This window comes from Lissotriton vulgaris, chromosome 2_1, assembly GCF_964263255.1.
Source record: "Lissotriton vulgaris chromosome 2_1, aLisVul1.2, whole genome shotgun sequence".
NCBI lineage: Eukaryota > Metazoa > Chordata > Amphibia > Caudata > Salamandridae > Lissotriton > Lissotriton vulgaris.
The window spans coordinates 453,222,526-453,294,614 of NC_141687.1; the positions used below are offsets into that span (position 1 = coordinate 453,222,526).

The 72,089-nt window shown below is 47.0% G+C and overlaps 1 protein-coding gene across 1 annotated transcript; it reads right to left on the reverse strand.

The window, feature by feature from the left end:
- Positions 1–11,714: 11,714 nt before the first annotated feature.
- Positions 11,715–29,826, reverse strand: LOC147730582 (uncharacterized). Its single transcript, XM_086954088.1, has 5 exons — positions 29,676–29,826; positions 28,338–28,524; positions 16,136–16,263; positions 13,160–13,261; positions 11,715–12,964 (listed from the first exon to the last, which is right to left on the reverse strand). Exons 1-5 carry the CDS (start codon positions 29,824–29,826, stop codon positions 12,651–12,653), a joined length of 882 nt encoding a protein of 293 aa, XP_086810214.1. The 3' UTR covers positions 11,715–12,650.
- Between the last annotated feature and the right edge of the window lie 42,263 nt (positions 29,827–72,089).

Genomic DNA, 72,089 nt, shown 5'->3' on the forward strand with positions numbered 1-72,089 from the left:
TCGTGGGAAGGTTGTTAGACTGATAAAGACATAAAGAGTAAGTCTGGGGGCATTTGTAAACTTTTGATCCGCAAAATTCGCGATTTCGCGCGGATTTGCGGATTTTTTATTTTTGCGTGTTCGCGGGTGTTCGCGGGGAACTTTGTGTATTCGCAGGCGCTTTGCGTGTTCGCGTTTTTTTTTTGCCTGGTTCATCACTGCCATCCTTTCGCTTTTTATGCCCTTCTGCCCTCTGTACCACTTCTTTTTGTGCCTTTCTGCCCTCTGCCCCACTCTTGTTTGTGCCCTTTTGCCCTCTGCTCCACTGGTTTCTGTGCCCTTCTGCCCTCTGCCTAACTCATGCCCTCTGTCCCACTTTGTGCCCTTCTGCCCTCAGCCATAAGTCAGCTTCAACAGGAAGCACTAATAGATAAAGTATAGCAGGTGCTTGGGTTGAAGGTCAAATTAAGTTACACAGTCATTAATCACCCCAAGTTTGGGGTGATTAATGATTGTGTAACTGAATTTGAGATTCGACTCTAGCACCTGCTTTACTTTATCTATTAGTGCTTCATGTTGAAACTGACTTTTTGAAACTATTTTAGAGACTCTCGCAGCTTGCCGGCGCCATTCTAAAATAGTTACAAAATGTCAGCTTGAACTTTTGACCCAATCCATTCCGCTCGCGGATTTTGAGGGAAATTTGCGAATCTCGCGGATTGCGAATTTACCGAAAATCCGCAAAATCCGCAAGCGGAACGGATTTTCCGCCCATGCTTACTTTTAACGTCAAGACTACGCAGCGCGCATTTGCTGTATAGGGGATCTTTAGCTATCGTTCAGCTCTTTTTCGGAGCACATACTCGTGCTTGTGGGGTCATACACCTTGCGGGAGCACGCAGGAGCGCACCACAAGCATGATTATGTGCTTTGAAAAAGAGCAGACTGCTCTTCCAAGGGCACGCGCACTTCTGTTCTTGCCCACACGTCCTGGCCACTCACTTGCTCTGCCCTCCCGGTCTCCTTTTTGCTTGCGCTACTTTTGTTTGAGGGCATTTTTTAACTATAGCTGTAGCATTCCTATCTTTCCTTTCTTTTTACCGGAGTACAAGATAATGGTGGTCGCAGGCCTTCAGCTGCCCTTCTCTGTTTTAGTAATCAGTAGCACGCCTGCGAGACTGACCTACCACCAATGCTTTCTCCTCTGCCCAGGGGACAAAAGAGATGGCGGCTGCAGCATGCTCTTCTCCACCTGCAGTGTGCTAAAAGGTACACAAAAAAGCTCAGAAGTCTCAGGAAGCAGGGGGGTCCTAGTAGGCTTTCTATTTTAGTAGGGACTTCTTAGTTTAGGTAATGGGTCCCAACGTTTGTTCTTTATTGCTCAGCTATCCATACCTCCTCCTCTGCTCACCACCCGCCTCATCTTCCTCCACTCACCCTCTTTCCCCCTGTTTCCCTCACATTGTGATGTGCTTCCTGGAGTCACTCTTGCAATGCCTACAAAAATATTATTGCTTCCAAGGTATACAATGTGCTAGCTTCCAAGGGTGTCTTTCACCGCTTCCACTTCACCCCCTTGGTGTGTATGCCTTTTTCACCTTTGCAAAATAATCTGCGCATGTGCATCTCTTTGTATGTACATATTTATTGCCTTCCCTGTGTGAGCGCATATATTATTTCCTTCAGTCAGTATGCATTTTTAGTTAATGTGAGTGCGCCTCTGTGTGTCTGTGCTCGCATCTGCTTGTGGCATGTGATGCCTGACTGTGCTTGCATTTGTGCTGGGAGTGGTGTTTATCTTGTTGGTTTGTGTTTGTATCTACTGTTAATTGTATTCTGTGTTCATGGAATGATACATGTGAGTCCTTCTACAAGGGTGGGAACTCCCACCAGCGAACTGCATCGATAAAACTGCAATGCACCAATTAGTTTATGCCTGCATGCATGCCTGCATACATGTGTGTCTGAGTGTGCATATATGTGTAGGTATGTAGGAGTGCATGTGTGTGTGCGCGCTTGTATATGTGCATGCTTGTGTAAGAGTATCTCCTTTTGGCAATGCTGTATATGTATGTCCATGCTTGCTTATGTCTATGTGCGCATGTGTGTCTGTGTTTGTATGTGCCTGCATGCGTATGTATACTTGTGTGGTTGCATATATCTGTGTATGTGGCTGCAGGTAGCTGTGTTTCCAAATGTGTGCATGTCTTTGTGTGCGTCTATGTCTGTGTATGTGTGTCTCTATGTATCTGTGCACACAGATGTGCTTTTAAATAAAGTTGAAGTGTGCAAACATAGTCTAGATTTTAGCTTTCGTTGATGTGATTTCTTTACATAGGCACATTGCATGTGATATTTAATCCAGCAATACTTCTTTCTGTGCTCCCCCTGTGCTCACATGGGTAAGTGTACGGCAATGGCGTAACGAAACTTGAGAGGGCCCCCCTGCAAACTACATGGAGGGGGCCCCCCCTCCCATCCTCTGTGCCAGTCTAGAGCTCTCAGGCCTGCGACCCGCCATACTGCAGGGAATGCGGGGCGATTGTTACACTACTGTCACCTTTACAGCAGTTATAATTAACACTGGACGATGGAGTTAAAGGTTGGGCTTAGTCTGCCAGCAGGATATCATAGGTGGTGGTCCATTCATTACAGGGTCCCTGCCATTAGTAGGCCGGGGAAGTTTGCCCAATTTTAGGTGAGTTTCCTGATGCAGACTCCTGTCATGATATACATCGGGCCCACTCATCGTTCAGTTTTGACAAAAGTGCATCCACTGCTCCTTCTCGTTTCTGTTTTAACCCCTCCCATGCTCGTGACGGAACCATTCCCTCACGAGCCTCGGGTGGGCTGTGCTGGTGACGGAACGGTTCCTTCGCGGCCCGCTCGCCGCACCTGCGCGGCGCGAATTCCGCGCCTGCGCTGACGTTCTAATGGGCGGGCGGGTCCGTGACGGAACCGTTCCGTCACAAGCACAGCTCAACTTAGGGCCGTGACGGAGCGGTTCCGTCACGAGCACGGGACCGCCGCGCGGCCTCACCTCCCCCTTAGCGCTGAGGCGGAATAGCCGCCGCAGCGAAGGGGTTAAAACATTAGACAGTGCGACAATGCAGTATTTCAAAAGCAGATGCAACTACAAAGAGCAAATTTTGATAATACATTTTTATTAGTAGACAATAGCAATCTTAAGAGGCATTGCATATCTTCATACACACTTTGACCCCAATTCCATCACAGACTCTCTCTCTCTCTCTCTCTCTCTCTCTCTCTCTCTCTCTCTCTCTCTCAGTGAGTCAGTCTCTCTCAGTCAGTCAGTCTCTCTCTCTCTCTGTCAGTCTCTCTATCTCTCTCTTTCTGTCAGTCAGTCTCTCTCAGTCTCTATCTCTCTCTGTCAGTTTCTCAGCCAGTCAGTCTCTCCGCCAGTCAGTATTCAGACTCTGAGTCAGTCAGTCTCTACTCTCTCTCCACTCTATCTCTCTCTCTCCATTCTCTCTCTCAACTCTGTCCACCCTATCTCCAATGTCTCTCCCTCCACAGTCTCTCCCTCCACAGTCTCTCCCTCCACAGTCTCTCCCTCCACTGTCTCTCCCTCCACTGTCTCTCCCTCCACTGTCTCTCCACTCTCTCACTCTCTCTACTCTCTCTCCAGTCTCCCTCCACTGCCTCTCTCTCCACTGTCTCTCTCTCCACTGTCTCTCCACTGCCTCTCACTCTCTCTACTCTTTCCACTCTCTCCCTACTCTCTCTCTCTACTCTCCCTTCTCTCGCTCTACTATCTCTCCAATCTCTCTACTCTCTCTACTCTCTCTCCGCTCTCTCTCGCCACTTAGCGAACGCCTCAGAACTCAGGGAGGGCTGGAGATGGCAGGGGTCAGTCAGTGTCATGACGTCCTTAGAAGCAGAATGCCTTGCACATTCTCATCTAAGTGCTCTTCCATTCCTGACTCTTTGCTGAAGTTTTAAAATCTTCTTGGAGTTTCTCGTTGCTCCAGTGGGTATCATTTGTGATATTTATGTTTCCGTTGTCTAAATTGCTTAATTTTGATTACAATAAAGTGTCACTCATAGTCGTTGAAAATGTCACTCATAATTGCATTGGAATTATGAAAATGTCACATATAGCAATCTGAAACTTTAGCAACTATGGCTGGCCTCTTGGTTCCCATTTGCTTCGCTGTTGCTTCTTCCTATTAGCTGGCCTCTCATTACTGACCTGCTCCCTGTACCTTGTCAAATGGCCTCTCTCTCTCAGCTGACCTATCGGCCCTCAAACGGCCTCTCTGCTGCTCTTACTTTCACCTGACCCTGGCTGGAGGCCCTCCCCTCCTCAACTGGACTCTCTGATGCCTTACCTCTCTCATCAGCTGGCCTCTCCTCCGATGTTAGCCTCTTTCCTGCCCCTCCCTCATCGGGTGGCCTCTCAGCTGCCTTCTCAGTCCTCCGAATGTCTCTCTGCCGCCCCTCCCTCCTCCTGCTGCTGCTTCAGAGCCAGAAGCAAGACTCAGAGAGTAAAAGGAGGGGGGGGGGCAGACAGACAATAACACTTGGCAGCTGGAGCATCACCAGGCAGCGGACATCAGAGGCAAAGTAGGAAAGTCAGACGCAAATCCTCTGAGATATATATGAGTTAGCCAGCAGACAATCAGACCCGCCCACTCGCACTTGGAATAAGTTAAAGTGGTTCTCAAATCGTAAGAGTTTGTCATTTTTGTGAAGGAACAGGGTTGGCAATCCTCTACTAAGTTTTCTTCTATCTGTCTTACCTGTGAATCGGCAGCAATTCCAGGCCAGGGCCCCCCCAGGTCCGCTGTTGCTTCATTTCATTTTTAGTCCGACTCTTCTTCCACAGTTGAATTCACCATCCCGCACGCGCCAAGAGGTTAAAGTTCCTTGTGGACCCACCCCGCCGGGGCCCGGGCGTGCGCATGCGCACCACCATTACCAAACAATTAGAGGCCTCTGTACCAAAACTGCACCGCTCCATTTAAATAATGGGGAGGCCGCCTCCGTGCGCACCATTTAATTCATGATTGAACTTCAATCATGATTTAAATGGTGCGGCTGCGCACACAGACTTGAGGATCCACTGAAACTGAGTGAGGGGGGCCCGAGGGGGCCCTTGGAGCTGGGAGGCCCCCCCTGCCCCGCAGGGGCTACGGGGGCCTGTGTTACGCCCCTGGTGTACGGGAGAAGGGATATGCATGGATATCGGCTTATGTACATTTCTATGCATAGGCCTGTAGATTTTTGCAGCTCCTCTAAAATGTGGAAATGTATTAATCTCGTTGAAGGAAACATTTCTTGAATGCCTCTGAAAGGAGCTGGGTGGAACGCAGGTCAAATATTAAAACTTTCAACTGCAACTGTTATATGGGAATAGAGCTTATAGTGCAAATGGGCCTACTTATGTAGCATATGTAGGTAACATTACCTTGATACCCTGTTTAGGTCCCCATTTCAAAATCATTCTGACGACGGGCTTTGCATGGACAGCTTTATTGATCCAGCATGAAGCAAAATATTAGTTTGTATTTTGAGATTTGTTTATTAAAAAGTGCAGTTCTCCTCGTGCAGTTGTTTATGAACATTAGTGTGACCTACCATCACCAAAAAAGCTGACCGGCCCTTAACAGGCCTTGCAGCTACTGGTCTCGTCCATGTACTGTGGAAATGGAAACCAAAATCAGCCCAGGTAGGGTACAAATGCCCAGACCAGTCTCACTTTGCAGACGATGCAGCAAAAGACAGGGCTGGGCGTCGGGGTTGGTCATGGCAGCCCAAGCTGCTCTGAAAGCAGCCTGCGCTTTACCAGGAAAAAGCCACAGTTACTTAATGGTCTGTCCGGCTCTGGTCCATTTATAGGTCGAGTTGTAGTCAGGTAAGCCCCGCCCACTCTCCGCCTATTTTTTTTAATTGACTTGTGCCATTGTTCACTATAAACGGTGGCTGTTCATTCGTCAAAAGGCTAAGTAGTCCCTCCTTAGTCCCCGCCATGTCTCATTTTGTATCCTCCCATGGGGACACCACATGTTACATGTGTTGTTACTCAGTAGGCTTTATTACGGCCTAAGAGCACTATTTTCTCCAATAGCTGTCTCCTACCTGCTGTTGCAGGCAGGACACGCTCTCGAATAATGCTTTAAAATAAATGTACAGAATGGGCGCTGAACACATTTGCAATGCAATAGGTCTCACATTTGCGAGATTTTAAGCTATTGGCTTTGTTAATGACAAAGCCTTTTATTTATCTGTTTTAAAAACAACACATAAAAGGCTGCGGGCCCGATTCCCAGTACTAACTTAATACAAAATCTTAAACTTACTACGTTTGGGATTCACAGAATGCACTCACTACTTTTGCTATTCACAGAATGAACTTACTACTTTTGGTATTCATAGAATGAACTTAATACTTTTGCTATTCACAGAATGGATTTACGACTACTAACTTTACATCTGCACTTGGGTTGGAAATTCCATCTCCGGAGCAGAATTTCCGCTTACAAGCCGGAAACTCTGCTTACGGACCGGAATCTCTGATTTTGGGCCGTAATACACTCACTGTGGTCATTGATCATTTTCCTCAAGGGTAAACACCTGTCCATTTGCCTACTATCCCCCACCATGCATCAGCTGACACACTGCAGCCAATCCCAACCCTGCAGGATGTATAAATGCAGAGCAGACACACACAAACCTTTTCAACATGTCGCTGAATGTGTTTGTTACTCTGCCCCTTGCCATGCAGGAATACTACTTGAGGAGGAGGAGGAGAGCAGAGAGGATCTTCAGACAGAGGATCAACCTAATTGGAATATCCAGCCAAGATGTAAGGGCCAGGTACCGTTTCCCTCCAGAAGTCATCTTGGATATGGTATGTGAATGGGAGCAGGAACTTGACTCTGTGACCTGCTGCTCCCATGCAATACCAGCCTATCTCAAGATCCTTTCTGCTCTCTATTTTTTTGCCACTGGATCTTTCCAAAGGGTCTCCAGTGACGATGTGGGCATTTCCCAGGCAAGCCAGTCACAGTGCCTGCATCAGGTACTGAGATGCATCACTGCTAGAGCCCACAACCACACACAAATGCCCCATACACTGGTCATGAGACAAAGGGCAGCACAAGATTTCTATCTCATTGCAAACCTCCCACGTGTGCTGGGTGCAATTAATTGTGCACATGTGGCCCTTCAGCAACCCCGCCGCATTGCACACATCTTCTGCAACAGACACCAATGGAAGTCCATCAATGTGCAAGCTGTCTGTGATGCCAGCGGGAGGTTCATTGATGTGCATGCAGTGTTACCAGGCAGTACCCATGACAGCTCCATATTCCACATGTCACCTCTTGCCCGGCGGACGGCTGCGGGAGAATTTAGCAACATGTGGCTACTGGGTAAGTACCAAGCACTAAAAATGAGGGATAAGTGTTATTGAAATGTCTGAATGCCACACAACTTCAACAATTGTACATAAGAATGATAAAGCTACACACATGGCCAAACAGACACTGCATTCACTAAAGTATAGATCATGTCCTGTGCAAATCAAAGAGGGAAATGTAACCAACTGCCCTCTCTTCCCTCCTCAGGCGATGCTGGGTATTCACTCTCCCCACATCTCCTCACCCCTTACAGGTGCACAAACACAGTATCTCAGCATATGTACAATAGGGCACACATACGGACTAGAGCCATCATAGAGCGCACTTTTGGTCTGTTGAAGTCGTGATTCAGAGGGGGTGTGCTGCTGTACTCCCCTGAAGTTATGTGCAAGATCATATTAGCCTGTTTTGTTTTGCACAACATTGCTTTAACACATAGCTTACACATACCTCTGGAACCTCGGCTAGCTCTGAATCTGGGAAGCCAGGCCATTGCACATAACCGAGGTCAGGGTATGCAAGTCCGTGATCAGCCCGTTGCCACATTTTTCACCTGAGCAATCTGTAGTGTCATGGACAAAATGTGTCAATATATTCCATCCTGAGACTACTTTGCAAGCTACTCTCACTGCATGTAAATCACGGCTGTTGAACAGTAGTCAAAAGGTTGAGGGTTCCTCAGGTCATGTGCCAATGTCAGCGATCAGTGTAGTGGATGTCCCTAAACAATCTATTCACGCAGATGTAAAACTATACATCTTCTGAGCGAAATCTACTTGGTCCTTATGAAGATGGGTCACTCAATCACAAATGGCCATAACCATTGCAGTCTCAGGCCAGTGCACTCAACAGATTGACTCCCCCACAAATGATGAACCACAAAGTGAGTGATGATGTCATGGGTGAATCAGGCACCACGTGTCTGTGATATTCAGCACTAGTCCACCCCATTGTTAGGTAACACATCTTACAAATCTTGTAATGAGCACTCAATATGGACTACATGTACCATAAGGCAACGTAGGAGAAAACAAAACTGGGTTTGATGTTGTGTCATCCCTCTCCAATGTCAGCGCAGAAATTTCATTAAATGGTCTGTTCCCCTTTTGGTTACATGTTCATGATTTTAACCTGCACTGTCATTTCAGGTTTTTCTACAACAGAACTTCAGGATGGAAGTGGATTTGATTAGTGATTGTGGATGGATCAGGATGAATACAAAATGGCTGCCAACAATTTCCTGTGATGTATTTCCTGTCTCCCACTTCCTGTATAGATTTCGTGTATGAAATATTGTGTTCGGTGTCAATTTCGGAGATTACGGCCTGAAAACGTAATTTCAGGTTTCAGACAGTAATGCGTGGATGGAGACCCGCCGCTACAGAACCAGAAACTACTTTTTCGGGCCATAACCTCCGAAATTCACCTGGAACACATAATTTCATACAGGAAATGTTATACACGAAGTGGGCGACAGGAAATACATCACAGTAAGTTGTTGGAAGCCATTTTGTGTTCATCCTAAGTCAGCCTCTCTCACAGATCAGATCCTCTGCCATCATGCTGCTCTCATTATACTTATGTGCCCCAAAATGGCTGAGGGTTATGAGGAGAAAGCACCCCCTTTCACAGAAAGGGAATTAGACATCTTAGTAGAGAGGGTGGTGGCAAAATATCATCAGCTATACGGGGACCCTGAATACCAGCTGAGCACTGCAGCTCAGGCTTGGCTATGAGCCAACATCGGTGAGCGCTGCAGTGCAGTGGGAGTCCACACCAGGAGTGCTAGGGCATATGCCGCAAGCGTTGGGAAGACCTAAAACACAGGTCCCGGCACAAGACTGAGGAGCTGGTGGGCCAGTCTTCCCTGCACCATGTGCATTGTCCTCGCCTCTCCCCAATCTACAGGAGGGTCTTGCGAGCAGCTTGGCCGACCCTCCATGCTCAGCTGGAGGAGCATAAGCAGGAGAGACCTGGTAAGTGCATCCTATGCATAATGTGTCTGGGAGTATGATGTGAGTGAATACAGTGCTGTACCATTGTATGTTCCATGCCTCCATTCACCTGTACTATGTCCATGCAGCAGTCATCAAGAATAAAAGAGTGCACTGTGGCATATGGACTGTACAGGGCAGAGTGCATTTTGGGAGTTGTAGTTTATTCCTGATAACTGGGTAAATGAGCCACACTTGTGCATTTGTGTCGTAATTTGCTGTGCCAGCACCACTACCAGTGAAACAAGGGAATCATAACTGAAATGTGCGTTGGATGAGCAATGGTACAGACACTGTCCAGTGTGTGTATGGCAGGCCAAACGGTACTGGATGCTGTGACTTGCATTGCATTTATTGAGTTTGGGTTCTAATGGAGACAGATCATCATGTGCCATGGAGTCAAGACAGACTTTGAGATCCTTGCCTCACTCCTAAGTGTTTCTAAATATGCAAAGGGTGTCCATTGACACATGTCTTACCCTCAGTGGCTTGTATGCCATTTCACATGTACAGGCAGGTGTCACAACAACCCACCAGTGTACTGCACTACCTTATCAGTCACCAAAGCCAATATGTGGCACTGGATTGTCAGATTTTATGAGGGGACATCAAAAGGCTAGACTCACAATGTAGCAAAACAAATAGCCCAGAACCTCGTGGATGTGTGACCCACATTCGGCATTTGTCTTGTCCCATACAATGCTATACAGCAGATGACATTTGTCCAGACATCATAGAGCTGCAACTATATATCACTGGGCAATTTGGATTAAATTTGGACTCTTTCTGTTCCCCTTTGGTGGACTGGTTATGGAACCTGCACATGTAGCAGGGACAGGACACACCAATCACAAGAATACCAAAGTTGAGGGTTGGCCAATACTGTTGTGTAAGCCACAAATATTCATGTGAGAAGTCCATGCCAGATTCAAATCAGGAGATGACAGTGAACATATACGTAATGTAAGCTCATAAACACTGACAACTGTATAGTGTGGTCAGAGGAAAACAACGTTGGAACATGGCTCATCTATGTACGTGTCCCGTCCTGACTAAAACAACCACTACATCATGATTTTGCCTACATTTCAGCAGGCACAGCTTGCCAAATGGCCGTACAGCAGGACAAGGTCCAGAGTGGGAGGCCATCAGTGTGCAGGCGTCTACAAACTCTTTTGACCAGTGAAGAAGAAGGGGATGAGGAGGGACCTTCAACATCTGGATGCAAGGGGATTGTGCCCACCCGGACTGACAAGGAACACGGATCAGGTGCTACAGCCCAGGTGGAGGCTGTGGACATTGAAGTGGGGGGAGAACCTGACACTTCTGGCCATGGGGTGGTGGAGTGCTACTCTTCCCTAGACTATTCACCAGTGGGTTTGGTCGAGGTGTCCTTGGGGCAGGCCAATACACGATCTGGGCCTGCCATCTGCCACTCCCCACCTCCAGAGGCCCTCATTCCATCAGGGACTCCAGCTGCATCCCCTGCAACCAGTCCCCCTCATCGTAGCTGCTTGCTCGACCACAACATTGGCTCCGGACCTGAGGCACCACATCCCCCCACTCCCACTCAGGCCCCTCCCTGTGCTGTTCCTCCTGTGGCTGTCCCAGAGGACACAAGGTGGATGTGTGAGGGTCAGCCAGACATGTCCGCTCGAATCACGCTGCAGATGTGTCTGGAGATATGCAAGATGCGAGCGGAGCTTGTCGCAACTCTGGCCACCCTCATCACCAGCATCAATTCCCTGGCCACAGCCATGGCGTCTGTTGTTTCCCAACTCCTTTCCCATTCCACCATCAATGTCTCCCCATGTCCGTTGACCCAAACTGTTTCTCCCCCGTACCCCTCGTGTGTCACGATACCATGTGGTGCCTGTTCCTTTACTGACCAGCTGTGTGCATGCATCAGACTTGGAGGATCTGGTAATGTGGTATTAGAGGATTACCAGAAGTACCCTTGACTTTTTGACTGATGCATCTTTGTGGACAAACATTTATTTTCCCCTTGTAAATAGATTGATTTCCCTGACACTCCCTGAAATGTTATAATCCAAGTGTCCCTCTCCATCTGCATTAAGTTCATCATTTGTTTTCCTTTCGCCCTTCCAAACGGACGGTTTTTCTAATGATCTAACATAAATATGTTTGAGGAATACAACTTACTTTAACTTGTTTGACTTCATTGTGAATGTCGGGTACAGAAAATGGACATGCATCGGGTGAGTCATCTGTATTGCACTTTATGGGTTGTTTCAATGATGGGTTACACTTGTAACTGTGCCAGACACACACATACCTCCTCACATCTCCAGGCCACTTACATCGTTATACAGGACATGATACACAACAAAATCTTACTTGGGAAGATCTTTACTTTTTCTGTATAGATATTCACAGTGGACAATCTAATTTTGGGATGTTGTTAATGGCAATCGTGCTTGCAATTTCGCAATTTCTGAGGTGATGATCGCTGTGAGGGATCAGATCTGGCTTGTTGCCTTTGTGTATGTGGGTGTTGTCCATGTGCCTGAACAGGGTGATCTACATGTACAGGGGCCGACGGCGTATGCACAGTTGGTGCTTGTGCCTGATTGTACAGGTGGTGGCAGTGCCTGTACCAGGGTTGCTGGTGGTTGTGCAGGTGGTGGCAGTTCATGTACAGGGGTTGATGGTGGTTGTGCAGGTGGTGGGAGTGCCTATACAGGGGTTGCTGGTGGTTGTGCAGGTGGTGGGAGTGCCTGTTCAGGACACCGGTGTGGATGTGTACTTTTGCTTTGGTCCTGGTGTGTGGATGTGCTGTCCTGCTGGCAGATATGATGGCTCCCCTCCCTGCATTGACCGTGAAGGGAGACTTTGGATCACTTTCAACATGCTCTCCATCATCTTCATGGCCGAGGGAATTGGACCATGTCCTGCAGGGACTCAGACATGTCTGATAGGGTAGCCCCTATGACACGAGTGTCCTGCCTCACATCTGTCTGCTGTTGGAAGAAGTTCTGCTCCCACTGGCCCCCATAGTTAGGTGCAGGCCCCCACTGCAGGTGTCTGCCTTGGATGGGACCAGCAGGTCCAACAGCGGGGGGGCAGGTGGAAGCCTGTAGGCAGGAGAATGGTGCCCAGGGGTTACCTGCCCTGCAACAGGGCTGGTGTTTCCCCCAGATAGTGGAGATGATGTCGGGATACACTGTTTAGGGAAGAGCGTGTAGGGGAACCGCCAAGTCGGTCCTGGACATGAGGGCTGTGAGGGAGTGATGTCTGTGTTGGGTGGCGTGAGAGCCATGGCTAGTTCACCCTATGCCGAAGAGAGGCAATTGTTTGTTTTGGAGGAGGCTGATGGATTTTGCTGGGTGGAGGATGTGATGCCGTGAAGGATATTGGCAATGTGGTACGCTTGCTGTTGATGGCATCTGAATCGGCATCCGGAGTGGATGGCCATATAGTCGACATCCTCTTCCAAGTCTTCGTCCTCAGTGACTTCCTCCTCCTCTTGCACAGTACTTGCTGCCGACATAACAGCCTGGAGGATCAGTGGATTTTCCCCTCTGATTGCCCGTCGGCCCACACTGGTTGTAGGTCCATCAACCTCATCCTCTTCCTCTTCATCCCCTGGAACCCAGAGGTTGCAACCATGTTAGTGATTGACCTGTTATTACATGTGAAGCAACACAAGGGTTGGATTAACTGTACTTTGCATGAACAGCTGAAGCTCATGTGACCTGGTTAGTGTACCACCACAAATGGCAGCTCACACCATAGCACAGAGGTGTTAAACTGAGATGTACATTATACAAGCAAACTCACCAACTCCAGCCACAACTTTCTGTCCCTTCGCGATCACCTCTGTTCTCAAATGCTGAACCTGTCTGCTCATTGATGTTGACATGGCTGTCCACAATCCAGCAGCTGTAGAGGGAAGTGACGACATTCTCAATGATCAGCATTACTAATTGACAAACAGGCACAAGTGACACTCATAATATGTATATCACTTTGCTGATTCCATACAGAAAGGGATCTTGATCTCTGTCTTGGTTTAGTAATCTAAGCTAGTGACACACTTTATGCCTGAATTACCAGATGGACGGGTGTTAGAGGGTTTCACTGCTGTAGCCATGATGTCATGCATTCCCCGGGATGGTGTACGCTGCACTGGTGTCATCTGTCTGCGGCTGTGATGAGACATACATGTCCATATTTCAGTACAACAGATGGTAGCTATGTGCTAACATGTCATTCTCAATAAACATTGACCGGATAATCCAGGACAATGTGTGCCATGTTTCCCTCATGGACTTTACGTGTGGACCCCTGCTAACATGCAGTAGTTGCCAGATGTTACCACTATGCAGCTCTGACATCAATAAAATGACACATCAACAGACAAACTTTTATGAGAAGGTTACTGAAATTTCAAGGAGGGGATAAATGACCAAGACTCCTCTGCATGACACTGATTTCACATTCATCATTAAGACCAACTGGTTTCAGCAGTGAAATGTTGTCTGTTGACAAGTCAAAAAATGTTCATGTGTGAGAGGTGCAATAGTCAGGTACATAATGTTGATCATTTGTGCTTCCCTACCCAAGAAGTTACAAAGCTCATTTCTGACTGAGAGAACACAGAATTCTTATGTCCATCCTTTGAGTGTCCTCTGTTTGCATACCCTAATTCCAACATCATGGTAGTATTTAGCTGACAACAGATGGTGTCTTGTACAGCAGACATCCTAACCTCATATGTCAACCACTCACCTATATGTAAATACAGTAGAAGAGGATGCAAGCAGAAAATAACATTTGGTAATGACCCAACATTGCGGCTAAGTTGAGAAGCTTCGATGCTTTCCGCCTGCACTGGATTAGCGTTTTACTTTCACCCAAGCAGTGGCGTAACAAAACTTGAGGGGGCCCCCTGCAAACTACATGGAGGGGGCCCCCCCTCACATCCTCCGTGCCAGTCTAGAGCTCTCAGGCCAGCGATCCGCCATACTGCAGGGGATGCGGGGCGATTGTTACACTACTGTCACCTTTACAGCAGTTATAATTAACACTGGACGATGGAGTTAAAGGTTGGGCTTAGTCTGCCAGCAGGATATCATAGGTGGTGGTCCATTCATTACAGGGTCCCTGCCATTAGAAGGCCGGGGAAGTTTGCCCAATTTTAGGTGGGTTTCCTGATGCAGACTCCTGTCATGATATAGATCGGGCCCACTCATCGTTCAGTTTTGACAAAAGTGCATCCACTGCTCCTTCTCGTTTCTGTTTTAACCCCTCCCATGCTCGTGATGGAACCATTCCCTCACGAGCCTCGGGTGGGCTGTGCTGGTGACGGAACGGTTCCGTCACGGCCCGCTCGCCGCGCAAATTCCGCGCCTGCGCTGACGTTCTAATGGGCTGGCGGGTCCGTGACGGAACCGTTCCGTCACAAGCACAGCTCAACTTAGGGCCGTGACGGAGCGGTTCCGTCACGAGCACGGGACCGCCGCGAGGCCTCACCTTCCCCTTAGCGCTGCGGCGGAATAGCCGCCGCAGCGAAGGGGTTAAAACATTAGACAGTGCGACAATGCAGTATTTCAAAAGCAGATGTAACTACAAAGAGCAAATTTTGATAATACATTTTTATTAGTAGACAATAGCAATCTTAAGAAGCATTGCATAGCTTCATACACACTTTGACCCCAATTCCATCACAGACTAGAGACACTCTCTCAGTGAGTCAGTCTCTCAGTCAGTCAGTCTCTCTCTCTCTCTGTCAGTCTCTCTATCTCTCTCTTTCTGTCAGTCAGTCTCCCTCAGTCTCTATCTCTCTTTGTCAGTTTCTCAGCCAGTCAGTCTCTCCGTCAGTCAGTATTCAGACTCTGAGTCAGTCAGTCTCTACTCTCTCTCCACTCTATCTCTCTCTCTCCATTCTCTCTCTCAACTCTGTCCACTCTATCTCCAATGTCTCTCCCTCCACAGTCTCTCCCTCCACAGTCTCTCCCTCCCCTGTCTCTCCCTCCACTGTCTCTCCCTCCACTGTCTCTCCCTCCACTGTCTCTCCACTCTCTCACTCTCTCTACTCTCTCTCCAGTCTCTCTCCACTGCCTCTCTCTCCACTGTCTCTCTCTCCACTGTCTCTCCACTGCCTCTCACTCTCTCTACTCTTTCCACTCTCTCCCCACTCTCTCTCTCTACTCTCCCTTCTCTCGCTCTACTATCTCTCCAATCTCTCTACTCTCTCTCTACTCTCTCTCTGCTCTCTCTCTCCACTTAGGGAACGCCTCAGAACTCAGGGAGGGCTGGAGATGGCAGGGGTCAGTCAGTGTCATGACGTCCTTAGAAGCAGAGTGCCTTGCACATTCTCATCTAAGTGCTCTTCCATTCCTGAGGCTTTGCTGAAGTTTTAAAATCTTCTTGGAGTTTCTCGTTGCTCCAGTGGGTATCATTTGTGATATTTATGTTTCCGTTGTCTAAATTGCTTAATTTTGATTACAATAAAGTGTCACTCATAGTCGTTGAAAATGTCAGTCATAATTGCATTGGAATTATGAAAATGTCACATATAGCAATCTGAAACCTTGGCAACTATGGCTGGCCTCTTGTTTCCCATTTGCTTCGCTGTTGCTTCTTCCTATTAGCTGGCCTCTCATTACTGACCTGCTCCCTGTACCTTGTCAAATGGCCTCTCTCTCTCTCAGCTGACCTATCGGCCCTCAAATGGCCTCTCTGCTGCTCTTACTTTCACCTGACCCTGGCTGGAGGCCCTCCCCTCCTCAACTGGACTCTCTGATGCCTTACCTCTCTCATCAGCTGGCCTCTCCTCCGATGTTGGCCTCTTTCCTGCCCCATCCTCATCAGGTGGCCTCTCAGCTGCCTTCTCAGTCCTCCGAATGTCTCTCTGCCGCCCCTCCCTCCTCCTGCTGCTGCTTCAGAGCCAGAAGCAAGACTCAGAGAGTAAAAGGAGGAGGGGGGGGGGCAGACAGACAATAACACTTGGCAGCTGGAGCATCACCAGGCAGCGGACATCAGAGGCAAAGTAGGAAAGTCAGACGCAAATCCTCTGAGATATATATGAGTTAGCCAGCAGACAATCAGATCCGCCCACTCGCTCTTGGAATAAGTTAAAGTGGTTCTCAAATCGGAAGAGTTTGTCATTTTTGTGAAGGAACAGGGTTGGCAATCCTCTACTAAGTTTTCTTCTATCTGTCTTACCTTGGAATCAGCAGCAATTCCAGGCCATGGCCCCCCCAGGTCCGCTGTTGCTTCATTTCATTTTTAGTCCGACTCTTCTTCCACAGTTGAATTCACCATCCCGCGCGCGTCAAGAGGTTAAAGTTCCTTGTGGACCCACCCCGCCGGGGCCCGGGCGTGCGTATGCGCACCACCATTACCAAACAATTAGAGGCCTCTGTACCAAAACTGCACCGCTCCATTTAAATAATGGGGAGGCCGCCTCCGTGCGCACCATTTAATTCATGATTGAACTTCAATCATGAATTAAATGGTGCGGCTGCGCACACAGACTTGAGGATCCACTGAAACTGAGTGAGGGGGGCCCGAGGGGGCCCTTGGAGCTGGGAGGCCCCCCCGCACCGCAGGGGCTGCGGGAGCCTGTGTTACGCCCCTGCACCCAAGTGATTTGAAAATGTAGCTGCATGGAGATTCAGTTTAGCAGCCCATATACCCATCTCAAAGGTACACAACTGGCATCAGTGTTAGCCTCATCCATACCAATTTCACTATGATTTTGCCATAGATATTTTGCTAGGGAGTTTTCATATCATTGAATTGCAACCCAGTTGTATTTTGGACACTTCGTATGACACATGTTACTATTTTATGTCCATTCTGCACTCACTTGGCATACATTTTGTGTCATCCTTTCATTAGCCACTAAAGTCTGATCTGGTATGCGATTAAATGCCATATGTGAGCATATTGTGATGCAAGACAACAGTGTTGTACAACACATACAACATACGGTGGAGACCAAAGGCACATTAAATGAGCATTCAGGTACAATATTCTTGGGTTTACTCACCATGGCCCATCACCGGCCCAGAGTGTTGTCCCTGACCAGATGTCACGCTTGTAGCAGAAGTCAGTGTGTATCTCTGATTCTGAGACGACCTCATTGAACCTACAATGATAAGTGTGTTTGCAACTTTACATTTCTGCTGGCACATGTGACACACTAAGTTTCAGGCACAAAGGATAAGCACCAGCAGTTGTGGGCACCACCTTTGCAGAAGTGTGTGTCACTTAATATCATGAGTGATCCCACATATAACTTATAATGGGCCCACTACCTAGAAGCAATGTATATCAGAATGACATGACTCCGAATCCTGAAATAAATTGATACTCGTATAGCGCACTACTCACCCACAAGGGTCTCAAGGCGCTTGTACGAATACCGCTGTGGAACCCATCCTGGCTTTCCCTGTGAGGCGTCCACTCCTGGGCACCCCCAAGGTGGAGGCCAGGCATCCTTAGCATTGTGGGGGCCGTTGTGGAGATTAAGCAAGCTATTGCCCAGAGTTGCAGAGTGAGACTCCATGATTGGAATAGGCACCGAGGCGAGAATTATCAGGTCCGTGGAATTTTGAGCCCAAGACCCGCCGAGGCGGGGATTTGAACCCTGGTCCCGGGCTAGACCTCTGCATCAGGGTTTGCCACTCTAACCATTGAGCCACACTCCTCCACTATAAGGTCCACTATAGTGTTTGGTTGATAGCCAACAAACAAGCCATCCAATTAGAGAGATACGTGACCAGCCGGGTGGACTGGGCGATTTCATGTATAGAGAAAACATTCAGAATTTGACATTGGATGCATTGTCATTACTACTGACAATGGTAGCTCACTTTTTGTTCCTCATTGTCATATTTATTAACATTTGAATTCTTGATTATGTCTATAGACACTATTACAATATAGTGGGGACACCCTTTTGACTTCGATTGCAGGATTGAATTCCCAGGTCTGGGACTGTTGGTGGAATACATGTTATGTTCACTAATTACAAGGGTATGATGAACCAAGACATATTATATTTTATCTTTCGCTATTGACCTATGTCATTTGCTAAAGGTGAATTATTATTATTATATCTGATTTTGTAAAGCGCTCAGCTACCCGTAGGTTTCCCGGCGCTAAGAAAATAGAAGTAAGAGAGGACAATAGAGGTTAAGGAATCGGTTATAGGGAAAACAGCCAGGTTTTCACACCTTTGCGGAATTTGATATAAGATGTTTCAGACCGCAGAGGGATGGGAAGAGAGTTCCAGAGCGCAGGTGCCAGGTGGGAGAACGATCGTCCGCCGACTCTGGCACGCTTGAAACGGGGAACAGAGAATCTGCAGTGAGTGGAAGACCTAAGGGTGCGGGAGGGACAATATTGCTGGACTAAGGTGGAGAGATAGTGGGGGGCTTTTCCAGCTTTGATGCGGTGCATAAAGCAAAGTGCTTTAAATTTGGTCCTAGATTCTATGCGCAGCCAGTGAAGGCTACGCAGGGAAGAGGAGACTGAGGTTGTTCTCGGAAGGTTACAGAGTAGACGAGCAGCCATGTTCTGAACTACTTGGAGCTTCCGGGTAACCTCCTTACAGGCACCCAGAAGGAGCACGTTGCCGTAGTCCAGCCGCGATGTCACTAGAGCCTGGACCACTGACTTCTGGGTATCTGGAGGCAACATCCATGTGATCTTCCTCAGCCACCTGATGATGGTGGTACAGGTGGCCGAGACCTTGACCACATGTTGTCTCATGGATAATTGATTATCAAAGAGGACCCCCAGATTGCGTGCTGAAGTCGCTGGGACCGGTAAAGGTCCCATTTGCTGAGGCCAATGTTGCGGGCCCCAGAGAGTGGAATCCGGCCCAAACAGGAGAAGCTCTGTTTTGTCGCCGTTCAGCTTAAGCTTGTTGGTCAGCATCCAGTTGGCGATATCAGTGAGTCCAGAACAGAGAGAAGAGGAAGGGGAGTGTTGATTAGAGGACAGAGAAAAAATAATTTGGGTATCATCAGCATAAGAAAAGATAGAAAGTCCAGCCTGTTCCGCAAGAAAAGCAAGGGGTCTAACATAAAGGTTAAAAAATAAAGGACTAAGAATAGAACCCTGGGGAACACCATACGGAGAATTGTGAACAGTGGACACAGAAGAGGGGGAAAAGACCTGGAAAGTGCGATGAGAAAGAAAGTCAGAGATCCAGGCAAGGGCGGAGCCGCTGATACCAACAGACTTCAAGGCAGACAGAAGGATGCTGTGGGAGACGGTGTCAAAAGCGGCACTCAAATCCAAAAGGATGAGTGCCACTGTCTCCCCTTTGTCTACCTGGCGCCTAACTGTCTCCGAGACTCCCAAAAGGGTGGACTCCGTAGAGAAGCCCGCCCGGAACCCAGACTGAGAAGGATGGAGGACGTTTGCTGATTCAATGTAGGTGGTGAGGTGACGATTGACATGTTTCTCCAACACCTTAGAGAGGCAGGGAAGCAGGGAGATGGGCCGGAAGTTGGCAGGGTTGCTGACATCCGCATTAGCTTTCTTCAGCAGTGGAACCACCATCGCATGCTTCCAGATGTTGGGGACCACTGCCTCCATGTCAAATGTCCATTGTCAAATCCAATAGTTGTTCAGCTAGTTTTTCATCTCTGGTTACCTTTCACATTTAGGCACTACATGTCCCTCTGTTGTCTCCTAACAATGTATGCCTTTTGACCATCTCCTGACCAGTTTGACTTACCAGTTTGTGAGAGTGGTATGCCTTGCTCTGGATGATGTTGTTTCCTCCCAGAAGATACGGGGACCTCTGCTACTGCGGTTGTCTGTGCTCTGGCTGAATATGTCAATAGGTGAGAAGACAGAAAAGTAACCAAATGGGAAATGTACATGTGGAACTTTTCAGGCTTTACCCCATATCGTCTGCATGCTAACAGTGTTGTGAAGTTCTGCAACGACGGGGCAGGTAGGTGCAGTGGGGCGTTGGGGATGTAATGGTGTGGCAGGGTGGGAAATGAGCAACGGAATATGTGAATGACATACTTTGATCTGAGGAGTCACTCACCTCCTGCTTTGTAATTTTTGCGTTCACAGGGTGAGTTACTTCTTGGATAATTTGTGGCAGATTTACAGGCTTCTTGCTAGATATTTAAGCTGCTGTTGCGTCACTTCTGTGACACAGCGGTGGCGCAAACCATGTGCCACGTTGCGACTTAGTTACAATGTGAGGCATCTAGGGAGATGCGTCACATTGTGTGCCATTGCGCAACATTAGACCTGTGTCAGGTTTAATGTAAGTAGGGTGGGCATTCCTTTGTGAAATGCCTCGTGAAAGTGATGCAGTGAAATCTACAAGATTCCATGGAGTCACTTTTCATAGGCCGCTGCGACTCAGCCTTACGTATGCTTGAAGAAGACGTAAGGAGTGGCACAGCATGTTAGGTATTGGTGGTCCATGAACATTGTTGGAGTTGAATTGCACTTGCGACAAAACTCCAGCAGAGCACCGCCCTTACGCCATCAGAAGAAACACACATCTGGCAATCCCTGTGCCACTGTGCGATGCATTGTTAATACGACCCATCCGTGGTGGTGCAAGGGTAGAAATGCATGTCGCATTGGTGCTGGCACATCCCTGCTAATATGCAGGGATGTGCCGGTCCTTGTAAATCTGCCCCCTTGTGTTGTCCCAATTCATTTGTCAGTTGATTTTAATATGCTCTGCAACCCCTTACATTTTTGACTGACTCAGACACATCTGGATGAGTGGAAAGGGCACTTTGTCAATTACTACTTAACAGGGTTCGGTATATATGGCAGCAGTACTATGCCCATGTTTTCAATAGTGGGAGAGGGATTTGCCATTTTTATTACAAATGTTTCTGGGACTTGTGCTGCAACATACACATGAACCTCTGACTGACTATATTTTCATATACACTTTGTACAACTTCCTAACTCACAATGCCAGTGCAAAACAGATAATCTTTTCATACACTTTTTCTTGTCATCCCATTACCTGGTACCACGCTACAGACATCACTCACAGGCAGCCCATGGATCATGTGGGGGTGGATTGTGGTGAGCCTGTTCAATTTGATCCTAGAGTACTTCTCCTTCACCCTCTGCTTTTCTTCCTGCCACTTCTTCTTGATATCCTGGACTGTGCGCCTCTCCTCCCTCAAAGCTGTGACAGTAGTGGCAAATTGCTGCCATAGAGCTGCCTTCTGTGTGCCACTGGTGCAGTAAGGTGGGAGTCCATATAGGGGTTTGTGGTGCCTCACTATGTGCTCCACAAGCATGGTGGTCTCCTCAGTGCTAAAGTTCTTCTTCCTCCTTATTTGTCCCATTCTCCTCTGGCGATGTACAGCGATTGTAAACACAAACTCTCTGTGGCCAAACCTGTTCCTTCAACGTGTGCTGCTTTTATATGTTTGGTGCTGCTGGTCTTGCAGTTAGTGTTAATTGACTTCAGCTGGAGCGTGGTGGGGAATGGTAGGCACTTGAAACATTCATCAAGCCAAATGGTGGTATTCCGGCAAAAAATCTGGAGTTCAGGCCCGGAAGCGGAAATTTCGCCCCAAAAGCTGGGGTTCCGGATCAGAAGAGGAATTCCCTCTCCAGGTGCGTAAATTCAGGCCCGAGTGTGGACATAAAGTTAGTAGTCGTAAATCCATTGTGTGCATACCAAAAATAGTAATTTCATTCTGTGAATACCAAAAGTATTAAGTTAATTCTGTGAATACTAAAATGGTAGTAAGTTTAGGATTTTGTCTTAAGTTCGTTCTGTGAATACCAAAATGGTGGTAAGTTTAGGATTTTGTCTTAAATTCATTCTGTGAATACCAAAATGATAGTAAGTTTAGGATTTTGTCACAAGTTCATTCTGTGAATCGGGCCCATTGTCATTTACAATGCTAATAGCTCAAACTCTAAATGCGGGACCTATTGCATTGCAAATGCTTGTTATAAAAGTTAGTGTTTATCTGGACATTCATTTATAGAGGTTGCGGAATGTACATTGAGTTGTGAGCCAGTGTACTCTGAGCATCTTTCTCCTCTCCGAGAAGACTTAGACTGTTCAATTAGTGCTTCCACTGTGAGTCAATTGCTGAAGGGGCCACAGTTGCTCAGGGGAATATAAAACGGTGCCCCAGGACATCAGTCGTCAAAGGCCTGAACCACACAGTTGAGCCTGGGAACTCCAGCTTTCCCCGTGGCAATCCAAAAGGGGTTCTGGCAATTGAATTTTGTTGATGTTGTCAGGTACAGTGATAATTGTGTTGAGCTCTATTTTGTGTTATGCCATCTATATTTAGTTGTGTTGTTATGTTGTGTTCTGTTATGTTATTTTTACATTTCCTTTAGAAACGTCAACAAGATCTGCTACATTTCCTGCTAAAAGCTGAATATTCTTTTACATTTCCTGTGGCAAGCTGCCATTTACCACTGTCTAAATTAGTAAAATACCACTTTTCCATCTCCTGGGTTATTTAAATCATCACTTATCCCAGAGCGGTGGTATAAAGCTCACTTTATGAGACACGGCCCGACATGTTTCACAAAGGCCTCTTATCCAAACATGCAGACAGTGCTTGATGAGATGTTTCATTCAGCATGGTGATCTAATACAACACAAACATTACGGCACCAATCACTGACACATCTCAATAGATGGAAGCTTTATGAGCAGAATGAGATCTGACTTTCTAAGAGTAACCCAGTGCCTTGGGATATCACCTTTACATGACGTGCAGTTCAGTGCTAAACACTGTGAAAGGACAGTCTAGTTTAGTCAACTTCTCAATCGAGGAGGCAAGGGCGTACTGCTAAAATAATATTTTTTAAAGACTTAGCATGTATCCTTGTGTTCTTGGGCACTGCTGCTCTTTGACAGATTGCAGTTTTCTTTGAACAGCTTAAACCCTGCACGGCTGAACTGTTGCCGCAATACATCATACTACCTCCCTGTATTCTTTCACTGGAGCTTACTATATATACACACACACCATCTCATCTCTGAGAAGAGGGGGGATTGTTCTTCTACTTGGGAAGGCTAGGGTCATCTTTACTGAAATGTCTGGACCACCCTGAGCCTTTCACCCGCATGTTTAAACAAAAATACATTTGCAGACCTAGCTAGAGCAGCTGCTTTCATTTTCCACTTGCAGATGCTATCGTGCTTACAAAGCACTACGTTCTACAAACAAACTGATGTTGACTTCTTGGCAATGATAACACATGATTGCATGTTTTGATAAAGTCATTGTCTTAAAACCAAATTTGGCACGGATACACAGTAAGTTATTTGCCATTGTGGCCGTGGTCTTCTTTGCAATAAAAGTGAACGTGTAAATTGTCCCTCTACCCGCCCTTTGGACTACCCCAGCGAAATGCAATTACCACACTTCTCTTAACGGCAGTAAAAATGGAGGAGTTCCCCGAAGTACGGGGGGGAGGGGGGGGGGTAAGCAGATCATAACTCTTTTAAATACTAAAGCGTATTGTAGAAAACTTATTTCAGTTTGTGTTGTTACAACAAGAAAAGGGGCAGTGATGCTAAAAAACGTGTTTATTGATGATGCACTGTGGTGAAGTCGTGGGAAACCAGGTTTGAGACATCGAGAGCACATTTAGAAAATATTTCACATAACTCATTGCAGCAATAAAATATGCTGTGCTGCATTGTGTGAAAGGGAGAGACTGGAAAAGCAGCATATCTACTAAGAGGTGGTGGTGTTGTTCTCTGTAGCAGTGCTGGTGCACTTTAAGGGCCTTATTTATGAGGCCTTACAACAGTTTGCGTTGCCGTTGCGCCACTTTTTGTGATGCATCGGTGGCGTAAAGCATACCCCCATTTGCGCCCTATTTACAAAGTGACAAATCTAAGCAGATGCGTCACTTTGTAAACCCCTGTGCTACATTATACCTTTGTTAGGTATAATGTATGCAGGGGGGTGTTTCCACGCAAGTAGGCCTCGTAGAAGTGTTGCAGTGAAATCTATGAGATTTCACTGCGCCAATTCTAGGACGCAAATGTGTTAAAACCTTCCACCTGCCTCATGGCAGGTGGAAGGGTGACGCAGTGCTATATCCATAGCCCTCCACCTGCTTGCTGGAGTTGCTGGAGTTGCGTAACGCTTCCAACACAACTCCAGTAAATACATAATACGTCATTTTTGTGCCGATAGATACTGTAGTGAAATTGATGTCTCTATCATTGCTGTGCGACATGATGTGTCATACAGAAAATATGAGGCATCCATCATGTCACAAGGAGGGCTCAATGAAAAGGGAAGCATTGCTGTTTACACACAGTAATGCGTCACTTTCCGTAAATTAGGCCCTAAGGTGCTTTGCACCAACGCACACAGTTATACCACAGTGTATGAGTGCGTGCGCTTCACCGAGACGTGCCCATTGCCTCTGTGGCAACATGGAGCCCTCTTCGGCTACAGCCTGCTGTCTTGACCTACTGAGTATTTCCATTTCAGAGATTAAGAGCCTGATTTACATTTCGGCAGAAAGGTTATTCCATCATAACGGTGACGGATATTGCGTCTGCTAAAATAATAAATCCCATAGGATATTATGGGATTTATATTTCAGTGGACAGGATATCCCTCACCGTTGTGATGGAGTAACTCACCTGCGAAATCTAAATCAGGCCCTAAATCTGAAAGTACAACTTTCGACTGGGTGGACCATGGTTTAGGCAGCCAACCCTCTGTGCATTTGCAGCAATTCGTGTGACCCCATGTTTAATTTTGCAGTGATACTGTAAAATAAAAGGAGTGGGGTTTGGAGTGCTGCAAGACCATTGGGTTAGCAAACAATGGGGTACACCTAATTTAGTATTTTAACAAAATATGACGTCCTTTGAGATCGTAGATTACAACTGTGCAACATTTGAAATGAGATCATTGATGACAACACTGTGCAGGACGAAGGCACGAGTGACAGTTACTTGAGTTAACAATAATTTGATGAATTTCAGTGTTTTTAGTTTAAAATGTAACATTTTAACAAGCAGTTCAGGAACAGGGAGATGAATTAGGATTCAGCTTTGGGGGAGTAGCATATGCTACCCTTAAAGAACAAATCAATACACCTATACCAGCAAGGACCCTATCAACTAGTTATTGCATTCATTTCAGAGCTAGTACATATACTAGAAAATTGTCCATTACATAAATTAAACAAGCAATGAAGTGACTGAATCCTTTGGGGCATAAAAATGATTTTAAATATGCAAGTGTTGATCATTTTTGCATTGGTAATTCATTCCTATGAATAGGCATCTATACTACTATAATAAAGTAAGAACTTTCAGGCTTTGAGGCGGGTAAACTCAGGAACCACAGCGCCAATCGACACACCCGATACACCGTTGAAATCGTCAGGGGGTGTAGATGGTTATAGGGCATATAAATGACAAAATAAAACGTTATTTACAATATTTATATTTTTAAAAAAGTAGTCCCCCCCAAAGTAGCGCCGGCCGCGACATGCGTGCTCACGTCAGCATGGGGAGGAGAGGCGTCCAATGAGCGGCATACATGGCGCGAGGGAGGAGCGGTGACATGAGGCCAGCGGCGGTGGGAGCAACGGAGAGGCGGACATGGAGCGGGGGAGGAATGGCGGTGGACAGGCGGTGAGGAGCAGAGCGGCGGAGCGGAGAAATGAGGACCGGCGGCTGAGGCGTGAGGAGCGGTGAAATGAGGACCTGCGGCTCAGGTAAGGCTCCGGGGACAATGTCGGGGCAGGCGGGTGTCAGGCCAGGCAGAGGACGGGAAATTGGAGCGGTGAAATGAGGACCTGTGGCTCAGGTAATGCTCCGGGGACAATGTCGGGGCAGGCGGGTGTCGGGCCAGGCAGAGGACGGGAAATTACTAAAACAATGATCGGGGTCGGGGCAGGCGGGGGACAGGGCGGCGGGTCACGGCTGCTGGTGGGGTGGGCGGGGACACCCGCTGCTGGGCAATGTCGTGGCAGGCGGGGGTAGGGGAAGCCTAAATGCTCCCAGACAAGGTCGGGACGGGCTGCTAGTTTATTAATAAAATACATGATTTCTTTGTCTAGCCTGTTTCCTTTGAATTTGCTTTACTTTAATTGGGAAGATCGTTCGACGCTAAACAGCTTTCTAAAGTATGACTACGTAATTGAGCATCGCAATAACATAGCTTGTACATCACAAAACAGAGGTACAAGTACTTACTATGAGGTGCACACACAAACACACTTGCAGGCTGACCATAGTACTTCCTAATTCACCATTATATCAACACATGATCACTCATACAGACATTGACAGATTCATACCACCAAACACACACATCACTCTTACTCATACTGAACTGCATGTGCACCACTACATAAACACAATCATCATATATATATCTCACATATACACACACACACACCAGCATTATACTTCTACTGTGTTAGGCAATCTAGCAGTGCAGCTGCTGCATCTGCTCACTGCTTCTCGTCTCTATGTATTCTTGCATTGCTGATGTCCCCCCAACACATGTATGCCATGGTAATGAAAATTGGAACATTCTTTTTCTCTATTCAGTCAATCAATCAGTCAGCATTTGCATTGCCAATACTGTCACCCTTAGTACTATCTTGGCACTGAGGTGCTGTGTCTCTAATGAAAAACCAGGTCTTGAGCTTCTTTCTTAAGTTTGTCAGGGAGAGGCCTGTACGGAGGTGTAGAGGCAGGGTGTTCATGTTCTTGGCAGCAATGCAGGAGAATGAGCAGTCCCAGTGGTGGCTGTGAAGGATGTGGGTGGAATGTGGAGGGCGAGAGTAGCTAATTGCAGGTGTATTGCGGATAGGTGGAAGTTCAGTCAATGGTTGATGTAGGTTAGTCCTTGGTTGTGTAGGGCCTTGGATGTAAAAAAAAAAAAAAAAAGCAACGTGCGTGCTCACGTCAGCACGGGGAGGAGAGGCGTCCAAGGAGCGGCGGACATGGCGTGAGGGAGGAGCGGTGACGTGAGGCCAGCGGCGGTGGGAGCAACGGAGAGGCGGACATGGTGCGGAGGAGGAATGGCGGTGGACAGGTGGTGAGGAGCAGAGCGGCGGAGCGAAGAAATGTGGACCGGCGGCTGAGGCGCGAGGAGCGGTGAAATGAGGACCTGCGGCTCAGGTAAGGCTCCGGGGACAATGTCGGGGCAGGCGGGTGTCAGGCAGGGGACGGGAAATTGGGGCGGTGAAATGAGGACCTGCGGCTCAGGTAATGCTCCGGGGACAATGTCGGGGCAGGCTGCATGCATGAGGATCTTGAACTGGCATCTGTTCTGAATGAGTAGTCACGGGAGATTTATGAGGTGGAGAGTGATGTGAGCCCATCCAGGGAGGTCGAGGATGACTCTGGCCATGAGGTTCTGTATGGTCTGGAGTCTTACGAGGAGTTGGGTAGAGATTCCTGTGTGGAGAGCATTGCCGTAATTGAGGCGGCTGACGACAAGAACCTGCATAACTGTCTTTCTGGTGTTGATTGTGATCCAACTGAGGATTCTGTTGAGTATGCTAAGGATGCACCATGTTAACTTGTCATTTTATGGTTAGTTGGCTGTGGAGGATGATGCTAAGGTTGTGTGCATGGTCTCTTGCCGTGGTTGTTGGTCTGAGTTCCGCTGGCCACCAGCTGTGGTCCCATGGGGATGTGTTGTTTCTGAAGTTCTGTTTTGTCTGAGTTGATATTAAGGCTGCAGTCCCTCATCCGTTTGGCTACATCAGTAATGACATTGCAGAAGTTGGTTTTGGCTTTGAAGGGGTCCTCGGTGAGCAAGAGGAGTTGGGTGTCATCAGCAAATGAGATTATGTTGAGTCTGTGGGATCTGATGATGTCTGCGGGGTTATGTAAAAGTTGAACCGTGTGGGGCTGAGGGATGATACTTAGGGGACACTGTATATGATGTCCTTGGGTGGAGAAGTGAATGTAGGCAGTCAGGTGCTCTATGCGGATCCTGAGAGGAAGGAGGTGATCTACTTGAGGGCATTTTGCTGTATGCCGATGTTGAGGAGTTTGTCAATGAGGGTGTGGTGGGATAGGGTACAGATTGCAGGAGAGAGGTCCAAGACGATCAGAGCCACAGTTTCCCCATGGTCGAGGAGTGTTTGCTTATAGTCTGTGGCAGCAATCAGTGTGATCTTGGTGCTGTGGCTGGCTGGAATTCCTGATTATGAGGCATCAAGTAAGTGGTTAAGTTCCAGGTATTCAGTGAGCTTTTGGTTGATGTCTTTTTCAAGTACTTTTGCTGAGAAGGGGAGCAAGGAGATGAGTCAGTAATTTTTAGGTCGCTAGGGTCGGCAGAGGGCTTCTTCAAGAGTGGTCTGACCTCTGTGTGTTTCCATCTGTCTAGGAAGGTTACTGTGGAGATGGAAGTGTTGAGGATGCTGGTAGGAAGGTTACTGTGAAGATGGAAGTGTTGAGGATGCTGGTAAGCTCCGTGTCGATTGGGTTGCATCTGAGGTTGAAGAGATAGTGGGGGCAGGGGTCGGTGGACGTCCCAGCGTCAATGGACGACATGATGGTCATGGTGGTCTGAGTGTTGAGCAGAGACCAGGCAGTTATAGATCTGATGGTATTCGCTGGTTGATTGAGGTTGTCAAGGCTGAGCTAAGTCAGTTGAGAGTTGATGTTGTGGATGGTGGCAATCTTGTTGTGGAAGTAGCCTGAAAGAGTGTCACAGAGTTCTTGGGAGGGGTGGATGGTTGTGTTGTTCCCTAGTCTTCTTATCTTTTCTCTTGGAAGGTAGGGCTATTATTCCAGCCTCCAACACTTCTTTTTCACTCTGGGCTCGGCTGTGTGCTCGGGTTTGTTTCACATACCAATTCAGGGATTCTCCGCATGGTGGTATGGTTTTCAGTTATACCTCAGACCATGCTGAGGTCTCCAGATCATTCCCCAGGAGAGATTCAACTGGGATTGCATAGGGGACCACTACTTGTTACAGGCAAGTAACCCCTCCCAATTCTAAGAGTGCCACAGCGATGGGATGCTCCTGAGATACATTTTAATTACTGGAGACTGGATAGGTTTTTCCAGCCAAAGACTGTCAATGGGAAAACAGTTTGTCTGTCAACATGGTGACAATGGCATCCATATCCTTCAGGACCTCCACTCTAGTCCCATTAATCAAGGGTTGCTGCCTGTATTTTTCCTTATTTGGTGGTCAAACAGCAAGAGGGATAAAATCTACCCCACCTTCAGATGCTAAAATAGGTTTAGTGTGAACCCCGATTTGCTCTGGGCACACTGTTGATCCCACCTGGAGATGAGACAGGCAGAGTCTCCAGTTTTGTGTTTTGGGATCAAAGTGTTTACCTTTGTACTCACTGTTTGATTGTGAAAAGTTCTGGAACCCACCCTCTTCTGCAGGTTGTTGTGGCCCTTTAGAAAACTGTCTACTTTTATCCTTAAGATGTTCAGCCACTTTTCCCTGGGGAGGTTTTGTAACCCCCTTTCTTTTGGTCATCCCCCAGTGTTAATCTTAGTCACCCTATTCTTGACCCAGTGGTCTGCTTTCTGACAAATTCTTGTGGAAAGATTTTACCTAGGTTTACTAGATACTGATGCAACTTTTCATTTATGCAATTACTTAAAATGTGCTCTTTCATAAACAGACTATGAAGCTCAATATAGTCATGCACTTCACTTTCAGTTAACCATCCTATTTATTCTTTTCACTGAGTAGTCCATGAAGTTAACCAGGACTGACAAGGTTTTTTGATTCCCCCTCAATCTAATTCTATATTCCTCAGTGGTGGGTCCAAAGCCATCAGTCTGAGTACGCTTAATGAGATCATAGGACTCAGCATCTGTCCCAGTAAGTGTCAGTAGTACATCCCTGTGCTTACGAGTGAACAGCTCCCAAAGCAATGCTCCCCAGTGTGACTTCTTCACATTTCTTCATGCACAGGCCCTCTCAAAGACTGTGTGCCATTTTGTGATGTCATCACCTTTCTCATACTTGGGGACAATCTCTTTGGGGATTTTAGGGTGAAAAGAGTACTCTCTGTTCCTAGGCATTATGTTGCTGCCACCATTTATGGGTGCTAGGCCCATATCAGCTCTTTTCCTTTCTATAGCCAGGAGTTCACCTTGCTAAATTCAATTCAATTCAATTCAATTAATTTATATAGCGCGCTACATACCCAGAGGGTCACAAGGCGATTGCAGAAGGGTGGGGAATTACTTGTCGAATATCCAGGTTTTAAGTTGCTTTCTGAATGCTAGGTGGTTCTGAGTGAGGCGAAGGTGAATGGGAAGTGAGTTCCAGGTTTTAGCTGCCAGGTAGGAGAAGGATCTTCCTCCCATGGTGGTTTTGTTGATGCGAGGTACAGCAGCAAGGGCTTGGTTGGAAGAGCGTAGCTGGCGGGAGGGGGTGTAGAAGGAAAGTCGTGTGTTGAGGCATTCGGGTCCAAGTTCGTAAAGTGCTTTGTGTGCGTGGGTTAGGAGGCAGAATGTTATCCTCTTATTGACAGGGAGCCAGTGGAGGTTTTTCAGGTGACCAGAAATGTGGTCTTTACGCTGGATGTCTAGTATGAGTCTGGATGATGCGTTCTGGATGCGTTGGAGTTTTTTCTGAAGTTTTGCGGTGGTACCGGCGTATAGGGTGTTTCCGTAGTCCAGGCGGCTTGTAATCAGTGCGTGGGTGACCGTTTTTCTAGTTTCGGTGGGGATCCATCGAAATGTTTTTTTGAGCATGCGAAGAATGTTGAAACAAGATGATGAAACGGCGTTGACTTGTCTGGTCATCGAGAGTGAGGAGTCCAGGATGACGCCCAGGTTCCGTGCGTGGTCCGTCGGGATGGGTGCTTTTCCAAGGGCCTCAGGCCACCAAGAGTCGTCCCAGGCGGAGGGGGAGGTACCTAAGATGAGGACTTCTGTTTTGTCTGAATTCAGTTTTAGACAGCTGTGCTTCATCCATTCGGCTACTTCTTTCATTCCTTCATGTAGGTTGGTTTTGGCGGTGTTAGGGTCTTTGGTGAGTGAGAGGATCAGTTGAGTGTCATCAGCGTAGGAGATGATGTTGAGGTTGTGATGGCGTGCGATGGCCGCGAGGGGGCTCATGTATACGTTGAAGAGGGTGGGGCTGAGTGAAGATCCTTGTGGCACGCCGCAAATGACTACAGTGGCCTCTGATTTGAATGGTGGGAGGCGGACTCTCTGAGTTCTTCCGGCCAGGAACGAGGAGATCCATTCCAGTGCTTTTCCTTGGATTCCGATGTTTCTGAGGCATTGTAACAGGGTGCTATGACAAACTGTGTCAAAGGCTGCGGAGAGGTCAAGGAGGATGAGGGCGACTGTGTCTCTATTGTCCAGTAGAGTTCGAATGTCGTCTGTTGCTGCGATGAGTGCGGTCTCAGTGCTGTGTTTGGCTCGGAAGCCGGACTGTGAGGAGTCGAGGGATTTGTTTGTTTCAAGGAAGGCGGCGAGCTGGTTATTGACAGCTTTCTCGATGACTTTGGCAGGGAATGGGAGGAGCGAGATGGGGCGGTAGTTTTTGAGTTTTGAGTTTGGTGGGGTCAGCTGTGGGTTTTTTCAGAAGGGGGCTGAGTTCGGCGTGTTTCCAGCTTTCCGGGAAGGTGGCGGAGTTGAGGGAGCAGTTGATGACGTCTCGGAGGTGTGGTGCTATGATGGAATCTGCTTTGTTGAAGATGTGGTGAGGGCATGGGTCTGTGGGGGATCCTGAGTGGATGGAGTTCATCAGGCGGATGGTGTCCTCAGTGGAGATTGGGTTCCAGTCATTAAGGATGTTCAAGGGGGGTGAAGGTACGGCAGAAGGTTGGGTGGGTTGGACTCCGGGTTGGTTGTCGAAGCTGTTGTGGATGTCTGCGATTTTGTCGTGGAAGAACGAAGCTAGGGAGTCGCAAAGTGCTTGAGAGGGAGTGACGTCGTTGGAATTGGCAGTGGGGTTGGTAAACTCTTTGACGATGTTGAATAATTCCTTGCTGTTGTGGGCGTTGTTGTCTAGTCGGTCTTTGAATGCAGCTTTCTTGGCAGTCCGGATCAGTTGGTGGTGTATGCGGGTGGCGTTTTTGAAGGCGTCCCTGGTGCTGGTGTTTGGGTCTTTTTTCCAGGCCTTCTCAAGGGAGCGACAGAGTTTTTTGGATTTCTTAAGATCATCGTTGAGCCAGGGGGCGTTTTTGCTGCCTAGTTTGATTTGATGTTTTTTCAGAGGTGCTAGGTTGTCGGCACTGTTGGTTAGCCATTGAGTGAGGTTAATGGCTGCTTGTTTGGGGTTCGAAGAGTGAGCAGGGGGGTTTTGAAGAAGCGATGTGGAGATCTGGTCGATGGTGATTTTGTTCCAGTTTCTTCGCAGAGTAGGTTGAGGATGGTTGTGGGTTGTGGTCTTTTTGTAGACTAAGTGAACGCAGCTGTGGTCCGTCCAATGGAGAACTGTGGTGTGATTGAAGGAGATATGTTTGTTGGAGGTGAAGATAGGGTCGAGTGTGTGATCTGCGTAGTGAGTGGGGGTATTAACAAGTTGTTTGAGTCCGAGGTTGGCGAGATTGTCCAGAAGGGTGGTGGTGTTGTTGTCGTTACTTTTTTCCAGGTGAAAATTGAGGTCTCCCAATAGAATGTAGTCCTCGGAGGGGAGGGCGTGTGGGGTGATAAAGTTAGTGATGTCTTCACTGAATTGTGCACGGGGTCCTGGTGGCCTGTAGAGGAGGGTGCCTCTGAGTGTGGTCTTGGGGTCGGTGTGGATCTGGAAGTGAAGGTGTTCGGCGCTGGCGAGGTTGACGTCTGAGCTGGTTGAGATGCGGATGGAATTCTTATGGACGATGGCGATGCCTCCTCCTGTTTGGTTGGTGCAGTCTTTCCGGATGATCTTGTAGCCTTCCGGGATGGCGATGGTGATGTCTGGGGCTGAGGAGGCGTTCATCCATGTTTCTGTTAGGAAGGCGACGTCCGGAGAGATGGTGTCTAGTAGATTCCAAAGGTCGATGGCATGTCTGTGGACCGAGCGGGTGTTGAGCAGGATGCATTTTAGGTGGTTGGTGTCGGATCTCTGTTTGGTGTTAGTGGATGAGGAGTTGGTCTTGGTGCCGTCATACTTGCAGGAGTTGCATGTGAAGGGTCCATGGGTGTGTCCAGGAGCGGCTTGGGCGCAGTTGGGGAGTCGACCGAGGTTTAGGACTCAGAGGGTGGAGGCGTCGTATGTAATGCGGGTGGGGTGGGTGGGACGGGGGCCAGGGGGTCTGGGGCTGGGCGCGGGCTTGGCGCGGACGGGCGTAGACAGGGTTACCTTTGGCGCACCTTCGGCGCAACTGGGGCGCGACCGCTGCGCGTGGACGCTGCGCGTAAAAGCATCTGTCATATATAGATAGTGGAGGGGGGAGGGGCAAGGGAGGAGCAGCCGGGAGGCGGTGCGGGGCTGATAGGCGAGGCTAAACAACAACAACAAGTAAACACACAAAATGGCAGTGATCCAAAGAGCGCAGGACGAGATGGGGTACGGCGCTACAGTTATCAAACAAATAGAAGTGTTAACCAAGTCTGCTAATAGGCGCTACAAAGAGCAGAGCGTGCACAGCGAGGTTTTAAACGATACCAGCATAAGCAGGCTGATGTGCAGGGAGCAACGAGGGGAGCGACCGCTTCGCCGAGGCTCAGGACGGTCACTCCTCAGTGAGGCTGTCCTCAATGCTGTTTGGGGTGTCTGACCCAGATGTGTGAGAGCTAGGTACCCGTAGCACTACTTTTAGAAAGATGGGCGCAGGGACCACATCTTATGTAGCTAGGTGAGGGATTTGGGAAATGTCATATGTCCCACTATTTTCTTCATCTAGGAGGAGGTCTTCCTCTTCAGAAGGGTGTTCCTGGAGCTTGGTATGAATGTAACCAGTTTTAATGTTTTTAAGTCTACAGAATTAAAAACACTGTTTGTGATGAAGAAATTAGAAGTTAACTTTTGAAGTACATAGAATTCTGGGACTTGTAGTGTGATAGATAACATTAAACACATGAAAGTCCAATTCACCAAGAATATTTGCACAGACTTGAAGTGACTCCCATAGTCACATTTGCTGTTCATATTAGACATGTGTCAAATAAAGCTGCTGTTCAATCTGGTGCCATATTAAGGTCATTATTCACAGGCAGCCTATGCAACATTTGGGTGCTGCATGGTATAAAGGACGTCCTTCTCAAGTGGTGTGAGATGGACAGTAGGTTCAGTTTGCCTCTATCCTGGTGAACCTCTCCTTCACCCTTCTCCTCTCATCCTGTCACTTCTTTTTTGATGTCTGGGCTGGTCCAGATATCCTCTTCCAATGCACTGACTGCATTAGCCAACTGCTGCCAGAGGGCTGCCTTCTGTGTTGCACTGTTGAGGAATGAAGGCATACCAAGTAGTTTTTAAGTAGTTCCCCACAACAAATTTGCTAATCATCTCAGTCTCCTCCACTGTGAAGTTCTTCTTTCTCCTAACATTTAGCATGTTGCTGCTTGGCAGTTGGCAAGGACAAGCGCAGAGCAGGCAAGTGACATATGTGTGTGGAAAAAATAGAGACTTGTGTGTGGGCTGCTTTTATGTAGTTTGCAGTGCATGGGTTACAGGTGGCCTAAATTGTCAACAGGTGTGTGTAATTGAACTTTCTCCACCCGAGTATGGACAGTGCACCCAGAGTGCAGAGATTCCACATTTGGGAAGGAGATCCAGCCCAGAGTGTGGAAACTCCACCGAGTGCAGAACCTCCTAACCCAAGTGCGGACCCTCCGCAGTCGTACAGATACTACTCGTAAGCCCTTCTAACTTTACCTTAGTGAACCTGGCCCTGAATGTGCAAGGTTAGACATTCATTTTTAAGAAGAATGAGTCAAGGCCTAGCTTTGGCCTAGCCTACATAATCCAAGAAATGGAAATTTTACAGGCCATATCAAAATTGTTTCAAAGGCAATAAAATCACAAAGGTATACATTTGTGACTTTGAGTGTGGATCCATATTCTGCTTATTGTTAATAATGCACAATTTTATAATAGTACAAATACCTTCTACAAATACAAAGCCACATTACTTATTGCTGCCATTATGGTGGTTACACATCCCTATAAACTGAGTCCTGGAATAACAAGTTCCTTTCTGTGTCTCTTCAAAACATCAGTTATCCAGATCTGCTGACAATAGCTTTGCAATCGACACACAGTAACAGGGCATCATGCAGGTGCCAAAACAAGACTCTGAGAATACACACATCATAATATGCCTGCCACGCCCATTACACATGTACAACACAGGTACCCATTTACCAACACATGGTTCACATCGATATCCAGAAGTGTTCATCTCAATGCCGTCATAAATCTTCCTAGTGGCCAAAACAGTAATATTCTACAAAATACCACTTCAGTTATTACAAACAATAGTGCTTCACATGCATCTGCCATTTTCAAAGGTATAACACCACTTACCATTGTACCCTACTACACACTTATCACTGCACCACAACACATACAAGACCAGACTACATCACATCATCATTTATTTCAGGATAACAATTTACAACACACTGGAAGTCCTTTACAGTTCACTCCACAAAATGTAGTGCCTCATTGCTTTTTCATACAAGACAGTTTAGCAACCCAAATAACACTCCAGTTCACCACACTGTTTCCTCATCATTGCATCCAACAAAACATTGCTATACACCTCCTAGTAAAAAGCATGAACACATACTTTAATGCAGTCAACACACTGAACATATAATAATACATTATCACACTGCACAACTTTCTGCCTAATATACCACAACACACCCAGTCCCAGTCTTCGAACACCAAACAACACAAACCATAGCACACGAAAAATCATATCAACTATATCTCTATACCTCTATAAATATATCTCTAATACCACATTATAAGACATATGGTCGTTCTTTGGTTTAGTTAATGTTTATTAGATGACATGAAAGTGGAGTATAGTTTGTAGTCCATGTTAATTGGGTAAGCTAATCAACATTGTTGGCCATTGTATTAGAATAGGTGATTTGACATTCTTGGGCATGCAGTCTTCCTTTCCAGATAGACCCACAGTTGGTTACGTACCACATGATATACTCGTAAAAAGCAAAATGGCAACCACTTCGTTCTCCATATGTATTCACAATGTCTGTAATGTGGACAGTTGTCACTGCTGGTATGCTTGGCTGCCATGACTCCAAAGTGGTGCTTGCATACCATTTTCATGCAGTATCAATATTCACTGACAAGTACTAATACCATTTTGAAACAGTCCGCAGCTATGAAAGTAGCTAAGTTGCATGTTAGGAATGAAAAATATTTGTGGTCCTAAAAGATTATACAATATTTTCAACTTTTGCTAGTGGATCCAAAAATTGGCATCCACAGAACAACCCAGGGAGCACATTAGCTCACACAAAATTCCACCAAAAGAAAATAATGTATGCTTGACAAAATTCCTTTAGTGAGGGCAAAATGACAACATTTCTTATTCTTTGACTAAGGACTTAGATTTGGCCCTTGCCAATGATGTTTTTCTGCAATAATTTAAATTTTGTCTTGGAACTAGTGTTAGAGACTAACAGGTACATGCATCAAAGGATTTTGCGATCGCAAACGGTGCGAATCGCAAAAATCGGCCGTTTGCGATCGCAAAATCCTCTTTTGGAATGCATGAAGGTTCAAGGCCCTCGCAATTTAAGGAATCGCAAATATTTGCGATTTTTCAAATTGCAATTGCATTTAAGGAATCGCATTTTGCGATTCCTTAAATGCAATGCAAGAAACATTTAAAAATTGTGATTTCGCAATGAAGGGGAGCAAATTACCATGAGGTTGGCCCTCATGGTAATTTGCGAAAAATCTTTAAAATGCAATTTTGTGCATTTTTCTAACTGTCATGTTGTGCACACACATGCCCTTAGGGCATGTGTGTGCACAACATATGTGCATAGATTGATTTCAGGGGTGCAACAGGGTGTCCTTTGGACACCCCTGCACCCTTGAAATCGCCATCTCAATTTGCGATTAGCTAATTGCGATTCGCAAATTGAGATTGTCGTCCCATTCATTCCTATGGGCCTTTTGGCCCATAGGAATCAACGAAAAGGGATTCCTTAATTGCGATTCGCAAAGTGTGAATCGCAATTAAGGAATTATAAGGAATCGCTAAATAAATTGCGATTTTTTTAATGCATTGCCGTTTGCGATTCCTTAATTGCGATTCCTTAATTTTCGCAATTAAGGAATCGCAAACGGCCGCAATGATGCATGTACCCGTAAGGCCCATACTCTCCATGATCAGGATTCATGAACAGTGTTTCAGATAATGTATCGTATTACTCCAGTAGTACTATTTACTTATTACAGAATGCAATTAAAAGGTGGGGATTGCCATCTCTACCTCGCTACTCTTTTCTGTATAAAGATCTACACCATGATAGAGATTTCCACACACTGAGGTATATGTTTTTTGTAGTAAATGTCGGAGTGAGAGGTGGGAGTGGTGAGCAAATAGTAAATCATTATTACAAAATGAGTTAATTTGAGGGGAAATTATACAAGGTTTTAGGGAGGGACATGCTAATACAAAGCACACCCCCACAAAAGAGTACAACCATTGCAAATTCACAAAATACATTTCTAAATGTAGTGAAGCCCTAATAGTGTGAAAACAGGATAAATGTACTCCAGCCCAGCTTCAGAGTAAGTCATGCACTACACTTGGACAATCACTGATGCTGCATCACATTCCGATAGAAAACAATATAATTTCCCATAGAGATAAATAAGGATAAATAATGATAATTACGCACTTATATAGCGCACGACTCCCAGGAGGCATCTCGGCACTTGTATGAATACCGCCGAGGAACACTTCCTGGCCTTTCCCTGTGAGGAGCCCACTCCTGGGCACCCCCAAGGTGAAGTCAGGCATCCTCAGTGTTGTTGGGGCCGTTGTAGAGATTAAGCAAGCTATTGCCCAGAGGTGCAGAGTGGGGCTCATGATCAGAATAGGCACCGAGGCGAGAATTATCAGGTCCGAGGAAATTGAGCCCGAGACCCGCCGAGGCAGGAATTGAACCCTGGTCCCAGCCAGACTACTGCATCAAGGTCTGCCGCTCTAACCATTGAGCCACACTTCTCTGAAATGTATTTCAAATGAATTAATGATTCATTAATTCAATGAATTCAACAGTTGAAATATTAAGTATCATTAATTACATATACATAACTTTTAAACCTATTTACTACAATTTAAGCAAAAATATAAAATAAAAATGTTAGTGAGGGTGGGTAATTTTATTTTTTAAATAAATGAATATAGCCAAATTATTTTAGAATTTAATACAAATTTCATGGAGGAAATAAAAAATGTGTCTTAACCATTTAGGTTATTATTTCCAGGATAATATTACTTATTCAAGGTGACTGTATGTGTAGATTTTACCTTTAGAAATTAACTCTTTTTTTAGTGCATTTCGTTATTATTACACTCTAATAGAGTTCCATATTTCCAATAGTAAGATCTCTGTAACTTTAAACTCAAATATGCTGTTGAAGGAAGCTCCACAGCCTTGTTTTAGGGGGTGGAGTCATGTACATCTACACATAGATGTAACTCTCCATGCAGAAACCGTGATAGCAAAAAAGTGGAGCGTTACTTCTAGGTGTAGGAGTAGATCTGCACATGAGTAGATTTCCACATGTAGATTTACCTTTGGGAGTAGGGCCCTAAATTGGTGGGTGTGGATTAGTGGCTGTTGTGTTCCATATGTGCCATGGTCACATATTTAGCTTCAGTCTGATCTTGCTTCTTACTTTGTTGCTCGGATATGAATTTACCTTACAGAAATGAAAAGACAAGAGGATTTTGGCAAAACAGAAACAAGATGGTTTGATTAAATGCAGTAATCAGGGGAGTATTGACAGAGTTGTGTCCGAAGAAAATCTCTCGCTCTACAGAGTTTTGGCGGACGATTTATACATCTCTTGAGGTACAATAAAATGATTCTGCATTCTTGGAAAATCATTTTAGTAGTAAATAACAAGTACAGTCATCTGATAAGGGGACACAGGTGGCTTTCGACCTTGGCGAGAGCAAGTGTGGGCCAGTGTGTATATGTCCAGATGTTCGGTGTGTAGAACATGTGATCACTATGCGTGCACGACGTACAACGTAGAGGTCTTCATGGATGAGGATGAGGAGGAGAGAGAGACCATGGTGAGGAGAAGGCAGCCCAGAAACACCCCAGCATGTAAGTGCATTTTTTTTCATAATTAAATTAGGGAGGGTGGAGGGGCCGGCTATCTCCGCTCCGCAATGGAGTTGTAGATTTGCCTGAACTCTGCTTTCTCAATGCAAAACTCTGTAAAATCCGGTGGCGGAGGTAAGTCCTATCCCCACCCTCCTCCCTCCCCCCTCCCTGGGTTAGTTTTCAGCCCTGTTCTAAATTGTATTAGATCATCAATGGATGTCAAGATCACTGGCAAATCTTTCCACAGTCGAGCTGCTGCAATCATGAATGCCTGTCCTCCAAGCCTAGTTGTCTTAATTCTGACAACTCTGGCCACCTTGACAGAGGAGTAGCGTAAACTCCTGTTGGGGGCATACCATTTACATTTATTTTGCTGAGAAATTGGTCCAGTGCCATGTAGTGATTTAAAGACAATACACATAGACTTGAACATGATTCATTGCAGTATTGCTAACCAGTATAGGTCAGCTATAGATTGGGTTACAGAGTATCTTCTCTGCCTTTCCAAGGCCATTTTGGCTGCAACTTCTTGAACTCTCATAAGTCTCTTAATCAAAGGGTTTGGGGCACCTAACAATAAGGCGTTGCAAGAGTCCAGTTCTACTTAAAATGACACTCTGCACCATCAGTGCTCTAGAGGAGATAGGGAGCAGTGGAAGAATCTTTCTAAGCGCTCTAATTAAGGAAAAAAAAATCCCTACCGTCTTGTAGACATCATCTTCCAAAGTAAACTTCCTATTCAGAGTTACTCCCCGGCTCTTGACCGCCTCTGAAGGGATCAAAACCTTGTCGAAAGATCCTGCCTAAAACTTAGGTGGAAATGAGACTGGACCCTGGACACTGGATAACACCTGATCTCTGTCTAGTCTCTATTAAACTGCAGTGAATTGGATTTGATGTATGCTGTAATCCCCTTCACGCTTTCATGGAATGTGTCAAGTAGCGTTGTTTGATCCCCATTCAATGATAGAATTAGTTTGGTATCATCAGCGTAATTGACCACCTCAACTTTATGTGATTTGATATGTGAGATCAGTGGGCTCATTTAAATATTAAAGAGTATGGGACTGATTGAAAACCTTTTTGGAACTCCATATTTATTTGCCCTGAATTCTGAACAGAACGGAGGAAGGGATTCAGCCTGCTATCTATCAGACAGATAAGATTGTAGCCACTTTGCCACCACAACCCAAATTCCAATTGAGAGTAGCACGTTCAAAAGAACATTGTGACTGACCTATCTAACGCGGCAGATAAGTCCAACGGGATCAATACCACTGTATGATTCTTATCTATCATAATGTAAACAACAAGGACCCCCTGTTAGGAAAATCAATTTGTGGTACAGGGAAATAAACAGTGTAAATGAAATGGCATAATATCAACACGAAAAGAGGGAGAAATTGTATGAAGGGCACACAACCAAATAATTAAAAAACTGGATTTCATTTATTATGTATATACTTATTCACATTAAAAACACTTGATCAAAAAGCATAATAAAACAACAATTACACAAACAACACAGTTGAACAATAATCATATACTTATATCACAATTACATAAAAAATTCATATAACGGTGGCAAACAATGTTATTCGACGCGCGTTTCGGCGTTGTTGGAAACGCCTTCTTCAGGAGCCACAATAATGTCAAGGTGTCTATGACGCAAGTGAAACAGACACTATTTATCCTTCTTATTATATCAATGTCCGTACATTCAAATCGTGGTAATTCTTTGCTAACAAGATATGTTTCATAGACCTCTTCGGATATGGGAGAAACTATCTCGTTTAATCTGAGCGAGTAGCTTTCATGTCTCAAAGTGATAAAACAATGCAGAGAGTAATACTTTTTGTTCAAACACCCACACAAACTGGCATCAAGGCATTGAAGTCTTGTATTAGTCCAGTTCCAAACGATAGTAAACAAGGTTCATGGCGGTACAAAAGCACAGATAGCGTGCTAATTCTTTTTTTCTGGGGGTGCGTTTAGGGAAGACGACTCGTGATCCCTTTCTTCATTTATGAACTGGATGGAAATGTAACTCCACGCCGAGACTTAATTTCGTTAATATGAGTTCGGGTCCGTGTGCATCAACCTGCGGGAGCCGCGCTAAAGATGTCTGCTGGCGTCCCGCAGCCGTTTCCCATCGCTACTCGCTCAGATTAAACGAGATAGTTTCTCCCATATCCGAAGAGGTCTATGCAACATATCTTGTTAGCAAAGAATTACCACGATTTGAATGTACCGACATTGATATAATAAGAAGGATAAATAGTGTCTGTTTCACTTGCGTCATAGACACCTTGAAATTATTGTGGCTCCTGAAGAAGGCGTTTCCAACAACGCCGAAACGCGCGTCGAATAACATTGTTTGCCACCGTTATATGAATTTTTTATGTAATTGTGATATAAGTATATGATTATTGTTCAATTGTGTTGTTTGTGTAATTGTTGTTTAATGATGCTTTTTGATCAAGTGTTTTTAATGTGAATAAGTATATACATAATAAATGAAATTCAGTTTTTTAATTATTTGGTTGTGTGCCCTTCATACAATTTCTCCCTCTTTTCGTGTTGATATTATTCCATTTCATTTACACTGATTCTTATCTATCTGCATTCTGAGTTTATCGATGGCGGTTGGCAGCAAAGTTTCCGTTCCATGACCCGGGCGAAAACCAAATTGCTCTTTCTCCCGAATCTCTGGGCATATTATCAAGGGGGTTTATCTCCGCTTTTTTGGCTTTAAAAGCCAAGAAAGCAGAGATAAAATGATCTCCCTATTACCTAGCTGTCGCTAACACCAGTTAGCAACAGCTAGTAGGAGACAGCGGCCAACTTGGGCCCCACTTTGCATGTCAGTGATATTTATCACTAATGACATGCAAAGTGGGCGTGCCAAGATGTTAGCGACTGGAAACAGTCGCTAACATCGCTATCTCCTATTACCAACTTTTGGAGATATTCGCGCTAAGCGCGAATATCTCCAAAAGCTAACACCTGCCCTGAGCAGTTCTTAGCCATGTTATCCAATGGGAGGTGGATAACATGGCTAAGAGCATTAGCTCGGTAATGCATGAATATCGCTGACTTTTCAGCGATATTCATGCATTGCGGCCGATTTTTATCGCGATAAAAATCGCCGCAGCTCAGCGGTAAATTTATGTCTCGTTCCTAAGCGATAAACATCGCTGCAGCTCGGCGATAAAAATATCGCCGCTAAACCAACATAGTGATAACTATGCTAGTTGTTGGTAATATGCCCCCTCGTTGCCTTCCAGATAATGAGGGAGTGTTTCTAACAAAAAGTTCCAAGATTTTCTCAGAATATGGAAAAGAGACATATTCACGCATGCTAATAACTTTTTGGTTTCGGCACCCTTTTGTGCCTAATGGTACAAATTTAAATCTTGTCAAATCTGAAGATAAACAATTATGAGATCTTTATCTTGGACAGCATGTTCATGAGTCTCTCTTAAACAGTAGCTATATCGTTCAAACATTTAGCATCAACAAAATCAGAAACATTGGGATACGCTTGAATATTATGTTGACAGCTAAAGCGTCGTCTTGCTTTTCACGAATCAGCATCATACAAACGAACGAACGCCTGCTAATTGTTGTTCAAACTAGGGGCATAGCCTTTCTTTCTTACTTCATCTTATACTCTTTGCTCTTTTTCGTAGCCACGTGACTAAGAGAGGGAATAATTTACACGAAGCTCTCAGGTCGGGCGCTCATCCATTCCTCTCATCCGGATGAGCCCGACATGACTCGATGAAAGGTTCAGGGCAGCGCGTGACGAGAAACAATATACATCTGCGGTGAGTCGGCAGAACCTAAAAGGAACCCCACTCTTTTTTTCTCTTACTGCTAAAACGTCTTGAAAACTGTATTATTGCATAACAGTCATTGTCAGCCAATGTCAGTAGTAAGTAGGAAAAGTTTGTTTTTCAGCAAGATTCTCAGACGCGTGAGTCACCAGACATGTTCACAAAGAACTTCAGGAGGTCAATTAGTAATCAAATTGAAGGAAAAATGGCGCGTCAGCTTGGAAATTGCTGGGTAGTGTGGAAACATGTTCGTATTGTCTGGTGTGTGGTGAATGTCCAAAGATACATTATTCATGAAATACACAGAGAGCAGTTAGTGAGTTTTAAGATTTTTTTGTTCAATTAAAATTCATATACATATGTTATAGCCTAGATTACCGAGAGGCTGCATTTGTATTTTGATAGCATCAAATGAAGAGACATTCATGCTCCTCTAAAAATTACAAATAAGTACATCTGGAAAAAAAGAAACCATAATCCTATATCATCAGGAGTCGACTGTAAGCCTTGCGCCAGTGAGTGAGCGAGCTATTTTGTACTTGCGACAGGGCAATTTTTGACCCACATTTTCTTTGAGTGCTACAGGAAAAATGTAATATTGGCTTGGTGCAAAATGTCATTTCTGCACCAATAGGTCAGTGCAAAATGTCAATTTGCACTTGTCAGTAACTTTACATTCAGGCGTAAATTGCCCAATCATTAGAGGAAAAAAAGGCTCATTCTTGGGTGCGAATGGTTATATTACTTTTCCATGGAAAAAGAGGATAATCATCTATCAATGCCCCTATTCTTGCACATTTATTCAATTCTTGAATTAAGGTGGAAACTAAGCAGCGATTTATTCTCAGTATTTTGTAACACTAGTTTTTATTGATCGATTTTTCAGTACACATTTCATAAAGACTATTAACATTACTAACATAACGTAACATTAGGTGTATTTGTAAAACGCTCGTTCACCCAGAAGGGTATCTTGGCGCTAAATTACAGATGTCTATGAAACATGCAATGCATGGAATCTATATTGATCAGCAACACCGAATCTGGGACGTGCAAGCACAAAAGCCAGACTATGAATTTAAGTTTTGAAAAGTCGCAAAGGGCCACCAACAGCTAAGTGCCCTGTATCTGTTAGATGCAAATTGGGAACACAAATACCCCGCTCACACAACGTAAACAATTCCTGCAGCATACCTACATTATATTGTCTTGCCTGAAACAGTTCCTATGAGACATAAGGAGCAGTAGGAGAAAGGACCATCTGGATTCACAGTTTTATGCCTATTTTTCTAATTTACTCTTCGCGGTCATATCAATTTAAACCAAATCGTGTTTCTTTTAACAACAGGCTTTTCAGTGCTGTAAAATTGATACAGATACAAATAAAGGAAACCTCGCAAGATGATAAAACGAATTTGTTAAATGTGTTCCGTATGTTCATTATGATAAACATGGATCACGGAAAAGGTGTGTAAATGATGAAGAGAATATGCCATAAGACAAGAAGGAATTTATTAAAACACACTTGGAAAAGAAAAAGTACAAACCTCCAAACGATGAGTGCACTTTGCTGGAATAAGACCACAGCAAAGTTCTCAGTCTATCCCCAGAGAGTAAGTGATCTAAGTAACTAGAACAGCTGCCGCAATAAAACTTAGATTCTCGGTACAGAAACTCTGATACTGTGGCCCAAATTGATTGCACTGATTGTAACTGGTAAGCTTGGTGGTAAACCTGGTGATACAACCTGCACAAAAGCATCAATAAAATGGAAAGAAACCTACAGATCAGTAAGAGCAATTTAGTCGTTAATGAAAGATCCCATATCTGATCTTGTCTTACCACGTTTCAATTACCTCTAAGCTTAGCAGATACATGGGCATGCTTTTAACTGTAAGGTTAGCGCTTTCAATTTCTCCCTCGTGCTCTTTACTGGTGAAGGCAGGTATGCCTACAGGTATGAAGCTGCCCACGTCAAATGCAGAGTGGCTATTTTGGCTGCCAGGGGTTTAGCGCTTTATTCTCTTGCCCTTCTGCATACCCCCCATGACTAACCGTTTTAGGGGGTGGGGGGATCTACTTTATGGGAAGAGGGCCAAAGTCCACCATTCCCACTAGACATGCACTTCCAGGGTGTGGTGGGCACTAGGGGGGAGGGGAAAGGAGTTTTAAATACCTGGTGCCCCTGGCCCTCATCCTCTTTCTGTGGCAATTCTACATGAATGATTGTCTGCATGTAAGAAACAGATATCATACCTGTCAAAATACTGACACCAATCTTGACAGGTTAATTTTAAGGGTAACCCAGCTAATTTCCCAGATGCTAGCTTGGTAGCTGTATTTCAGACTGCATGTGCCCGGTCATTGGCTATGGAGGTAGCTGGGTTACTGCCCTCATTAGGATCAGGTAACGTGGTAATAGTGATAATACTTTTTCTAACACTTACTTGGTAGCAAGGCCAATGTTGTGCCTTACTGGATGTAAAAGATTAAGGTATTTGCACTAGACTAGCTGGCCATGCAAGGGAGGGACTGAGTTAATACCCTCCTTAAAATTAGAATACAAGGTAGTGGTGATAAAATCCCCCTACATTCACTGGTTCTTGGTTGGTAGCAATACCATTACTCCACCTAATTGTATTTGTCAATTTAGAGGAGTCATACTGAAAAGGGGGGCCCTCGGCCCCCGCCCGCATGGCGGCGCAGCGACCCCCTCTCGCCTTGACTCCTGGTGGTGGGGGCGTGACCTCCTGGCGTCCAGTGACGACGCGGGGGGTGCGCGCCGCACCACCGTCTGGCTGGTGCCCGACCCTGACCCGGAAGGCGTTGTGCAGACTTCCGGGTCGGGGGGGCGGGCGGCTGGGGGTGGGGGGATGGGGCGTGCCGCCCCCTCCTCGCGATCCTAGGATAAAGGAGGGGGGAGCGCTCAGGTGGCCCCTTGTCGCCTGGACGCTCCCCCACACTGGTCGTGCCCCGCGCTCGGGGCCTCCTAATTTTCTCTTTTTCTCCCTTGCAGGTCTTCGGTGGTGTAAAGCTTCGTCGATGGAAGGGGCGGCGCAGTTGGAGCGGGACGCGCAGCGCGGGAAGAGTCAGGAGATGCAGAAAGTGTTGGTGGAGCGTCGGAGTGAGGTCTCGGCGAGGAGTGTGGACTGGACGGGCAGCTCCGACCAGGACGTTCAACGCGCACAGGGGATGTCTTTACACGATGAGGCAACTTGTGGCGTAATGTAGGCGAAGGGGCTTGGTGTTAAAAAGCGCCTGTTTAGTAATCCTTCCGAGGTCGGTCAAATGGGTACCAATACCAGGCGAAATTTGTTCTCCTCCAATTTCTCTCCACTCGCTGGAAATGCAGAGTTTCCTTTATAGAATAGAACAGAGTGTTAAAGTCGGGGATGGAAGAGGATGAAATTGGGAAGTTTACTTATGGAGAGAACTGAGAGATGTCCTGTGTGCAGACACCAGTGTCTGATGATTGAATACATTTAAATAATGCCTCTAGACAGAAGATGTTTATCTGTGCCTCAGTGGCCTAATGGATAAGGCAGGCCTCCTAAGCCAGGGCAACAGGGATAACAACTTCCGAAATGAATGTAAAGGAGAAACAGCCTACAGTTGGGGGCCGCTCAATCTCTGAATCGAGGCAGGGTCGCGCCTGGTTAGTGCTTGGATGGGAGACCACCTGGGAAGACTAGGCGCTTAAGGCATTTAACGAATTGCACAGCGCTCACGCACATAAGCGGACCGGGCATAGTCTTAATTTATTTACGGGGCGGCCTCATTGAGGAGGGGAACAGGCGCGCCATTTGGACGTGATATAAGGAGAACCTGCCAGCACTATTTCCAAGTAAGCCGTGCGGTGCTTTGTTAGTGCAAGGGTATGAACGTGAATCCGCCATGTTGGAATGTGATTACCTCGCACGGAGGCAAGCGCCTGTGTTTGGATGTAGGCAATCTCCAGTTATATCAATGCACGGGGTCGCTTAAGAACAAACCAAAGTGAGAAAATGCCAGCAATGCGTCAAACAAAATGTCTATTTGTATTCAATGCTACTGTTAATTGTGTGCCGCTGTTAATTACATTAGAATTTTGACAAGTATGTTTCAGATCTCCTACATTTTGCCAGTTTAGTCAATCAATCAATCAAAAACATTTATAGAGCGCACTACCTACCCGTAGGGTCTCAAGGCTCTTGGGGGGGGGGGGGGTGCCGCTACTGCTCGAACAGCCAGGTCTTGAGCTTCTTCCTGAAGGAGAGGTGGTCTTGGGTCAGGCGCAGGTCGGCCGGGAGGGAGTTCCAGGTCTTGGCGGCCAGGTAGGAGAAGGACCTTCCTCCTGCGGTGGCTCTACGGATGCGTGGGACGGTGGCGAGGGCGTGGCTGGCAGATCGGAGGTGGCGTTTGGGAGCGTAGAAGTTGATGCGGTTGTTGAGGTAGCTCGGGCCTTGATCGTGGAGAGCTTTGTGTGCATGGGTAAGGAGGCGGAAGGTGATTCTCTTGTTGACCGGGAGCCAGTGCAGGTCTCTTAGGTGTCCGGAGATGTGGCTGTGTCGTGGGATGTCGAGGATGAGTCTGGCTGAGGCGTTAAGGATGCGCTGGAGTCTCTTCTGGATCTTGGTGGTGGTTCCGGCGTAGAGTGCGTTGCCGTAGTCCAGTCGGCTGGTGACGAGGGCCTGGGTGATGGTCTTCCTGGTCTCCGTGGTGATCCACCAGAAGATCTTCCGAAGCATGCGCAGGATGTTGAAGCACGACGAGGAGACGGCGTTGACTTGCCTGGTCATGGAGAGGGAGGAGTCCAGGATGAAGCCCAGGTTGCGTGTGTGGTTCGTTGGTTTGGGTGCGGTGCCCAGGGCGGGGGGCCACCAGGAGTCGTCCCAGGCGGAGGGCGAGGAGCCCAGGATGAGGACCTCCGTCTTATCTGAGTTCAGTTTCAGGCGGCTCGTCGTCATCCACTCAGCTACCTCTTTCATCCCTTCGTGCAGGTTGGCTCTGGCGGCGGCGGGGTCGTTGGTCAGGGAGAGGATCAGCTGGGTGTCGTCGGCGTAGGAGATTATGTTGAGGTTGTGTTGGTGTGCGATGGCCGCGAGGGGGCTCATGTAGACGTTGAAGAGAGTAGGGCTCAGCAAGGATCCTTGAGGGACGCCGCAGATGACTTTGGTGGCCTCTGACTTGTACGGTGGTAGGCGGACTCTCTGTGTTCTTCCGTCGAGGAAGAAGACGATCCATTCCAGTGCCTTCTCCTGGATTCCGACGTTGCTGAGGCGCTGCACTAGGGTGCGGTGGCAGACCGTGTCGAAAGCCGCGGAAAGGTCTAGGAGGATGAGGGCCGCTGTTTCTCCGTTGTCCATCAGGGCTCGGATGTCGTCGGTGGCAGCGATGAGGGTGGTCTCGGTGCTGTGGTTGGCACGGAATCCGGACTGCGATGGGTCGAGGGATTCATTCGTCTCGAGGAAGGCGGCCAGCTGCTTGTTGACGGTCTTCTCGATGACTTTGGCTGGGAACGGGAGTAGAGAGATGGGGCGGTAATTCTTGAGTTCGCTGGGGTCTGCTGTAGGTTTCTTTAGTAGAGCGCTGAGTTCGGCGTGCTTCCAGCTCTCGGGGAAGGTGGCGGTGTCGAATGAGGTGTTGATGATGTCCCGCAGGTGGGGTGCGATGACAGTGTCGGCTTTGTTGAACACGTGGTGAGGGCAGGGGTCGGTCGGAGATCCGGAGTGGATGGAGTTCATCATGTGGACGGTGTCTTCGGTGTTGACCGGGGTCCAGGCGCGGAGGGTGGTGCTGGGTGGCGTTGCTGCGGTCGTGGCGTGCGTCGGTTGAGTGCTGAAGCTGTTGTGTATGTCCGCGATCTTGTTGTGGAAGTAGGAGGCGAGGGAGTTGCAGAGGTCTTGCGATGGGGTGATGTCGCCATTAATTACCATACATATACGGTTATAGTCGACATCTTTTGTTTTTAGATTTATGAAGAGTTTTAACTTGCACAGCCTGTGTTTTCGTGACAAAGAAGTTTCTCACAGTCTGTAAAACAGTTGCCCATCGGCGTGTAGCCAATGAACGCCCTGGATCTTGGCGGTGGTGCAGATGCCTCTCTTGGCTCTTTCTCGATTTGTTGTTAAAGGGGGGCCTCGAAACGGTACTCTGTGGGGCCTCCGGACTGCAGGCACATCAATGGCGGGTGATCACACACCCCTCACTTATTGTTGTGGTGATCCTAGGGCTTCTAATGTTAGCTTTTTTCAATAATATCTCCAAGCCATGGTTGCTGCCTAGTGGTCTTAAGGCAGCGGACAGCCACTGACAAAGCCAATAGTTCTGAATTATAGGTAAGATACTTGTAACAGCCATATTGTCATAGTGTTCATGGGCGTCAAGTGGCAGCATTTTTTACTGTTATATACAAGCCATGGCTACTGCTTATTTATCTTAGGCAGCGGACAGATACCGACAAAGCCAATAGTCCTGGCTTCTAGGTATGATAGTGGTAACATATATCTGGGGGTATTTAAAGGAGTGCCGCGCATGGGTCGTGTGGCTCACAATGATGGTCACGCACGCACCAACATTTGGTAACAAAGAAAAATAACCGTATATGTATGGTAATTAATGGCGGCATCAGTATTATTGAAAAGGCATTGTCTGGGGGTGGGCTTGGGTTTCTGGCTGCTTCATTTCACCACTTGAGTCAAGGTTTCACGAACATTGGGCATCCTTCTTTATTGCCTCTTTAATCTGAGAATTGTATTTGGTCCCAAGAATCTCTAATTGATTGGTCCCTCGGCGGAATGTGTTATTGCACAATTATAAGTTTAAGTATAGCCATTCATTTTATTGTTAGAACAATCTCTGAAATTCTCTGTTAATACTCTCTGGGGGTCCTCCATGCGAGTAACATGTACCTAAGACTAGGGTGGAGTGATGGTGTGAAGTGGAATTTGCAGTTCCAGCCAGTTTCCCTGTACCTAAATTGTCTTCACCTGGGTATTCAACTGATGGGAATAACGCACACAACAGTAAACGTTTGTTAGTTTTATTATGGGCTTGGAAACCTGTAGTGTGTTAAAAGATCCCGTGGGGAGGGGCAGAACTATACCTCTCTGAGGGCTCTAATGGGAAGAGCGGATTTAGATCCAGATTCATGAAGGTGCCATTCTGCGATTAGCAAATTGCGAAAAATAGCGAATCGCAATTTGGAAATTGCAGAATGGCATTCATGTAGAAATGCGATGCAAAAAAGCGATTCGCAATCGATCGCAATTGTCGATTGCGATCTTGCCACAATCGCATATAAATCGCAGAATCGGCATTTAGAAATTGCGACCTCGCAATTAGCGAAATCGCATTTTGCTATCTCGCTAACTGCGAGATTGCAAAAACGGGAAGTCGCATTTCGAGCCCACTGATGACATCACAACCAGGAAGTAGGCTTACCACACCCACAAACAGAACACAGAGCCAGAGAGTGGTAACAGGATACTGAAGAGCTCCAAAGCTCCAGACTGTGCAGCACCCCAGCAGGACAAAATTTACCAAGATGTCCCAAGATGCCGCAGGGAGCAGTGGGCAGGAGAGAAAGCGAAAAATCAAGTTTTCAGGACTTGAACTGGAGCATCTGATTGAGGGAGTCTTCAAGGACCATGCCCGGCTTTTTGGCAAAGACTCCCGGAGGGTGCCAGAGGCAGATAAGCGCAGGATCTTGCAGCGCATCCGTGCTAAAGTAAATTCGGTTGGGGTGACCCAGCAGTCAATTGATGTCCTTAAAAAGCGCTGGTACGACCTGAGAGGTCGTTCTAAGGAGCGTATAGCCGAGAGGCTTGGGGAGCGACTGGCCACCGGTGGAGGGGAACCTGTAGCCACACCGAACACCCCATTGGAGGATCTGATAGAGGACACCATTGCACCAGAAGCCTGTGTGGGGTCATGCAGCTGGACTCGTCTCGACCCAGCCAACAATCTGAAGGTAAGTGCCATGCGACTGCGACCCTGTCCCCCAACAATGCCCATGACTCCTGAGATAGCAATATGACATCCCCAACAATGCAGCCCATGCACACCTGAAAAGCCCCATTGCATTGTGGTAGTTGTAGTGAAATCATATACCCCCAGTTAGCAGAACACAGCCAGAGCAGTAACTTCCAAGTTAATCCAAAAACCAGTCAGGGAAAGCAAGCCTGCAGGTATGTATCAACATTACTTGTGCAAGATACATAACATTAATCATGCACCCTTTCACATTACAGGTGCAGTTGAGCAAGCCAGCACAAATAGCGAGGCCCTGCACATCGACGAGACCCAGGAGGACATTGAGGGTGAGGGCCAGTCCACCCAACGACCCGGCCCATCACAGCCACCAGCAGTTCTTCCACCACCACCACCCTGTGCAGACAGGGCCACCCCTGCAGCCACTGTTGTGCAGCCAACACCCCACAAACAGCCACAGCAGTGGTACAGGCCCCACCACCAGCGCCTAGGAGGCAGATGAGGCGCACAGCTGGAGCCAGATCACACACCAGCGCACTGAGGCGCCAGCAGCGTCAGGGCTCAGCAGGCACGGGCAGGGCACTCCTACTACCTGATCCTGGCCTGGCCATTGAACGCCGCATGCTGGCGATGCACCGTACACAGGCGCGTCACCTGGCAGCTATTCATACCCAGCTGCAGGCGACAGGCCAAAACATTGCCCAGATGACCGCTGCTGTCCGAGAGAACAGCCTGCTGCTGGAAGCCCAGCAGGACATGACCCGCCGACGCCACCGCCAACTACTGGCCCGCCTATCGGCCTACACAAGATCAAACCATGTAGTTGGGAATGCAACATCACAGCTGACACGCAGGTCACTCGCCATGCAAGGCCAGATGGTGCAGTGTTGCCAGGATGTGGCCAGGTCTCTAGATCTGCTTACGGCAGCAGTGCTCGGCAGCCAGTCCACTGCCCATGGAGAAGCAGAGGGGCCTGACGACGTGAGTGAGGTAGCGTCAACTAACAGCAGTGCATCCTTGCCACCGATGCCTGTACGTCACCGCAGCAGCAGGCCAACAGCAGCAACTAGGGCCAACACCATCCCTCAGGACACGGATAGACGACTTGGGGCGTCTCGTCGTAACCGACAGTGAGGACTCTGACACTCTCAGGGAGGCCATGCAGTACACCCCTGCAAGCCCACTACCCCAGCATGGGAAGGTATGGAGTAATACTCTCTTCATGACACACCAGAATTATTAATGGCCAATTTATTGTGCATGAACAATAAAGATTAATGGTCTGACTTGATTCACACTCATGTCATTATTACATTTGTCATGCAGGAGTGCAGTGTTTTGTGAGGGGAATAGGTGCACTAGAAATAGTTTATATTTATTTATTTATTTATTCAAAGTTTTATATAGCGCGAACAGGATCCTTACAGATATCAGAGCGCTTCACAAAGACAGGGAAGGGGCAATAGGAGTAAACAGAGATAATGGGAACAGTATAATAGTCAGTGACATGGTAATAACATGGATGATAAAAACAAACATAAAACCAATCCATATATGATCAGGTAAATAACATGGTAACATGGTAATAACATGGTAATAACATGGTAAGTAACATGGTAATAACATGGATGATAAAAACAAACATAAAACCAATCCATATATGATAAGGTAAGGGAGTAGTATAGAGCAACACAGGTCATTGATCCGACTACAATGGCGTACAGGTGGATCAGTAAACCAACGTGTATCATATCTTGGTCGGTAGTAAGAGAGTAGCGTAATAGTGCCCCCAACAAGTCGAGTATAGTGCCAGGGGATAGGCAGAGCAGCGGTACAAGCAATGCAGAGTCTCTGACCCAACATCTGTAGCGATCAGGAGATCTTGGCCAGAAGCATTGTTTTCACCTCTTTCTTGAAGAGTGCAGTGGAGGTGATTAGCCTTGTTTCAGGAGGGAGCGCATTCCAGATCCTGGGTGCCATTCCTGAGAAGGAGCGTTTGTAAGTTTTCGCTTTCCGAAATCTACGAGGTTTCAGGAGTAGATTTTTAGTACTCCTATTGGATCTCGAACCTCCTGATATAGACAGCTTTTGAGCGAGGTAGTTGGGTGCCTTGTGGTGCACGGCCGCGTGTGTCATAGTTGCAATTTTTAGCTGTATTCTGGCTTCAAAAGGCAGCCATTTTAGAGACTTTAGGTCTGGGGATATGTGCGAGGGCTTTCTAGAGCCAGTAATGAGTCTCGCGGCAGCGTTCAGGGAGGCTCTTAAGGGTGCTGTTGTGGATAGTGGGAGACCGCTGAGGGTCGCAATTCCGTAGTCTATTCGAGGGATGACTAGAGCTTGTACAGCAGTTTGGAAGTCTTTGGCCGGGAGGAAGGGTTTAATTTTCCTCAGCGTGTTAATTTGGAAATTAGCTGCTTTTGTGGCTTTGCTGACGTGCTGCTGCATGTCGAGCTTGGCGTCGAGTGTGATGCCTAGGGATTTCGCCGAGTCCACGATGGTAGGTTGGACATTGAGTGCTGTTAGGTTGTTGAGCCAGGTTTGGGTGGTGGAGATTTTCGCCGGAGGTGAGATGAGTGGTGATGTATATGTGGTGATATAGTGATGTGGTTGCGGCGCCTGTGTCCTTCAGCAGGATTTTCTCTGCGTGCATGGCGCACATGTGGAGGCGGGCGGTTGTCCCCTTCCGACTCACTGCCAGATATCTCCACTGGTATCCTGTGCTTGGTAGCAATGTTGTGGAGTATTGCACACATGGCCACGATGCGGCAGCAGACCTCAGGTGTGTATTTGATGGCCCCACCAGTCTTGTGCAGTATGCGGAAACGGCTCTTCAATAGGCCAAATGTCCTTTCAATGCAATTTCTTGTTCGTATGTGTGCAGCATTGTAACGCCGTTGCTGTGGTGTGGCAGGGTTGAGGTATGGGGTGAGGAGGTACTCATGTAGACCGTAGGCGCTGTCACCTGAGGGTAAGAAGCACAGGGTGAGTGCCTGTTCTGCGCAGATACATGATCACAGTGTACTATTTGGGGGCATGTGTACTTACCCAGTAGGTGTCCTTCGCCAAAGTCTCCCCTTGCCAGTCGTGTGTGAATGCCGCTGTGCCGGAAGATGAAGGAGTCATGTGTGCTGCCCGGATATTGTGCCACTATGTCTGTGATGTAATTCTTGGCGTTGCACACCATCTGGATATTGAGGGAGTGGTAGGACTTGCGTTTGCCGTACATGTATTCCGTTTGTGCTGGTGGGCAGATGTGGATGTGGGTACAGTCAATGCATCCAATTACATGCGGGAAATGTGCAATGTTGTAGAATTTCAGCTTGGTGTCATTCAAGTCCTGTTGGGTGGTGGGGAATGATATGTAATGGTGTAGACGGGTCAGCATTGCATCCAGGAAATTCCTTAGGCAGCGGGACATGGTGGGCTGGGATATCCCCCCTGCAACAGCAACTATCCCTTGGAAGCTTCCGGAGGCTAGTAGGTGCAGGCTGCACAATACCTGCACATGGGTGGGAACGGCATTGGTCCTCCTTGTTGGATGCTGCATCAGGGGGTCTAGGTCCTGGATCAGCTTAATGATCATTGGACCATTTAGGCAGTACTTAGCATAGATTTGCTCCCTGGTTTGGCCTAGAAGGGTGACCCGCTGACGGAATATCCGCTCCTGGATCCTCGTCTGTTCCGTGCTGCTCGCTGTAGCCTACGCCGCCTGACCACCATGTAGAGTCCTGGCATTGTGAGAGTCCTCAGGCTCCAGCTGCATGTCCTTAATTGTTTTTGGTCAGGCCTGCACCTGTTTGTAGTTAGCTAATGTTTGAATATTTTTTTTTCTTTGCTGGTTACCACCTGGTTTGGGTTCTCCTTAAATTGCGCGTCGCAAATAGCGATTATCGTGTTTTTCGCAATCTGCGATTTTTCTTGAATGGCGATAGCGAATATTTAGCGAGTTCACAAATGATTTCGCAGAATCCATGGTTTCTCGCTATTTCTAGATCGCAAATAGGCTTGTTCCAGGATTCTGCGATTTTATTTGCGAACTCGCAATTTTGATTTAGCGATTTCGCTATTTTGCTATTTTCTCTATCATGAATTCCTTTTACACGATTTGCGATCGCAATTGCTAATTCGCAGCTATTGCGATCGCAATTTGGCTTCATGAATCTGGCTGTTAGTGTGCCGCTGAGGTTGTGGGTGCTCTATAAGGGGGCTGTCTCCACCGAAATTTTTGGGATGACCCAGAGTTCTCTGCTTCTTTATGGCATAATTTTATGGAAAGCTTTAATTTAGAGTGGTTATTGTTAGACTTAAACTGGGTGCTCCTTTGGGTAGGGACCGAGCTGTACATCTTCGAGGGCTCTAATTAGTGGGGAACACAGGTCAGGAGTTACTGTCAATCATGTCGGGTTGGCTTGGATGGTATGTTTACCGAAAGCCAGAGCTGTAATTGGCTTGCAAGGGCCACAACTAGACACAGCTCCCTGATGTAATTGCCCCCTTTCCTCCACACAGCGTCACCGGCCATAATTCATTTGAAGCCCACAAGGGAATCTAACGCCAATCCAGCGGCAGCCGCCAGCTTTCCCTAAAGCACCAGCTGACGGTATGCCGTTTCCATTTTTGCATGATCGTGTAATTGTGCAGATACATGATGGCAATTTCACAATGGTTATTCGTTTTTTAGGTGGCCCCCACCCTTGACTGTTCATCGAGTAATTCAATCCTGCACATCCAGACTTCATGTGCAATTTCCTCTGAATTCGTTTTCATTCTACATTGGTAGGTTCATCTTCTGAGTGCCACACAATAGGGAGCAAAGTCTATTGTTACGAAGATTAAAATTCGTCATCCTTTTCTATTCCCCACAGACAGACTAATTGTGCCCTGATGAGATTCCAGGAAATAATTACCTGGATTCGAAACGCGTCGGCCAATTAGAGAGGATTACCCACGATTTATTTCTTCATACCAGCACTTGCTGGTTGTAAAAAGACTTACAAATTCACTTTGCTCCTTTTCTAATTTCCCCCTCTTCTTTCAAACCTTCATGTGCTTTACTCATTTTTCTCATTTATAAGAATTTTGCTTATTACTTAATGTTGTATATGTTCAATTTTTCTGTTTGTTTCAGACTGTTCTTCATTTTGTGTTTGATCATGTTGTTTAGTTTGTAATACATTTGTGTAGAGAAAAGTTAACTTTTCAATGTAGAAAAATGTCTTTGTATGTCTGCTATTTCTTGTTTTTGACAAACTTCGTTCAATCTTAAAAATGTTTTGGTATAAATAAAAATACCAAGTTGATAGCGACAGCTAGCGTGTTCACTTTCCTTAAATGTGGATTTAAATGTAGGTGGCGGGGCAACTTTTTGCTGTGTTTACTCTAATAACATATTGGCATGGCTAGAGGGATTTGCGAGGCGAGCAAGACCTTTCTAGGAGTAGGAAGGGGGAGGCCAGATCGTCGGTCAACAATGCTGGCCTGTGGCGGTAAAGTCATGACCGGTGAGCAGCTATTTTAAGGTCTGAGGGGGCAGCATCATCCTTTGGAGGTGCCCGCCCAGGAGGAGGGGTCACTGGCCCCTCCCAGAACTTCAGGGGCAGGTATAACTGGTGCTGCAAAGTGGCGCGGGTAGGGGAGTCAGGCTGTCCTTATGGCTCGTAGCCACCCCGCGCGTACTCATGACGTCAGCGAATGGCGCGAGTAAGGGCCCTCCTTCAGTGGGTAAATGGAGTTCACGGAGTGGACCGAGTAATTAACGGGCTCGGCTGCGCATGCGCACCTGCAATAAGGACGCAGCTAGTAGGACCTGACACCGGTTAGGACCTCGCCATATGGCCAGTAATGTTAGTATGCAAAAATTTCAGAGGAGGATGTTAGATTCGGTTAGGAAATAAGCTGTATTAGAATCTTGTTAGGGTTAGCATATCATACTTGTTGATATGATTGTATCTAATGTCCCTGAATATTTTTACATAAAACTGTATCGTTTGTTTAATAATTTTATTATTTTGTATCTTAATAAATACGGCCGGGGAATCTTGCGATCCCCCGCCTTCCATAGACAATTATGTTTCGTGTCAATGTGTTCTGGGTTGATGTGGGTCCACAGGGAGGGGGGCGGTAGCTGTCGCTGACCATGTGAAAAGGGGGGCCCTTGGCCCCCCGCCCGCATGGCGGCGCGGCAACCCCCTCTCCTCTTGACTCCCGGTGGTGGGGGTGTGACCTCCCGGTGTCCAGTGATGACGCAAGGGGTGCGCGCCGCACCACCGGCTGGCTGGTGCCCGACCCCTGACCCGGAAGGCGTTGTGCAGACTTCCGGGTCAGTTGGGCGGGCAGCTGGGGGGCGGGTGAGGGGGCGTGCCACCCCCTCCCCGCGATCCTAGGATAAAGGAGGGGGGAAGCACTCAGGTGGCCCCTTGTCGCCTGGACGCTCACCCACACTGGTCGTGCCCCGCGCTCGGGCCTCCTAATTTTCCCCACCCACCATCCCTGGAACATTGTGGTGTTTTGTGCATATTGTATACCTTTCTTATTGTGTGTATTGACGTGTATTAATTACTTATTTCCTGTTTAGGAAGGGGTGTTGAAACATAAATGTCGATTGCAATGGTGTCTCGTGTATATTGTATACCTGTTTTATTGTGTGTATTGATGTGTAATAATTACTTATTTCCCATTTAGGAAGTAGTGTTGAAACATAAAATGTCGGTTGCAATTTTGTTTAGGCCTTTTTTCCCTAGTAGCCTGATGGTGGTATGTCATGTCGTGTTGATTTAGTTAGTGTAGTTGTCCTTTAGATCATTTTCCACAGGTCGTCGTATTTATTAGGGTATGGACATGCGGTAAGGTCATGACCGGTGAGCAGCTATTTTAAGGTCTGAGGGGGCGGCATCATCATTTGGAGGTGTCCGCCCAGGGGGAGGGGTCACTGGCCCCTCCCAGAACTTCAGGGGCAGATATAACTGGTGCTGCAAAGGGGTGAGGGTAGGGGAGTCACGCTGTCCTTATGGCTGGTAGCCACCCCGCTGGTAGCCACCCCGCGTACTCATGACGTCAGCGAATGGCGCGAGTAAGGGCCCTCCTTCAGTGGGTAAATGGAGTTCACGGAGTGGACCGAGTAATTAACGGGCTCGGCTGCACATACGCACCTGCGGTAATGGCGCAGCTAGTAGGACCTGACACCGGTTAGGACCTCGCCATATGGCCAATAATGTTAGTATGCAAACATTTCAGAGGAGGATGTTAGATTTGGTTAGGAAACAAGCTGTATTAGAATCTTGTTAAGTTTAGCATATCATACTTGTTGATATAATTGTATCTAATGTCCCTGAATATTTTTGCATAAAACTGTATCGTTTGTTTAATAATTTTATTATTTTGTATCTTAATAAATACGGCCGGGGGTCTTGCAATCCCCAGCCTTCTAAAGACAATTATGTTTCGTGTCAATGTGTTCTGGGTTGATGTGGGTCCACAGGGAGGGGGCGGTAGCCGCCGCTGACCATGCAAGTTTTTTGACCATATAAGGAAGTGGGACCTGTAGCCCCCTGCCACTCTGCCTTTGGATTATGCATCCCAGAACAACTGACACATGTTAATCTATCACTTACACGTTTGCTAAGGGTTGATAGTGATTAGCCACTGGTAGGTCAAAAACAGGGCACCTTGTGGGATACCCTTAAAACACAGGGTGAACGGGTGCTGGTTGCAGATTACGTCAAGTTGTGGTTTATGGAAATAACCAAGGGGCAGAAGTTGTACACCTTCAGACTGACCTGTATTAGCATAAGAAGTTAACATAAATGCACAAACTCAGAGGAATGAATATTGATGATCACACAGTCCCCAAGGCAATTTTCCAATGGGTGTCCAATGCAGGCTGCATGAGTTACCATTATAATTTCATTGGTAAGAGTAATTACATCCTTTATATGGAGCCTGAGCCAATGAGCACATTTATTTCTTTAAGATTCATGTGACTCAGGCATGGTAGGCTTTGGTACATTCACCAAAATAAAGGGAGTACCTTCAGAGGGGAGATCCAGATGAGGGCAAGACATTTATAATGTTCTGTTGCTGCAGCCCCATACTATTGCCAGTTCGTGTCCTCTCTCACATTAGAACAAGGAATTGTTGGCCTTGGACTGACAGAAGGTTGTGTATCTGGCCTTTGAACTGGCTCCATATTGCAGTTATTGGATGTTGGAGCAAGATTAGGTTTTTAATGCAACCTCTGATTGGTGAATCAGCCTTTCGTGAGTTGCAGCATTGATGGTACCATGGCCGGTAGTGGGTAAATTGGAACATGTTCCAGGAAAGTCTATTTTGGCGGCCTTAGAAATCACCACTAATACCAATACCAGAGATTTTAACTCCCATATTTGGTTCTTTAGAGAATATGACTCTGTAAATAGAGCCTCAGAATGGAGGGAGTAAACTGGCACTGGGATCAGATATGGGGGCTCAGTTGGAATAAGAGAACTTCTTAGCTGACGGATTCCCACTGAACAAACGTCATGGATGCCTTCAAGAGGACTTTCCACTGAAATATGTGGTTTCCCTTTATTGCTCGAGTTCTGGCTGCCCACCGAATCAGGGAAGGGGATACCAGAAGGTTTTGACAACAAAGGTCTGCCTTTTTGACCTTTACTTGCCTCTTAAACCGTCTTTTTCTAAAGCTGAGGAATGGTCACCACTGACCCTGTAGTTTCCCTTGCAGATGTTGTGCTTTCCCAAAAATGTCTTATTACGGCTGGTTTTGAGAGTTCGATTGTACAGGGCCTACTGAGGGGAATACTGATAGAGTATCGAATAGAATGGGATCAACTTCCTCAACAAGTGTATCAGTGGGTCTGAAAGAGCAATTGGAAAAAAATCAACTTAGCGTTTACTCTCTTCTTGCAAATCATCTGATGGCAGTAAATAATTTGCCTTACTCTTTCCCACTGTTGTTGTATGGAATTGACATGGTGTAAATTGCAAAGATGGGAAACCATAAATATCACCAACTATACAGTCGGCTAATCCAAGGCAATAATATTGAAGAAGACAGACAATGTAGTAAGAGGACACCCTCTTCTGGACTCTAACGAACACAGGTGAGCTCCTACTCTTGGCCTGGTCTTTGCCCGGGCATGCGCCTGGGCGTGTCCCACTCACATCTCCTGCTGAGGGAACTGGATTGCGCTTTTGTGGCATTGGCTGCCCCTCCTCTTGGGCTGTGAAATGCTGGGGGACGTAGTCCCACCCCAGATGGGACCAATAACAAGTCTGTGGGCCCCCCGTGTTGCAGGACAAATAATGCTGCCTCTTGCACTGAGAGTCAAAAGTGTGCTGCATCCTACGCTGCAGGGACTGGTCTCCCATTTGTGGCAATGGCTGCCCCCTCCATTGCTGAATACACCAATATCTCAGAATACATTCCTTTTACAATGCAGTGAGATGGGAAGATAAACCACATTAACTGGATGTTTCCACATGGAATATAATCTGTGCACAAGAGCTAACTCTCCCTTTTAAGAGAGACAGAGGACTTGTGGCACCCCTGTGTGTCTAGCAGGTGGAAACAGGCCCTTCTTTAGACCAATCTTCATGGCATGGCAGCAGGAACATCCTTCTTAAAACAAGCATTTGCAATGCAATAGGTCTCACATTATTCAAGTTTGAGCTATTGGTGAGGCATTATTTAGCAATGCCAATAGCTCAAACTTTAATAATGCAAGATCTATTGCATTGCAAATGCTTGTTTTGTTTTGAGAGGGAGAGTACCTGCACTCTCAAGAGAAAAATAATACTTTTAATTGGAGAGTACCTGCACTTCTCAGAAACGAGTAGGTACATGCACTTTTATTTTTCCATTTCAAGTACTGAATGTGATGAAAAGGGAGAGCAGAGCCCCAGATCAGAATTTGAAGGCGCGGAAAGGAAGGAACTGACATTGTGTGCAGAGTTGGTGCTCATATGTGGTTCCATTTTGCCACTTTCAGTGTGGAATGTAGTGAACGCGGGGCTACACAGTTCCACCTACTGGCCCACAGGAGAACTGCTATGGATCTGGATCCAATTCGGCACCTGCGGAAAAGGTGAGGAATATGTGGCTAAAAGTATTCATTAGAAATATGGAGATTATGAGATGGAAACGGGGAATCAAATGCCACTGGGCATGCTGGACTGAGTTGTTAAACTTATTTCATGTTGACCAGGAACTGCTTATGTATATACTGCCCGCTACAGATAACCGCCCAGTTCGCCTTCTAAATAGTAAAAAATCTCTAACTCTGACAAATCATTGGACCAAAACGCCTGGCCACCCAACCTTATCTATCAAAAGGGTTCATCTTAAAGATGGCTTGGCCGACATGCTGAGATGGTCGCACATTTTATCAAGCCTAAACCGCAATGGCAAGACAACAGACGCTCTGTTCTTGTTGGCTGGGACTGCACCGGAATCACTTGGTGGAAAACTGTGCTGTCTGGGGTGCCTAACGCACATGACATTTATGAATTGCAAATTGTTGTTTACTAGAAGCGCTCTATGTGAAAAATCATTATAGGAGCTGAGTCAGGGTGGGCGGAGCCTTGGCAGAGGCCCCCACAAACGAAAACAGAAACATGTATCACTCATACTCGCATGCCCTAACCACGCAGCAGCCGTTTCCCATACATCATTAACTGACTTCTCTCTTTCCCAGCAGTTCAATCCTGCCCACAGTAGATCATTGCAATAACAATGTTCAGCAAGCGCAATTTAACTTCCACAACAAAATGTATCCCCACTCCCCTCCGCTGCACACCGCAGACGCTCAGAGACAACTGCCATTTAATCAGCTGCTTGGAGCACGAATGCGCCGTAATTGGCCACGGAGCTGAAATTGCTCAAGATATTAAAGCAATCATTCACGCGGGCCAGGTCCTGGGAGACCTTCATCATAATTACTGCTGATGTACAAAACACGTGCGCCTCGGCAGCAGCTATTAGCTGTTCATCTGATTAGCAAACATGTCGAAACTCCCAGCGAGGCAAGTAGTATTTTAAAAAAAAAAAACAAGCCGGCGAGTGGTGCGCGCGCTCCTGCCCGCCACAGCGAGCCATATGCTTTCAATTATCGCGCCCGTGTCTGGGCACGATAATTGAAACCACATGGGGTTTTCGCGCGTAACAGACACCAATAGGCCATGGGCGGAGCAATGAGCCGACCTTTGGCCTATTGCGTGCTCTGTTTTCAAAAAACATGCACTGAAAGCTCAATATCAGAAGCCAAAACTAAAACCACATGCATGAGCGTGTGCGATTCCAGGGTCCCTTTCTGAACCCCGGACAAAATGACTCTCGCCTGCGTGAGCATTGTTGCGCACTGCATCGCTAGGCGCAAGCCCTAAAAAGGTTTGTGCACATTACTGCACTGTAACCGCTCATTTATTCCATGATTCTATTCGAGAATTGGTGTTTGATGACTGCTCTCCTACCACATTCTGTTTTCGAGGACCTTAGATACATATGTCTAGGTGATTTAAAGGTACATTTTTCTATAAGCTCTTTCTCAATCATCTTTTGCTTCATGGTTGTACTTTGGGATGTGCACTTTTAGAAGAAACTGCTCTTACTTCCAGCACCTCAGCAGAATCATGCATGAATCCAGTAAATGAAAAACTTAGAAATTGGTTTTGTTGGTTGTCTAGGTTAGGAGACCATGTCAAGCATCAACCACAATCTTATTCAGGGTAAGAAGCAGTCAAGCCCTAAATTAACATGTGCTCACTCTCTGGTAGATTGGCACAGAGCAGTTAGGCATAATTTAGAGGCAATGTGTAAAATATTTATGCAACATTCCAAACAGTAAAACTGTGAAAACACCATACAAAATGATTCCTCACTGGTTAGAAAAATAGAATAGAATTTAATTTTAAAATTAATAAATAAAATAAGATCAAAATGACAAAGATCCAATAAGCAGAACTCAAGATATAAATGTTTAGGGAATAAACTGTAAAATAGTACAGTAAGCACTTACTAGGGACATCTGGTCTCGCTTCACTGAAACAAAGTCAAATGTTCAGGCCAACCACGATGGAGCACAGACCAGATACAGGGACCCAGTGAACCTGCCTGTGTCAACATCAAAGATGTGGGGTTCAGCCAAAGCGATGATCCCTCTCAATCCATGCAGTGGTGGTGATGCATCGGTCCCCTATCTGTGCTGCAGTGGCAATGCGTAGGGTCTGATGAGCAAAGAGCTGGGGTGTGGAGATTCGTCATCATCCTCGAGTATGCCTTTGATGGAGATGAGAAGACATGCATCAGGAAGAGCATCACACAGTGATGGTTCTGAAGGTGATGCGCCGGGGCCATCACACAGCAAGGCGATGTGCTTGTTCTGGCCACATAACAGGAGTGGTTCTGGTCCATGCAAAAGGAGCGATGCGCTAGTTCTCTTCCATGCAACAGGGGTGATGTGTCGACTCTGATGAAAACAATGGCGGCCATACACTGGTACGGCAGAGGATGCCTGAGATTTGCTGTAGCAAGTACCTTAGGTCCACTTCCAAGGATCCATGACAGGGGTAGCATCACTTGGGAGGAAGACTCACAAATGGCAGAGTTCAGGTTCACAAGCAGAAAGGTTGGAAATATTTTATGTCCCTTCAGATCAGGAGTCCAGCCAGTAAGTCCTTGGAGCTGTAGCGGCTTCTGGAGGGTGTGCTGCGGGGTGGTGGGGCGGGGCAGGGGCAGGCGGGGGGTAGTAAACTGTGGCATACGGCCGAACCGTGGTAAGTACATAAATATATTTAAAAAAAATTATTACATTGCCCACACTGCAACGTCACATGGCGATGCAGCATGCGCAAAATAAATTGTTTTATTTATTTATTTGTGTACTTACCTCAGTACGGCCGTATGAGTAGTTTACTACCCCCACCCTGCCCCACCCCTGCACCGCCCCACAGCACTCCCTCCAGGAGCCACTACTGCCTTGGATTCATTCTGGGTTCAAGAGATGCAGGTCCAGTCCTTCTCACCCAAGCAAGGGAATAGAAGGCAGCAGAGCTGCAGTCCTTTTGCAGCACATCAGTCCTTCTTCTGGCAGAGACTTCCCTGATCCAGAAGTGTATTGAAGTGGTGGTGTCAGAGGTCCAGTACTTATACCCATTTGTGCCTTTAAAGTGGGGGAGACTTCAAAGATGTGCCTCTGAAATGCACCATAGTCCTGCCTTCCTGCCCTGGCTCCAGAATCACTACAGGGGTTATCCAGCTCTTTGTGTGAGGACAGGACACAGTCTATATAAATGTATGTGAGGCTGGGTCAAGCTTCTCCCTCCCATCCTCCCAGGATGGCCCATCAAGTCATGCCTAAGCTCCTATTGAGTGTAGTTATCTGGGGTATACACAAAGCCCATTTGTCACCCTCCCCAGATGTGTATCAGAGACAGGTAGCAGTCATAAAATGGCTAATGTAAAAAAAATGCCAACTTATAAAAGTGGCATTTTCAGAGCTGCAATTTAAAATCTGAGTTCACCATAAGTTTAAATTTTAAAGTGATATTCCAGAGACACCAAACTCAAAAAAGACAATCTCTTCATAATTTGGAATTCCACTCGTAATAAGGTAATCCCATTGTTATCTTAGGGAAGAGAGAGACCTTGCAGTAGTGAAAAACTATGGGGGATATTCTCAAGAACGTGTGACAACCATCGCAAAAGTTACTCAACGCAACCCTCAACATTACAGTCCATTGCAGGAAATGTATGCCGTGTTAACCAGGTATTCACAACACGGCGGTACCATGCAATAGTCACCAGATAATGCATCAAATGACCACGATGAAATGAACGCCACACTGCCAAAATGCAAAACACGAACGCAAAAAAAGCTGCGATGAGGCCAAGTGCGATACAAAAAGCAGGGAAAACCAGCATCAGGCCTCCAAATCCCACGTGTCCGAAGGGAAAATGCACTATAAAAACTACAGAAACAACACACCAGAAACAATGCATAACAGAGGACACAACTGGTTTTGCACACGCACAGAAACATGCCTACTACATCCGAAAGAACTGTAAACTGTTAAATGGAAATATACGCGTACAACCTCACACCCGTCATGTAGTCCAAATGTACACGGTCTCACATCTAAATCCTGCCCTTCCCAACAGTCACAATGTACATTGTCACACAGTCTGCATGTAAACAAGAACAATGCACCAACATACATGTCAACATGCATCTCCCCTTCACATTGCAGAGGGAGACACACCACCTCCAGCAGAGCACAGAAACATCAGTGATGCCGGAGAGGGCTACCACACCTTCAACACAGATGTCCTGCAACAGCCCATGGACATCCCACGCAACCCACCGCCAGGACCAGGGCAGCCAAGCAACTTAGAGGAGAACACAGACCCTGCAACAGACCACCCAGCATGAAGGACCCGCAAGCATAGCGGGCTGACAACACTTCACCGACCCACACATGGCAACCCAATGCCAGGTTTCAGAAAAGCCAAAAGGAGGTGGCCGAACATGTGCAGGTGGGGTCTGAACTCATGGAAGACAAACTAGATCACATACGTGGGTGTCTATTATCCTTCAGGGACCACCTACACCCCACAAAGAAGACCCACACTGCCATAGAGACACATGCAGATACACATTCCCAGTAGAGAACCATGCCAGGGGGATGCAAATATCAGTCACACACCCACATTGGATCTGCATATGATGGCCAGTCCACTCCCCTTGCGAATTGAGTGGGTGACGACAAAGGTACATGTCCAAGCTCTAACCCCTGCCTGCGGTGCTTTTTTTGCATCCGCTGTGCATAGCAAAATGTAATATCCTAGGGCCCAGGGCCCTCATGCATACAACAAGACAACAGGGACATATGCAGATATCATGTTGAACTGGCTATGGGCAAGTGCACCCGGCCCCTTTATTGGCAGGGCCACATGTACAGTGATACCTGTGCTGGATGTGTGTAGGGTGAGTATAAGCCAGCCCACACGGAGTGCTTGGTGCTGGCATCAACTTGAACAGTGGACACCAGTGCAATGGAAATAGAAAACACCTGCATAACAGACTCAACTGCTGAGCAACATGGAGGGAGCAAGTACAGAGTTCACCCAACAAACAAAGAGAAGTGTCCGTGAGTTTAAGTGCACTGCAGTGAGGTCCCCAAAGTTGAGTGGGCTCATGTGAAGAAAATGTCTAGGAATGTGTCCTTTCTGGACATTCCTGATGCAGCTGCAGGAGGGGGTGGGTGTCACAACTGCATCATCTTCCTCATCACCGTCCCAGGTCTCCCACACTGCCTGAGGTGATATTGCTGTGTGAGCTCTCCACAGCACATAACCAAAACAGTAATGTATGATCATTCATGGTGCATACAGCTAGTGGCATCTGGAGTGCTGAGCAGGGGATCAGGCAGAAGCTGGCATTCACGACAGGTGTGGGCAACTCCGTCAGTCTGCCAGTATGACCGGTTCGACACTGGCAGTTGACAGTTGGAATTGGTCCTGGCGGTGGTGGCATTTGTCTCCTGTGGTAAGGCGACGTCTGGACCGGTCAGGACTCGATTTGATGTGTGAGCCCTGGTGGGCCGCATTTGAGGCCAGAGACAGCGGACAGCGCAGGGCCACAGACACATGGCGTTGATGACCCCAAGTCCATCGCCTTGGAGGCAATCCGACGGTGACCTGCAATGCAGTCAGATGGGCCCCATGAGCTGTGTGGGCCCTCATCAATGTGCGAGGTGTATGTGGGGGAGGGTTGCGGGGCACAGTTGAAGGTGTCTTCCAGGGTATGATGCAGAGGGTGGAAGCTGTCCGAAAGCAGCTAATGGAGGTGTGGAATGCCATTGTTTTAGCCACAAAGTCAGTATCAACGACATGATGGCGACGACAACCCCAAGTCCATGGACTCAGTCGCCACCAAAGTTCAACCAGAAAGTGTCCATGGTTCTCGGGGAACAGATTTAGTGGCACCAGGGCTTAAAGGTCAGTCTGCGTTGAGGCCAGTACAATGACATCAAGTCAGCCATAAATTAATCAAGACTGAATTCGAATAGTGTGACCTACTCGACTGCAGTGGAGGCCTGAGGCAGCAGTCAGCGCGGGCCAGACGCGGTTCAGTGAGCTCCTCCTGGCACTCTAATACACGACGTTGACATGACATTTGGGTGTGACTAGTGGTTGACGGAGGCAAAAGCACCAGAGACGAGCTGGCGTTCAGTCAGCGACGATGATGTGTCCTATCTGGTATGGACTGGATTGGATAGGCGTGAGGCTTGATGGACCACAGTGTAGGCCGATGGCGTAGTCATCAAGAGCCCACAGACATGTGTGGTTGGGATGCCAGGCACATACTTGGTGTCACCACATCGAAGGGAGTACAGTGATGAAAACTCTGCATTAATGTGCGTACTTGGACAATGGATGATCAAGACTCAGTCCCAAATGTGTGACCTACTTGCCCACAGCAAAGGCAGGAGGCAGCGGTCACCAAGGGCCCATAGCCACTTGTTGTTGTCTTGCGATGCACAGAGTTAGTGACACCAGGGCAGTTGTAGGTAGTGCTCAATTACCTAAATAACAATGATCCTTTTACCCTCCAGACTGAAACGCGTCATCCTCTTACACCTCTCCTTGCGTGCAATGATATGTACTCTGCCATTAACAAATTAAGACTCAGTCCCACGTGTGCAAAAGATTCAAATGCAGAGTGGCCCGAGGGCAGTAGTCGGCATGGGCCCACGGCCACCTGCCGATGAACTCCTATGCACAGACTTGGTGGCACCACATCGAAGGGAGTATAGTGAGATAAAAACTGCTATAATTGATGTTCTCTACCATAGTGTGATCAAGACTCAGTTCCAAATGTGTGACCTATTTTTCCACTGTGCATGCAGGTGGAGTACCTCAACGAGAATGGAGTACAGTGGGCCGTCGTAGCGGAGGCCTTGATGGTCTGAGGAGGCTGCCAGGGTCGGGGCACTCAGGCTTGGAGCTTGCACCTGCATGTGGTGGGCCCTCTTCGACACACGGAAGGTGTGCATTGAGGCCTGGGTGTGCTGGGCTTGGCAGGACTGGTACGGGACCCTGCATCCCGGGTGCAGCAGGCACACATAAACGCAGGCAACACCGCTCTCGGCGATGGCGTCGCTTCGTGGCAGGGTGAGGGGTGCCGCCTTGGCAGAGTAGTTGGGCATTCCGGAAGAGGACCACGCCCAGAGCTACGAGTTTTTTATTTACACCTCTACCCATTGCCGACGTATTCTCGGGCCAGCCCACTCTGCTCATGCTTACAGGGGGGAATGTAACAAGGTATCTTCCCTATTGGCTGGGGTGACATGGTTGTGTCCACTGTCCACTGCACTCCACACACCAGCGGTGTATGTCGACAGGGATATGTATATGGTCTGCATACTGCGGTCTGGCCATTGCTTTGATGGCACACTTGGCATTGTATACATTGTCATTCATTGGTCAGTTGCCTCCTTCGCACAAGCCTGGTCCCCTCCTCTTCCCACAATCTGCTATTGTGTGGCTGAGGTGCCACGCAGTTGATGGCTTATGTGCATGGCTGGCCCAGGTTTCCAGAGTGAGTTGTTCTGTGGTGTCTGGTGGGTGGGCATGTTGTATGTGAGTTTGTGACATGTGCATTTCCAGTGTTGTGAGTTGCATGGTTGTGGAGTTGAAGTGTGTGGTGTGGTCATTTGGTACTTGGCAACGAGCAAGGCATTTACGTAGATGACAGCCAGCAAGTGCCTGGTGATGATGGGCTGTCGGAAGATGTAGGACTCCTGAGCTTGGAATGTGTGGTTGGCATCAAGGTTGGTGGAGATTCCTAGGTGGTGCACTACTGCCTGCACAGTTATGGTATCCATGTGCTTTCGGTTGCAGATATCGTGTGCAGTGTCACCAGGGGGCACAAGTAGGACATGTGTGCATTCAATTGGTCCCTGACATGTGAGGGAATCCGGCTATGGCTTTGATGCCTTGCTTGGTCTACAGCTGTTCCTGCGCAATGTGGGTGAAGGATCGGTAGCGTGGTACCAAGCTGATGATCAGTCATGAGCGGATTTTGCGGATTGGCAATCCGCGAATTATGCGGATTTGCGGATTCGCAATCCGCAAAATCCGCGAATTCCCGCGAATTTGCGGATTTTTTTTTTGTGTTCGCCCGTGTTTCTGCCAGTTCGCGAGGGTTTTTACAATTTCGCAATTTGCGAACTTACCTGTCGGGTCGCAAGTTTTGCGAACTTGTTGTTTCTACGTGTCCAGCCTGTTTGGGACACTCTTCTTCATCACTGCCACTCTCTGTCACCACTGCCACTCTCTGACTACTCATGCCACCCTCTGGCCCACCCATGCCACCCTCTGTTTCATCACCACACCCTCTGGTTGTCCAGTGTACATTATTTTCGGCAAAGCAAAGCACACCTTCCCTGCCTCAAGTGACCTGAATTAATTTGGGGCTGATTAATGTGTCACAGAATATTTTTTTAGCTGGCACCTGCTTCCTTAGTGCGCCCTGATTAGTGATCTTTTGCACTTGCTAAGTGCTTTCATTGTTGCAAAATTAGTTACAACACCTGCCCTGCCCCAACTGACAATAATGAATTAGGGGCTGATTAATGGATTTTAACTTCCAGCCTGGCTCCTGCTTGTCTCCCTTAGCTGTAATTCAGGACCTTTGTGGCATATGTGTAACTATTCTGAGGTTCAGAGCAGGGTCACATAATAGTTTCAACTGGCAACTGAACTCTGGAGGGGCCCCTCAGGAAGCACTACAGGAAATGGCTACTAATGATGTGCCTGAACTTTTGAACCTGGTAAGTAGTTACTTTCAGTTTTGCTAAGATCGTATTTCTGCAATTTTGCACTTATTCGCGGGGCGCGAACTCACGCGAACAGTGCGAGCAGCGCGAGCAAAATCCGCTGCTCGCGGATTTGCGGATTTTGCGGGAAATTCGCAAATCTCGCGGATTGCGGATTTCCCGAAAATCCGCAAAATCCGCGAGCGTAACGGATTTTCCGCCCATGCTTACTGATGATGGCATCCAAGACAGTTGGGGGGGCTTGAATGTGGCTGGCTGTGAGACTCTTCGTACTCTGGCGGCTGTTGGTTGGCAGGTCCAAGAGGCACACAGGTGCGGCACAGCCAGCAGCTTTGTCTGCGGAGGGATGTTGGTTGTCTGCTGTGTTGGTACTGTCGTCCTGTGGGCAGTAGTGGTCAGGATGTGTAGGATGGTTGTCCTTTTGAGTCTGTGGTGGGCAATGATGTTCCCAGGTATTGGGTCTGTGCGGTTGGTGCATTTTCAGCAGGTCGCAGTCTTTGTCTGCACTGCCTCAGTGTTGGTCAAGGCAGGTGGTGGGGAGGGTCGGGGGGGAGCATGGGGGTGGTGGCAATGGGTGTTGTTGCCCTATTGGGGCTCCAGGCTGCATGCTCTGTTGCCCAGGTGCATCTGTTGTTCTTCATATTTGGCTCTGGGCTGTGCTCCCTTGTCTGTTGCAGGTTTTTGTCTGACTTTGCACCAGGTCAGAGAATTGATTTCCTGCTGCTAGCGTGCCTTATCGCATATTTTGTGATCTTATCGCCAATGTGGCTGGTCATTGAGAATGATGTGGAGTGGTGTTGTTGCAGCTTTTTTCACGGGTACGCCTACTGGGCATATTATAAGTGATAGTTGCTGGGGTCATCTGTGGTAATGTTTTTTGCAGCTGCTATCGCAGGTCAACTGATGCTATCAGCTGTTAGCACCAACTTGTGAATGGGATGATAAATTTATCGCGAACTTGGCTGCACTAAAGTTTGGTCAATAGCTCCTTGAGAATATGCCCCTATGTTAGGTGTTTCACTGGAGTTAGACCACCTGACCTGGATTTTCTATTTACTGTTAGAGCACAATGTTGGAATTGTTCATTTTTTTCACTATTCTCATAATGCTAGTTACTCTACTGATAATCGCAGAGCATGCATTATATACAAGAATCACAATGCTTCAAAACATATTGAATTGACCTGCTGACTTTTTTTGGTGTATTTCCTTGGGTAATCATGAGATACCAAATAAAAGAGTTCTAGATCTGTGACCAGGATTTCCATGGGGATCAGGGTTGTCATTCTCTCAGGTTGCACACACATTTGTTACCCTCTGGGGTTAGGGGTACGGATGATGCACTGTGAGCTAGCAGGGATACAGGCCAACATATCCTGAGGGTGTACACAGAGTCAGTATGGCACAATCCTGATGTTTATGTTGTTCAACAAAAGCACAGTTTACTGGAGAGTTACAAGCCGTACAACGGTATACTGTAACAGGCCCTTCAACACAGGGTCTGTACCCTTAGGTTGAACATGTGCCGGTGAGCCAGGACTTCCAAAGGGGAAATCACCACCATCTGAAGAGTGACACATTCTATTTGTGTCATGCAAGAATCTGCCTCACACAAGTTCCCTGTTCTCTGTCCATGTGACAGTGCATGTTGCCACACATGGTTAAAAATGGTCTAATCAGGGTTAGTCTTGGGTTGCTTTGGAACCTCCGCTGTAGAGTGGCATCCCCAGCAACTGGTGGGGAATCTGTGGTGGCCACAGCACCAGCTCTCCTGACACTGTGGAGCAACCACCAGTAGATGGTCTCTCGGTACAGACCAGGTCCCCCTGACTGTTCACCCTTTACCAGCAGTTCAAGCTCATGGGCA

What these genes read in the sequence shown, in the direction of transcription:
- LOC147730582 (XM_086954088.1), bottom strand. Translation starts at nt 29,826, where the DNA reads ATGACCAAAAGAAAGGGGGTTACAAAACCTCCCCAGGGAAAAGTGGCT. An exon ending in ATCAAACAGTGAGTACAAAG is followed by an intron (nt 28,525 to 29,675) that starts GTAAACACTTTG and finishes CCTCATAATCAG; the next exon opens with GAATTCCAGCCAGCCACAGC. An exon ending in GAGGCCAGCTGATGAGAGAG is followed by an intron (nt 13,262 to 16,135) that starts GTAAGGCATCAG and finishes TTCCCTCTACAG; the next exon opens with CTGCTGGATTGTGGACAGCC.